The sequence below is a fragment of the Suricata suricatta genome, chromosome 10 (assembly GCF_006229205.1).
Source record: "Suricata suricatta isolate VVHF042 chromosome 10, meerkat_22Aug2017_6uvM2_HiC, whole genome shotgun sequence".
Taxonomy (NCBI): Eukaryota; Metazoa; Chordata; class Mammalia; order Carnivora; family Herpestidae; genus Suricata; species Suricata suricatta.
This window is the reverse complement of record NC_043709.1, coordinates 61,094,224-61,160,667: the sequence shown is the minus strand read 5'-3', so window position 1 is coordinate 61,160,667 and position 66,444 is coordinate 61,094,224. Positions and strand designations below refer to the sequence as shown.

At 48.5% G+C, this 66,444-nt stretch overlaps 3 protein-coding genes across 3 annotated transcripts; all 3 read right to left on the bottom strand.

Annotated features, from left to right (window-relative positions):
- Window positions 1-8,992: 8,992 nt before the first annotated feature.
- Window positions 8,993-15,997, bottom strand: KRT4 (keratin 4). Its single transcript, XM_029954086.1, has 9 exons — window positions 15,536-15,997; window positions 13,386-13,600; window positions 12,168-12,228; window positions 11,676-11,771; window positions 10,992-11,156; window positions 10,607-10,732; window positions 9,967-10,187; window positions 9,680-9,714; window positions 8,993-9,571 (listed from the first exon to the last, which is right to left on the bottom strand). Exons 1-9 carry the CDS (start codon window positions 15,995-15,997, stop codon window positions 9,384-9,386), a joined length of 1,569 nt encoding a protein of 522 aa, XP_029809946.1. The 3' UTR covers window positions 8,993-9,383.
- A 12,169-nt stretch (window positions 15,998-28,166) lies between these two features.
- On the bottom strand, window positions 28,167-39,468 carry KRT79 (keratin 79). Its single transcript, XM_029954134.1, has 9 exons — window positions 38,992-39,468; window positions 36,314-36,534; window positions 34,806-34,866; window positions 34,586-34,681; window positions 30,554-30,718; window positions 30,239-30,364; window positions 29,396-29,616; window positions 28,722-28,756; window positions 28,167-28,446 (listed from the first exon to the last, which is right to left on the bottom strand). Exons 1-9 carry the CDS (start codon window positions 39,466-39,468, stop codon window positions 28,241-28,243), a joined length of 1,608 nt encoding a protein of 535 aa, XP_029809994.1. The 3' UTR covers window positions 28,167-28,240.
- A 6,919-nt stretch (window positions 39,469-46,387) lies between these two features.
- On the bottom strand, window positions 46,388-54,127 carry KRT78 (keratin 78). The gene is made up of 9 exons (XM_029954120.1): window positions 53,762-54,127; window positions 53,129-53,343; window positions 52,030-52,090; window positions 51,478-51,573; window positions 50,607-50,771; window positions 50,126-50,251; window positions 47,213-47,433; window positions 46,917-46,951; window positions 46,388-46,835 (listed from the first exon to the last, which is right to left on the bottom strand). Exons 1-9 carry the CDS (start codon window positions 54,125-54,127, stop codon window positions 46,564-46,566), a joined length of 1,557 nt encoding a protein of 518 aa, XP_029809980.1. The 3' UTR covers window positions 46,388-46,563.
- Between the last annotated feature and the right edge of the window lie 12,317 nt (window positions 54,128-66,444).

The window sequence follows — 66,444 nt, the reverse complement described above, 5'->3', positions numbered from 1 at the left end:
TGAAAATAAATAAATGTTTTTTTTTTTAAATTTTTTTAGATAAATAAAAAGAATCAATCAACCACAGAAGCAACTTGAAGTTGACTGGGCATTTGAGGTCCTACAATCTGCCCCCTGCCCAGTACTGGGATTCCCTCACTAGCAGGTCTGAACTAGATCCCTGACCTTCCACAGCTATTGCCCAAGGCTTAATGACATGTGAAATTAGCCCACGGCCCAGAGCATGGCCACACACAGGCACTCTTCTCCATTTTGCTCCCTCAGAAGAACCAAACTTTAAAGAATGAACCAAACCCAGAGTTGGGCCAGCTCCACCCCATGACTAACTATGACCAAAGCTGTTTACATTCTCTGGGTTTCAGCATCATTAACCATTAAAGATGGCCAATCACCTCTGCCCCCTTTGGATCTCACAGGAACCAAGCTGGAGAAATGGAATCTGTCAAATATTTCAAAAAACATATCACAAAAAATTAGGCTATGTTTCCGTTTCTTAATATTAAAGAGTGTGCACTCTGAAGCCAAATAGACCCAGATGTTTACTGTTGGTTTTTTTTTTTAGAGAGGTATAACTGACATACAACATCATATTAGTTCAGATATACACGGGCCCATCTTTAAATCTCAGCTTTGTCACTGCACATCCAGTAGCAGGTTCTCTGTGCCTCAGTTTCCTTATCTACAAAATGAAGTTTTAATGATAATGATAAGGTCATTGTCATGCCTGGAAAATACTCAGCACACTATCTGAGTTCAAGCAGTGTTCACTATTATTGTTAACCATTTATGTTTTCAACCCACACAGAATTTCAGCTTTCATACTCCTCAAAGAACTGGCACAATAAAATGATGAGTCTATTTGCACTTACCCATGATGGTCCTACAGGGCACGTGAGCACAGCTTGGGGGTAGGTAGATAAAAATCCTATCAATTCCATGACTTGGGATGAGGGGAAGCAGGCTTCAGCTTCCAGCCTACCAAAGAGAAACCAGTGAACAAATATGAGTTTTTCTGAGTATTGACTCTCTCAGTTGCCATGTGATAGAGAGAATGGTTTCCAAAGAGCTCAGTCTAGACAAGCCAAACAAAGCAAGGCTGTAAAACTACATGCTATGCAATGGGTACTGTGAGGACATGGAGAGACAGAAAACATGAAATCACATGGGAAGGCATCCTGAAGAGACATGGGCCAGAACTTTCAAGGAAGGCAGGATTAGACAGAAAGAAAGGTATTTCAGCTCAAGAGGTCATGAGCCAAGGCTCAGTGTTGAAAACAAGCAGAGTTGGATTCAGAAAGTGGAGGCCGTGGTAGTCTTTTATCATTAGTGGCCACACAACATCTGTAAACACCTTTCCTATGTTTCAGTCATTTCCTACATTGTGATCCCAATCTTCCTATGATAAGATCCAGAAAACACATTCCCAGACTCCTCTGCAGCTAGAGGCCAGTTCTGTGGCCTAGAATCTTCCAATGAGGTAGACCCTTCTGAGACTCAGATTCTGATGTGGACAATGTAAGGAGACAGAACAATTGAGCTTCTTGGAGGGTGCAATGATGGAGAGATCTGGGCCTCCGTGGGCAGAGGTGGGATGCTGTCGTTTTGCCCCAAGCATCTTGGGTGCAGCAACAGTGGTCACATCATCATCAGAGCTGCCCCCAGGTGTGGCTGTGTATGGTTCAAAACTACCCATCTCCCAGACAGTAAATGAGCAACAATGTTTTAATATATTGTTTTCAATATACATAAGACAGAATGGATGTTCATATTTACAAGCATCAGCCTTGATCAATACTGTGATGAGATAGAACTGGCTAGATCAAAAAGGGATTGGAGGGTGGAATGGATGGGGAACCTGCCTTTTGTGCCAGACAGAATGAGGCTGCTGCATGGCTAGGTGCCAGCCCTGAAGTCTAGGGAATGGATCCTTGGGATTCTTAAACCCCCAGTGAATCAAGGTACCCAATTGCCCCCCACAGGAGGCAGCCATGACCAGAGCCCACTAATTCTGAGCTATACATGCCATTCCTCCAGAGAGAATTAGCTTGGAGAAGAATCTTTGAGAAGCAAAGCCACAGCCATCACTTTCATCACCTAGTCCTAGAGCTGGGACCTTCCCAGCCAGTGACAGAAGGAGTGAGAGGAAGGGTTTAATCTATTCCTATTTGGCAGCCAAGATTTCAGAGCAGACATGGCCCACAAGGGAACAGGAAGTAAACCAGGATTGGGAGTGCCTTAGTAGGGCTAGAAAATCAATTCTGATTGGAGAGTCATGAATGATACAGGTGACGGAAGGAGAGGAAGCAATCCCAAGTTGAAATTTATGATGGTCCAGCGCAGCCCTCAAGACTTGGGGACCCAATAAATATTTGGAGAAAACACTTGGTTTACACTCACCCTGAACACCTGGATTATTTGAAGCTTAACTAAATATCCTAAGTTCTTTCTCCCTAGATAAATGAGTGACTCACTGTGTTACAGTGTATAAAATCAGAGTCTCATAGGGTGCTGCACCCAGGAAGCTGGCCAGAGCACTCCTCTGCCTCCAGGTGGTCCCTCCACTTCTCCACAGTCTCTCTTGCTCTTCATGATCCCCATGAAAGGCTATTCATCAAATCCTGTGGGCTTCCCAGGCCAGCAAGCCACTACCCTGAGCTGAGGAAGTTCTTCTTGGCTCTAGCTTCTATGCCCTCAACTCCAGCTGGAGCCCACCTCTTCTTCACGGACTCAGAGAAGTTGGGGTCTCACCCACCTGACAACCATGCCATCATGGCACCCACCTCCTCTCCAGATCTGAAGGCCCCTTTTGACATGAAAAATTATATTGAGCTTCACATAGGTTAGACTCTATCCTTTCAGGGTCATTTGAAAACATCTATTTTTACTGTGAACTCAAGAATGCTTTTAAATAAAATTGCATGTTATACTCACATACATTTAAAAATGGTAATACATGTGTGTTAAAATGCTTGATTTATTCACTCTACAGACACACGTGCACATTCGGCTTCTCAGAACCCTTGCAGTAACCCAACAACCACCTGAGATCTTTCTGCCCCAGGTCTCAAAGTCCTGGCAACCAGCCTCTTCCACTGTCCCTGACACAGGGCTCACTGTCCCCTGCTGAATTTCCCCACAGGACCCCGCCTCTCTGCATGCAGTTACTGCCAGCCCTCCCTGCCTTTGTGTCCACCAGCATCTGGTCCCGGCAGGCCTTCAATGGATGTGACTTGAAGTGACACGACTTCAGTCTCATCTGACATTCCAGAGTAATGCACACAAACCTTCCTGGCTTCTACACAACAACTATTCCGATATAGAAAATGCTGTTGAACTTCCAGAAGCTGTTCCCCAGGTTTGATACACCCCAGTGGCTTCTCCCAGTCTTCTTTCTGTGCACGTGGTTTCTAGGACTCTTGATTCTGTTCATGAAACTCTTCAGATCATGGTGCCCAATGAAGATATGGTGTTCATGGGTGATGTAGTGTGTGGCAAAACCCCCAGGAGGATCCTCACTGTCTGTGATGTGGACGCTGTGCTTCTTTCACTGCAAGCTAAGGTTCTGTCCCGTTCTTTAACTGTTGGCTCACGTGGGTCCCACCTGAGGGTTAAGATAGGGGCTTTACCTGAGTAAATCAGGCAGTCCTGGGCTTGAATCTGGCTCTGCTTCTCACTTGTGTTCTTGGGCAAGTTATGAAGCCTCTCCAAGCCTCAGTTTCCTCCTCCATAAGATGAAAATAATAGCAGATTAATCTTCCACTACTGTCGTGAGCATTGGATTAAATAACGCATGATAGACTCTAAGGATGGTACCTAGACATACCGAGTGCTCAGGAAACAGTCACTATTATTTTCTATTGGTCACAGTGTGTCACTTCGGGATGTGCTTCTGTCCTAATGTGAGAATAGATAGGGCCCCTTCTGTTGCTGTTGAACAGTCACAGGCTAATTCAATGAATTAATTGCTCTAGTAATGACCCAAGCACTCTATTTTCTTCATCATATTCTTGGCTTGATATCCTTCTTCTTCCACAGATGCAAAACATCAGCTCTCATCAGCCTTCATGGGCTCTCTCTACTTATAAAATGAATACTTATTGAGAACTTATTATTTACCAAGCACCATTCTAGGCTCCAGGAAAGCAATAGTGGACAAAACAGATGAAGTCCCTACTCTTCAAGAGTCCACAATGCAGGTGGGAGGCAGACAATAAAGAAATAAATACATGTTTGTCAGGCAGTGAAAGGCATTGCCTAATAAATACAGCAAGAAAGATGGGTAGACATGACAAGGGGTGCTCTCTCATAGAGAATGGTCTAAGGGGACCTTAGCAGATAATCTGAACACAGTGAAGGAACAAGGCATGCAAACATGTGAGTAAAGGGTGTTCTGGGCAAAGAGAACAACAAGTGCAAAGGCCCTGAGGCAGGAGCATGAGGAGTGTTTGTGGAACTGCAAGGGGCCAGCAGAGCTGAAGCAGAATGAGTGAAGAGGTGAGAAGAGGAGTCACTGAATGGTTTCAGCAAAGGCGAGACGTGAGCTGACTTTCTTTTTTTTTAATGTTTATCTTTTAGAGAGAGAGAGAGACAGAGAGTGAGTGTGTGTGTGTGTGTGTGTGTGTGTGTGTGTGTGTGTGTGTATGAGTTGGGGAGGGGCAGAGAGAGAGGGAGACACAGAATCTGAAGCAGGCTCCAGGCTCTGAGCTGACAGCACAGAACCCAACATGGAGCTCCAACCTGCAAACCATGAGATTATGACCTGAGCCGAAGGCCAATGCTTAACCGACTAAGCCACCAAGGTGCCCTGACGTGAGCTGACTTGTAAAACGATGAGTTTGGCAGCTGTGTGGAGAGTAGGTTATGGGGTCAAGGCAGAATGTGTTCATACTCACTTCACCATCTTTACCTTCCAAGACAGAAACTTGACTCCTGATTTTAAACAACTCACTTCCACATCCTGCTGTGAGAATAAACTAAAGGAACAATGGTCCCAAAGCAGACTTACAGAGATAAATAGGACAATAAAACTGAGAGGGACTTAGCCTCAATAATCACCCTCAATAATCCCTTATTTAAGTAAGATTCTTCTGCGTGACAGGAGCTCTCCACCATGGTTGTGCTGAATCGTGTTTGCCTGGTACACTCCTCAAACTAGAGATTGTCAGTAGCAGAAATCCCATCTTGTCCTCCCTGGGAGATTCCAAAAACAACTTAGGGAGTTGTGAAATAAATTGCTTGAAATAAAAACTAAAAAGGGAGGAGGGGAAAAGGTCAAATGATCATTTAACCTGGGAAAGAGAAAGTTGACAGGAAATTTAAATGTATTTTTCCAGGCAATGATTTGAAAAGCAGGGCTCTCCTCTCTGTTGCAGCTTTGAGGGAATCCAGCTGGACACCAGGCAGAGGGTGTGATCATGATAGGAAAATAGGGGACCACAGGATACTATGTAAGTAGTCCAAGGAGCCAGTCCCCAGCATAAGAAAAGTATGCAGCGGATATCGAAGGAATGGATGTTACTAGGGGGAAGATGCTTCTCCCGGGAGATAAGGAGATAAGGGAGTGACAGCAAACCTCTTGGGCCCTGGAACATTAGCTCACAGTAAACAAGAATGGGAAAGGAGGCAGAGCAGGGCCAAGGTTTAGCATGACAGCTGCCTGAAAGGGAGAGAGGCATGCGTGTGACAGTTCCCAGATGTGAGTTCAAAGCACATCCTGGACCTAAAGGCCACACCTCCAAAGCAGGTGGCCCAGAGTTCCCTCTTCGTCCCTTCCAGGTTCTATATGTGCTTTTACCTAGACATTATTACCCTGATTGAAAACTCCTTGAAAGAAACTCTAATTCTTATTAGAACATTGCCTATTTTTAGTTCATTAAACCAGTATTTGTTAAACATCTACTATGTGACACGTATATACTGGCCTTGAAATATCAAAATGAATAAAGCACAGTCCCTGCCTTAGGGAATTCAACAACTAATAAATGTGTGGGTGGATGGGTGGATAGATGGATGGATGGGTGGATAGATGATAGATGTATGGATGGTGGTAGATGGACAGGTGAATGGCAAATGGCAATTCAAACTCTTTCTGCCAAAAACCTCTTCCTCATTCATCTAGCTTCTCCTTTGAATTTTTGAGGACTAAATCCTCAGCACTTCAAGTAAAAACCTGCAGATGCAGAATGCCATTGGCAGCAACAAGCCTGAGTCCCGGGGCTCCCACCAAAACCCTTCATGGCCACAGTCCTACATTCCCAGACTTCTCCCCGTGGGATAAAAAGATGACTGTTCAGTCTCTGCCTTCATCACAGCAAAAAGGTGGAGCAGGTGTTAAAATGGCTTCTTCCCTCAGCTTGCTCCTTCCCTTTGTCCTGGCCTGGCCCACTATTCCCTTGCCCCAAGGGGTAAGAAAAAGGACACAGCTCCCTTAGTTATTTCCCTAGATCGCTGTCTCATTAAACTTTAACCATCACTCAAGACATGGTACTGGACCTGCCTTATTCTGAGGTCCTCTGTTCCTAGAATCCAAAGCCTGGGTCCCGGTAGCAGGCAAAACCAAAATCCTGCAATGGGGCAACACTAAATAAACCCCTCTTCACTATATCCTTCAGTTATTCTAGCAACAAGGCAGGGAGACTTCAGAAGTGTTGCCAAGAATTTTCTGAAACTGGAAGAGCTGGGGGCACCTGGGTGGCTCAGTTGGTTAAGCAGCCCACTTTGGCTCAAGTCATGATCTCTCGGTTAGTGAGTTCGAGCCCAGCATCGGGCCCAGCATCGGGCTCTGGGCTGACAGCTCAGAGCCTGGAGCCTGCTTCGGATTCGGTGTCTCCCCCTCTCTCTACCCCTCCCCTGTCTCTCTGTCTCTCAAAAATAAATAAATGTTTTTTTTTTTTTAATGAAACTGAGAGGGCTAGACTCAGAGCAGAGGGTCTTGGTAAAGGGAAAGGGACCTATGCAAATGAGGTCATTTGCCTGTGAGCCTGGAGCCTGAGCCAAACCATGGGTGAGGTTGCGGCCAAGGCTGGAAGTCAAGAGCCTGAAGAGTGGGGGTCCAGGCAGATGAACCAAATAAAATGAGTTAAAGATCTGCCAATCCACATTTGGGCCATTACAATGTGAGAAATGGTTTTAGTACTCTCCATGTTAAAGCATTTTGGGGGTGGGGGCAGGGTGTGGAGAGTGCAGGGCCTTCCAAGGGGCAAGGAATGCAGTCTGTCTCCATAGCTCCCTTGATCACAAAGAGCTGGCCAGATCCAGTTCAAAGATCTAAGGGAAGAGTGATGTGTATCTTCTCAGGAGTGTACTTTCCTTCTCAAATAATAATCCCCTTTCAATAGCCAGCCAGCTATGGATCATGGCCAGGACCCCCTCCCCTGGACCATACTGGTAACAGAGACCAACAGGAATGCTTTTCCTCTTTTAGGTGAATTAGGAGTCTTCTTTACAGAAATGAAACACAAACATACTCACACAGACACTTGCCTACAGAAACACATTTATTCAAAGATACACAGGCACTTGACCTGAGCTTCCCGTGTAAACCATTATATCCAACAGAAGAGGCCCTGCAGGCCTAGCAGTGTCACTCAGGCTGGCTAGTCCCACACTTGACTTGCTCAGCAGGCATGAGAATTTCGTTAACCTGCCCCCAGCTCCTCAGGGTTGCCCATCACAACCCGCACCTCCCTAGCAGGTAAATTTGAGGAGTCCCTCCCTTACTGCTAACCTTTGACTCCTCCCAGCTCCAAAAACTTAGAAAAGAGTCAGTTCAGCACTTTCCCAGGGGAGGGGTGCAGTCATGGGAAGAAGTCAAACACTTCCTGGTCTGACACATGGGGGTGAGCCCTAAGACAATGAGGAGATTAGGGCGGAGCTGATGAAGGACCTGCCATCCATCCCCAGAAGCACAAGCCCCTGAGATTAACACTTTGTTGCTCTGCCTCTGCTCCCCTGAGCCCGGCTCCAGGTCTGTGTGAAGGCCACCTGGGCAGGTACAGGCCCTGGCCAAACTGTGTGCCCTTCTGTCCACACACACTAAGGGCCCCATGGGCACTGTGCTGGGGGAATTGAAGTCTGAATGAATTGCCTGGCGGGCCAGGGTGGGAAGCACCAACTTGGGGCCAAAGGAATGAGTGCATCCTGCATCTGCGGTCAGAGGGATTTCAATCAGACCACATGGGGAACTGTGCAGGAAAGTTATGCTCCTCCACATAGCTTGGAATTGGTCCAGTATAGAAACATGGTGTCCACAAAGGCTATACTCAGACCCCCACCTCAGACTGTCCTCACCTCATCTTCATTTCATCAATCACAACCTCTAGGGCTGACCCAACAGGCAGCCTCACCTTCTACTGCTCTGGTAGACCTGCATCTCCTCCCCCACACCCCTACTCTTGGGGACAGCAGTACAGACATAACCCCAGACCTAATCACCTGAGATGGGAAAGTGAACAGGGCATGAAAGCTCTGTGAGAATGACATGCTTCCATCCTTCCATCCCACAATCAGGATCTTGTTGATTCTTGGAAGAAGTTCCTGAAAGCCTTGCTGGTCCAATGGGATTGATTCCTATGCATGGAGTTGCCTGAAAGTAGGGAGGCCTTGCTACACACTGAGTATAAACTCTCCATAAGCTCCCTAACCTCTCGTTCCCTATTCATTGGAGACCCCTTGACTGCCTCTCCTGTCCTCCAGTCTCACTGCAGGCTCCACACTGAGATGGACCCACTCTGATTGTCTGCCATCTTTGTGTACTTGTTGGCTGTTGGGAGGCTGTGCCCCTGTTCTGAAACAGCCTTCAGACGCCACACACTGCTTGTCTCCCCCAGATTAGCTGATGACTTCAATCTGTGCAGATATACTCCTCAGGCCCCAGCCTCCTTCACTCCCACCTGAATCCTGGAGACTTCTCCCCAGGGAACAAGGACAATGGCTCAGAGTGAATGATAAAAGCGTTTTATTAGAGATTCACCCAAAGATGGATAGAGGGAAGGAGAAGAGGTGCATGGGACCCTGAGTGGTTCCTGTCCTGACCTTGCTGGCCAAGTTGCTGCCAAGTAACAGAGGAGTATGGTCCTGATGTAGAGAGATATCCGGGACCATGGGCTGGGAGGGGGCATACATGACCCTGATAATTCTGGAGATGAAGCTCCTGGATGTGTTCTCCTCTGCCCATGGGAAGTGAAGAATCAGCTGACACCCCTGTCATTCCAGGTGGATCACCAGATCCATATTGAGAGGAAGCTGCCAAACTCCAGGAGGGCAGAGGCCATGCTGAGGTGAAATGAGCCCCAGAGAGGGAGGGTAGAGGCGGGGTGAAGGAAGCACAGAGACACCAGGGCTGGGCCCAGCTGGGCTCAGGGGCTGCAGGGACCTTGTCTCCTCTATCGGTAGGATCTCTTGGTCACGGTGCTGGTAGAGATGATCTTGCTGCCAGAACTCCCACACACACCACCACCAAACCCAAAGCCACTTCCAGAGCCAGAGCCAAAGCCACTGCCCAGGCCAAACCCAGAGCAGCTTCCTAATCCTCCGGCAATGGTCCCAGCACTAGTGCCACCACCAACCACAGCTGCAGGAGAGAGACAAAGGATATGGTTATTCCAATGACACTGACGCTCAGGGGTCTCACCCAAATCAGGGTGAGCAAAATGCCATGGCAAGGGTGGAAGGTACTTACAGATGCTCATGGCACTCTGGCATTCTCCAGACATTCTGTGGGGGAGAGAAAAAACAGTGAGTCATAGCAGAGCCCAGAGCCACACTCAGTTCACTAAGCAGGTCTCAAGCACCAATCTCATCCTTATGCAGCCAAGTTAAAGGTCTGAATGTGAACCTGTTATCCACACTCCCCCAGTTCATAACGCACCCCTGCAGTGCTGAAGCAGGTGGCCCAGCAGAGGTGCAAACTCAAGACTTCAGGATCTCTCTCTCCTTCACTTTCCCACCCAGCCTTGCCCATCCCACCTGCACTCCTCGCCCTCCAGCAGCTTTCGGTAGGTGGCGATCTCCACGTCCAGGGCCAGCTTCACGCTCATGAGCTCCTGGTACTCCCGCAGCATCCGAGCCAGCTCTTCCTTGGCCTTCTGCAGGGCATCCTCCAGCTCTTTGCGCTTGCTGTAGGCATCTTTGAGGGCCAGCTCCCCACGCTGCTCTGCATCAGTCACGGATGCCTGCAGAGTCTGGCACTGCAGACAGTAGCATTGACCAGGCAATCATCAGTGCCCTGCTGTCAAGGCTTCTCCACCTGTTCCCTCTCCTGTGTCAGCTTCACTTGGGCTAATGTCAGGAGTCTGTCCTTCTCCCCACCTACACTACTCATACATTTCACTTACTCTAACCAGGCCCACCAATATCCCCACCAGACTGATTAGATGAAGATGAGCAAAAACTAATGAAGAAGAGCCAAGGAACTTTATTTACCAGGGTGTCATGTCAGGTTAAGTAAAGTATTGCTAAAAAGACCTGGGTATGGTTTATATAATGACTCACGAATCCCCTGCACACAACAAGCTCAGGGTATTCTGGCCTGATGCTGGATTTATTTGTCTACTATGGAGACACTGGCCCTGGCCCTGTATCATGGCTAGAAGGTGGTGACACTCACCTGCTTCTTGACATTCTCAATCTCAGCCCGCAGCCTCTGGATCATCCTGTTGAGTTCTGAGATCTCACTCTTGGTATTCTTCAGGCTGTCACCATGTTGGTCAGCTGAGATCTGGAGCTGCTGGACCTAATATCCAGGAAAACATAGGGAACAAAGAGTCAGGGTTGGTTGGATAGGGTCTATTCTCAAGTGAACTCAGCAAGAATAGGTGGCAGGGATAATACAAAATATCATGTAATCTCCAATTAGACCAGGATCAGTGATGTCCGGAATATGAGTTCATCTCTCACATCTCTTGGACTTGGGTGATGATCACCTGCTCGCAGACATCACAAGCAGAGCCCTAGGAGCCACTCCCATCCCCTGAGAGATCCCTGATACCCACCTTGGTCTGGTACAGGGCCTCAGCCTCAGCCTTGCTCTTCTGGGCGATCTCTTCATACTGGGCACGGACCTCAGCGATGATGCTGTCCAGGTCCAGGTTCCGGTTGTTGTCCATGGACAGGACCACGGACGTGTCTGAGACATGCGTCTGCATCTGGGACAGCTCCTGCAGGGAAAACATCTCATGTCAGGTCCCCCAGAGATTCTTCCCTAATCTCTGAATCAGAAATCCACTGTGGTGATGGAAATGGCCATGCCACGGGGGCAGATGGAAGCAGAGTTGACATCCCAATGTGCAGGGAGGAAGAAGGGTGATAAATTTCTATGTAGAAATCAAGTGACTGGTGACATTTCAAGACCAAAAAAAAGTAATGCTTCTAGTCTTCACTGCTCTCTAGGAATTGTAAGCAACTGATCAATAAATGGATTCATTTCACCAGGGAAATGCTAGAAAGCAAGAAATTCTATCCCATGCAATCTTTAGATCTAATTACTCCTCCTAAGACCACATCTGGTTTCAGAAAGCTCTGGGTTGAGTCTCTCACTTCAATTCCTGCTACCCATGACTTTGCTGAGAGCTCCCTCAGCAAGTAAAGGAGCTGGAGCCCTTTCAAAGAACTGTGAATGCAACAGCCTCACAGATGAGGGATTTCCTTCTTTGAATGAACAGGGATGGAGTCCTCACCGCAGCAAAGAGGACCCTCAAGAAGTTGATCTCATCATTCAGAGCATCCACCTTGGCCTCCAAATCCACCTTGGTCATGTAGGCAGCATCCACGTCCTGCAGAGGAGGGGGGGTGGGGGAGGGGATAAGAGACAAAGGTACAGAAATCACAAGAGGGGCAAGGGAATGTCAAGTGTGCACACAAAGGTGTTCTCAGCAGCATGTAAGGAAGGCCTCTCAGCACAGGCAAGGTGTCAAAGGACTATTCATTTGACATACTCTGCCCCTAAATCAGCCTGAAATGGAAGCTACTTATCCAAATGGCTTTTATCCTCAACTTCAGTTCCTTAGAGTCTGGTTCAGTTACCCACTCCTTTGACCACATAGATCTGGATAGTACCAAGTGGGGTAAAGATGAGGCCAAGATGAACCAAAACCATGATTCCAGCCAAAGACCACCCCCGAGGGAAGGGATACCCTCACAGCCTCTCCCTCCCCTTCTTCATCTCTTACCTTCTTGAGGACCACAAAGTCATTCTCAGCAGCTGTGCGCTTATTGATCTCATCTTCATACCTTAGGGGAGGGATGGGAAGGAAAAGACAAAAACCACACAGTGAGCTAGTGTTTCCCCGATCTCTGCTGCTGGGTTTCAAATATCTAACTATTTAGAAATATCCAAGTAACTGACTACATTTTGCTGTTTTCATGTGAATGTTCATTCAACTTACTTTTTTTAATTTTTTAATGTTTATTTATATTTGAAAAGAGACAGAGACAGAGAATGAGTGGCAGAGGGGCAAAGAGAGAGGGAGACACAGAATCCAAAGCAGTTCCAGGGTCTGAGCTGTCAGCACAGAGTTCAACATGGGGCTTGAACCCACGAACCGTGAGATCATGACCTGAGCCAAAGTTGGATGCTTAATTGTCTGAGCCACGCAGGTGCCCCTCAACTTACATTTATTAATTACCATGTATGAGAGACCAGTCTAGACCTGAGTTATTCAGAGAAGTGAAAATCAAACTTCATAAAGATTGTTTTCAGGAGATAGGGTGTGGAGACGAGGACCAGACATGGTCTGGTTGGTTTTATCTCCATAGAAGGACTGTCCATTCTCAGGAATGCTGCAATGTTCCAGCTCTCTTTGTTTGGTGTGGAAGCGAACTGAGAGAATGGATCAGTATTTTCTCAGCTCCACCCCACAGTGAGTATAATAAGAGGTACTATGTATTAAATGTTCATGTTATGTCCATTGTTATGCTACCTGCTTCTTGATCTCATTTAATTGCATTTAATTCTCAAAAGCTAAGGATATTTAGCCCCATTTTAAAGATGAAGAAAAACAAGGGTCAAAGAGGTTAAGCAAGTTACCCAAGATCACACAGCTAGTAAGTGGAGGAATCAGTATTCAGACGAGGTCTGTCTGTGATTACAATCTGTATTCTTCTGACCTTGCCATAGTACTGTTCATCTGTGCAGTTTCTGATCTTGTCTGTATGCGGCAAGCCCAACTCACTGAATGCATTACTTATTTTCCATTTGGGGCAACTGGGCCTCACACCATTTTTTTAATGGGACCATGTAGATGCAGGGGAACAAATTAGAAAACCTTCCGACCCTTTTGATATCTCTTCAGAGCCTGAGATTCTAAATGACTGGACAGGAGCCCAGGGATTCTGGGTTGTGGCTGGGCAGATATTGGCAGGCAACATCCTCTGTGCTCCACACATACTTGGTCTTGTAGTCCTCCACGCTGTCCTGTGTGGACTTCAGTTCAGACTGCAGGCGTCCTTTGTCATTGACCAAGGTATCCAGCTGCTTCCTCAGGGCACTGATGTAGGCCTCGAAGAGGGGCTCAAGGTTTTTGCTGGATGTGGTGGTCGTCTGCTGCTGGAGGAGTCTCCACTTGGTCTCCAGAACCTTATTCTGTTGCTCTAAGAACCGCACCTGTGTTAAAAAGGCACCAGCCAGCCAATGAGGGCCTGAAGCTTTGGCAGGAGGATTGGTCAAGGCCATCCAGGTGACCCAAGAGCCACACAAGTAGGTCATTTGTGTCACAATTCCAGGCACCATCCACGAGGGTCAACATGGTGGCCCTGTTCCATGCAGCGATGGAGTACATGTATTGTGGAAAACAGAGTGCAGTCAGAGCAACCAGGCCTGACTGAGCAGCAAGTACCACTTCCTGAGCACAGGGATCCAGAGGTCACCCTGAGCCGACTTGCTGAGAAGAACATTGAACATTGCAATAAAAAATAACAAACCTAGGAGATAAAACCACATTCTGGAGATTCTTGCTATCAAAGCGATCCTGACCCAAGGCAAAAGAATGATAAATTCGCTGAAGATTTTTTTGAATAAATGGACCTGATGTGTCTCTTTAAAACTGTGCACAATTGAGTATAAATAGTTAACATCAAAGCCCTTGACACATTCTGAGTCTCAGCCAGACTCACTCTTCAAGGGGACTTCCCTGAACTTTCCCTCTCTCTACCAAAAGATCTAACCAGAGAAATCAAGGTAGCAGTTTAGCACAATATTCCTACTTTATATGCTTCAGAGCCGAAAGAAAAGCAGGTAAGGGTGACTGATCACAGTTTGAACCCAAAAGGGGAGATGAGGGGAGATGAAACAAGGAAGCACCAAACCCTGGGTCTTGCTTTATATCTGTGTGTCCTGGAGTCACCACAAAGTGACTTTTTGGCTTATTCAGCTAGCAAGAAGAGCAAATACTTCCACTCAGCCTACTCCAAGATTGTTCATTCTTTTTATTTTTTTTTCTTTTTGCAGACACAACATCCTTTTATTCTTAAGTACTTCAGAATATACTTTCTAAAATTGAGGAATTCTATATAATCACAATAAAATTGTCAAAATAAGAAACTTAACATTGATATTGTACTATTATCCAGTATAAAGACTTCATTGATATTTTGCCAATTGTACCAATAATATTCTTTACAATGAAAGAAAATATAAGAGAATGGGTTAAATTACACCGTCATATCTCTCTTGTCTTCTTTATTCTGAAGCCTATAGTCTTCAAATAGGTCAAGCTCAAGATTGTTCATTCTTGCCCTGTGCATCTAAGAGGACTAAGATTTTGATGCACAGAGAATCAGGGTACCTTTGGCTAAAGTAACTACCCTCATCCACTCAGTCATTAATCTTCAAAAGACTCAGCAATCTAGGATGATCCACTCGATATCATCTATGATACTTGGCTCTAATTAAGCTTAAAGGACTTGAAACTCTAGGTCCTGCATAGGAAAGGAAGTTAGATTACAAAAAGAAAAGGAGAAACCCAACCCCTCTTCTCTCAAACAGACCCAGAAATGAGCAAGTCTGCCCAGAGTCAGGAAGATGAAGGAGATGATCTTCTGAGGTCCTATTGAGACCTACAGTTTGCCAGTGGCACCGGTCTGCTTTTCATTTGGGGAACCAGCCTGGTTTTCTTCTGCTCCAACAGCAAAAGTGCCAACAGTTAAATTCTTAGACTACCTATAATTAATTTTAGTTAATTATTAGATTATTAGCCATGTGACTTCCAAAACCAAATCTGAGAAAAAAGCAGGGAAACAATGCACCCAGGAAAACCATATAGCAGGGATGCCAGGACTCAGAAAAGCTGAACAACTTGCCCCATGTCACACAGCACGTCTAGGAAGACTCCAAACATTACATTGCTCTGAGTAGCCTGTATTCCTGCAGCCCATGGACAAAAGAGAAAGACTTGGAGAAATGAGTCCCCTTTAATGGAATGGAAAACAGAGTGCCAGAGAAGTTCAGTGATTCCCAATGCCATGATAGGCTCAGGTCTGAGAGCCCAGGACATACGACCCCTGGTTTCTATCACCTTGTCCGGCCAAAGAGGTAGCTCACCTTGTCAATGAAGGAGGCGAACTTGTTGTTGAGGGTCTTGATCTGCTCCCGCTCCATAGTCCGAACCTTCTGGATCTCGGGGTCAATCTCCACATGGAGTGGAGTCAGCAGACTCTGGTTGATGGTGACCTCCTGAATCCCCCCAGCAGGGCAGACGGGGAAGGAAGAACCACCCCATCCACCGACGGAACCCCCAAATCCAGCACCAAACCTACCAGCACCAAAACCTCCAGCAGCCCCAAATCCAGGGCCTTGCCGGCACCCGGCCATGCTGATGGCGATGCTCTTTCTCCCCCCAAGGCTGTGAAGGCTCCTGCTGCCGAAGCCCCCAGAAGAGCAGCGGCCCGCACCCCCAGACATGGAGACTGAGCTGAATGCAGGCCTCTTGCCCCCACCAACGACAGCTGAGGCACAGCTAAAGCCCTGGGACCCGCCTCGGACACACTGCTGTCTGGAGATCATGGCTGCAGAGAGGAGACCGAGCTTGGCGTTCTCAGAGAAACTCGAGGGGCCAGGCCTGTGAATGCTGCAGCCCCAGCTTGGGTCTCTTATATGTGCTGAAGCAGCAGGGCTTGGTTGCAGGGGCATAAAGGGAAAAATCCGAAACATCTCTGGGCTTGGCCTTTGGCACAGAGCCATCCTTCCCTTACCTGCTGACTATGTCACTAAACACACCTACAGATGTCATTCGGAGGACACAGGTTACGGGATCCCAACACGCTCCCCTCCGGGAGAACCTGAACTGGTGCCCCAGGGCCTCCTGAATCACAGGCCTCTACCTGGGCCCAGCTCTCTGGGCACCCCCCCCCAACTACCCTTCCATCTCAATAGCCTCCCGGCTCCATGGCCCATTGCCCATTCTCTTATCCACAGATTTTGGAAACCGAGGGCCTGGGTTCAATTGCAGGTCCCGCCCTCTCCTGCTCTGCAAACCTGGAGCAAGTCACTGTCCAGGGCTCAGATGCTTCACCCAGAAGTTGGAAATAATACAAATATTTACCTTCAGCTGTTCTCAAGATGCAGCGAGATTATAATTGTAAGCTGTCAGAAGCTGCACCCATGTTTATCCTTATCTTTATTATTCCTCTTTATGCACTTGGGGCCCACGTACAAAAGGAGAAATCCGTATTCCAGTCATATAGCCTCCCAAACCTAGATCAAGATTCACTTCAACTTGACATAGTTGTTGAGAACCCACTACGTGCCAGGTGGGGAGCTGGGGGGTGAGGAGACGGAACTCTGTCTCAGGGCCTCAAGACTCACGTTCCTTCTCTGGCCTGTTTGGGTCTGTGTTTGTGGGATTCTAGATCAGCGTTCTCCAGCCTGGGTCCCATCTCTACAGCAAGTGCCCCGCTGCTCCGTTGGCTGCCCAGTCATTTGTTCTGCTCCACCAAGGCTTGTTCTGTTTTACCATAATGGCCCCCACATCGAGGGCAAGAGTTTCTGACTCTTTTGGTGCTGAGGACCCCTTTGGCAGAATAGTGAAACCTGTGAGCTCCTTCTCAAAGCATTGTTTTTAAATGCAAAATCCTAGGGGCATCCGACTTCGGCTCAGGTCATGATCTCATGGTTTCTGAGTTCAAGCTCCATGTCAAGCTCTGTGCTGATAGCTCAGAGCCAGGAGCCTGCTTCGAAATCTGTGTCTCCCTCTCTCTCTGCCCCTCACTCACCCACACTCTGTCTCTCTCTCTCTCTTTCTCTCTCTCAAAAATAAATAAATATATGAATAAATATGCAAAACCCTAGTTTTTAAGCCCTAACTTAAACTCTTCCCCACTGAGTCACATGAATCTGTGTTCAAATCTCACCTGTTGCCACTAACTAACTGAATACATTCAACCCATCTTCTCATCTATAAACTAGACACCTGCCTCTTATGTGCCTACAGTGCCTGGCATATAGTAGGTCAGTGGACATTCATTCCTATCCTGCCCAGACCTCACCATTGCCACTTAGGATGAGAAATTAGACAAATCTACGGTCCTCCTCCTCTCAGCTGATGAGACTGCTGTCGCAAATCTGAGGAACAGCAGTGATCAGGGGCTCGATTCCCATAGGCTCGAGCTGACCCTGACCAACTGAAAGCTGGTCACAGCAGAAATGAACAGCTCCCTCCCTGCAGAGAGAAAGGGCAGGGTCCACGCAATGCAAAGAGGGGGGCCAGTGGATCTAGTTCTCAGAGACAGGGTTGCACAGAAGGATGGACTGATGGGGAGCTCTCTCCTCTCCCCATGTCCACCGTCATCCCCTCTCTACCTCAGATCTGTACCCCACCTTCAGTGCCACCTACCTCAGCCTCTGCTGAGCTCCACCTGCCAGGGTTCGGGTGGAGGGTGAGTGGAGAGGCTGTGGCCGTGAAGACAGGAGACCCCCAGGCTCCATCGAAGGTCCACAGAAGAAAGCCCAGTAGGTAGTCCGTCCTCCTGGAGTAAGTGAGCACCCTAGAGCCAGGACCATAAGGGATGCTGCTGACACTTCACTACCTCCTTCAATGAGTATTTACTGAATGCCAGCTTCATGCCCTCCCTGTGCTGAGTGCTTGGTATACATGGCACCACTGTATCTTCCTAAAAGGTCTCTGTGGGGTCACACAGTAGCACATGCTGGAGCCAGGACTGGAACCCACATCAGTCTGGTTCCAAAGGCTCTGCACCCCCGGCCTCTCACTGTGTCACCCTGCCTGTTATAAAGTCGCTTGTCTAATTTCTACAGCAGCCATTCTAGAACTGGGCAACCTGAACAAACTTGATTGAACTGACTATCTAGGTTGTGGGGGCTCTGAGGGCACTGGTGTCCCGGGGTCTACTGCCCTCTGCCCTGACCATAGGTAAGGGCACAGCTGGGTAGGAAGACGGAGCTACTCCAGGTGTCTGGGCAGTGATAGGAGCAGAGGAGATCTGGCACCATCCCCTTTGCAGAGCTGACGTCTGATTCTCCGCTGTCCTGCCCCAAGAAGGGACAGGAAAGCTACCAGGATGGCAGCCTGAGTGAGGGCCCAGAGCTCAGACCCTGGCTACCTCATCTGGGTCTCCACACCTCCCACTCACGACTCCATCCTCCTGCCCCTGGAGGGTTGACAAGAACTTTCCTGGCTAGGAGAAGTGTTTATATCTGCAGAGGTGGAGCCTCAAGGTGGCTCCTGACACATCCATTGTGCCTTGTAGTGTGTGACTATGACATCCCCATGGTAGGAGAAAATGATGTGGTGTGTTGTACCTAGAGTTGTGCCCACTCATATCCAGAACCTAAAACAGAAAGCAAGTGGTGGTGAAAGGGATTTGGGGCGGGATCGTCTGTAACATTCAATCTTATTTTGTGCCTGTGGGTGCTTCTCAATTGGGGTACTTCTCATGAAGCTAACGCTAAAGCACACACCACCCTGAGACAAAAAAATAAGACAAGGGAAAGGCCGTAGTGCTTTTCAGGTAGAAGGGAGTGTCATTTAGAGCTGCCGTTATGTGATGGACACTGGGTGCTTTTCTTATAGCAGTTCCATCCCTTACAACAACCCTGCAAAAGAGGTGTTGCTATGCTCAGTTTAGGGCTGCAGGCACTGAAGCTCAGAGAGGTTATGCAACTTGCCTGAGCTCACTCGGCTAGGAAGTGATGACAGTGGGAAACCAATCCTATCTTTCTAACTGCAAAGCCTGTGACCTTAACCTCTATACCGCAAGGCTTTTACATCAGTGACTCTGTCCCACACAATACCTGCAGGGAAAAAAAAAAAACCATACAGCATCTTCTACAGAACCATTGCTTCTGATCAAACAGGGCAGCAACAGGGTCCTTTTCGAGCTCTGTAGAGCCGTCTCTACTCCTTCTGTCCTTGCTTTTGTCATGTGATTGGTTGTTCTGTTTACTTGACCTCGTCCTTGCAAGTATCCAATTAGGTAGGATATTGTCCCAAGGGGTCAGTTCTGTGCCATTCAATTTACCAAATCCAAATTAACATAATTACATTTGGGCTATTCTTGAAAATGCTGCTATAAACATGAGGGTGCATGTGCCCCTTCAAATCCATAGTTTTGTATCCTTCGGGTAAATACCTAGTAATGCAGTTGCTGGGTCATAGGGTAGTTCTATTTTAACTTTTTGAGAAATCTCCATACTGTTTTCCAGAGCAGCTGCACCAGTTTGCATTCCCCCCAATGGTGTAAGGAGTGCCCCATTCTCCTCATCCTCACCAACATCTGCTGTTTCCTGTGTTGTTAATTTCAGCCATTCTAAAGGATTATATATATATATATATATATATATATATATGTATATGTATATAATATATAATGGAGTATTACTCAGCAATAAAAAAACATGATATCTTGCCATGTGCAACAATGTGGATGGAACTAGAGTGTATTATGCTAACAAAATAAGTCAGTCAAAGACAAATATCATACAATTTCATTCATGTGGAATTTAAGAAAAAAAACAGAAGAACATAGAGAAAAGAAATAAAAGAGACGGAGGCAAGCCATAAAAGACTCTTATATACAGAGAATAAACTGAAAGTTGATGGGGATGAGTGAGATGGGGGATGGGCATTAAGGAGGGCACTTGTGATGAGTACTGGGTGTTACATGTAAGTGATGAATCACTAAATTCTATTCTTGAAACCAATATTATCCTATATGTTAACTACCTAGAATTCAAATAAAAACCTGAAACATTAAAAAAAAATAAGGTATGCACCTACAAATAATTTTTAATTTGGGGGGCATCCGGGTGGCTCAGTTGATTAAGCATCCGACTTCAGCTCAGATCATGATCTCACAGTTTGTGGGTTCAAGCCCCACATTGGGCTCCATGCTGACAGCTCAGAGCCTGAAGAGTGAAGGACACAAATCATAATAGACTATTCAATACTGAAAACCAACCGTGGACTGAAGGGGGAGGGGGAGGGAGGAAGTGGGGGGCACTTGTGGGGAGAAGCACTGGGTGTTATATGGAAACCAACTTGACAATAAACTATTAAAAAAAATAAAAAATCAATCAATAGGTTGGATGCCTTAAGCTTCTACAATGTTATATATCAGTTACACATCAGTTAAATAAAAGAATTTTTATATTACAAAAAAAGACAATAAACTATTATTTAAAAAAACAAAGAAAACAATAAATAAATAATAAACTTTTAAAAATGTTTAAAGAGTACACTTACAAAGAGGATGAGCCGCTGACGGGTGTGGAGCAGGGGCAGGAGGGTGTGTTTGCTGAGGGCTTTCTGAGTGACAGAGGCAAGCACTCGCATTCAGCCTGGGATTACAGAAATCCCGAGGTCTTTCACGGGGCCCCAAAACTGGCTGGCTCTGTGAGAAAGTCCCCCCGCCCTCCCTGGCCGATCTGTGCCTTTGCCCCTGCAGTCACTGTCACTGGGCCTCGGCCGCACACTGGGTCTGAGTCACTCTTTGGGCAGCCAGAGCCAACTTGGGGATCAGAGACCTTGTGAGAAGTGAGCAGTCAGCATTTCAGGAAGGGGCCAGGAAGAACAGTGAGAGGTGAGGACTCCGAGAATGGGGGAGGGAGGTTTTGTGCACAGGGTGCTCCCTTTCTCACTCTGGGCATGTGCAAGCAGGGATGACCTGACACATATGGATGGCAAACCCACCTTGTCATCAAAGACTTGCAAAGCTCTGTTTGTAAAACAGACAAAAGAAGACATACTCCAACTGATACGATGAGAAGGAAGGTGCGGGCTTCCCACCTGCTGGCCTTCACCCACCCTCACTCCCACCCCAACCACCCCGGGGGTCCTTAGACCCCAGGAACTCTGTGTGGGACCCCCTGTGTCCTGGTCATTTCCAGCCTTCAACAAGTATTTCTAAGTAACACGCTGGTGTTAGTGGACCTTCCCGACCAGTGATGGAATCTTTACGTTCGACTGCATGATAACCCAAATATCTTAATGGAGTTTTTAAGCCATATATATAATTTCAGTAAAATTGTTTCCTTGTTTTATTCTACCATTCGCAAGTCCTCCCAGCTCTCAACCCCAGTTTTCTTACATATAAAATGAAAAGTTTGAACTGGATCACATCCAAAGTCCCTTTTCCAGCTTCAGAATACTGTCCTTCTCCATTGTTTTTTGGGTTTTGTTTTTGGGGGTTTTTTTTCTGAAAAAGCAGTATAACCCAGCTGTTAAGAACTTGGGGTCTGGAATCAGATTATTCAGGTTCCATGCCCAGCTCTGCTACTGACCGTCTGTGTGACATTAGACAAGGTACTTAGCCATTCTCAGCCTCAGTTTCCTCATATGCAAGATCAGGATGATAATGGTACTTCTATCAGAGGCTGTCGGAAAGAGTGAATCAGCTAGAGGGTTGACAGCAGTGCCAGCCCACAGTAAGCACTCAGTGAACATTAGCTATTATTCCTAGAAGGTGCTGGACATCAGGGGTGGTCTACACTCGAGCCCCTGAGAAGAGAAACATCAATCTGAAAGTGTGACTGTCTCCCAACCTGGAGACCACCCAGTTTGGTAAGGTGGAACTGGTTTTGCTAAGCGCTAAGTCTTTGTGTTCCTAAGCTGTGGTTTAGGGTTTGGCTCAAAATCCCTCTGATGGCCTTCCTGTAACCCTAGAGGAAGCTTTCAAGGGCATGTCTGGGCTCTTCCAAGGAGGACTGGGTGACCAGGCTCAGCATGCAGGGGACATCAAACAAGAGGGGTTCCTATGAATCATCAGGAGTTCTAAGGTTGCCCAGGAAGGGGTGGGTGCAATGATAGCCTCAACCCAGACACACTGATTTGGTAGCAGGGTTTTGGGGTATGGAGATCATAGACCAGTTGGATATAGATTGAGGAGTGAGGTCCAGCCTCAGACTAGGGAGCTGTGGAGACCAAGAGGGAAAGGGGTGACTCTGAGAGCCATGATAGAGGAAGGGCCAATAAGATTTGATGAGAAAAGGAAGCAGGGGTGAGACAGAGATAGCTTCATGGGAAAAGGACATAGGACTTAAAATCAGCAGCCCTAGACGATGCTAACCAGCTATGCGGCTGCTGGTGGAAGAGTTAGCTTCTGTGAGCCTTAACTGCCTTCCCTGAATACTGGGGCTGCTTGAAAGTCATAGGCAAAGTAGTATATTTGTGAACCACAGGGTCCAATTAAAATGTGGATTTTTTCCAGTTTTATTAAGATGTAACTGACATGCAACACTGTAATTTAAGATGTATGGCATAATGACTTGACACATGTATATATTCCAAAATGATTGTCAAAATAAGATTCATTAACATCTATCACCTCACATAGTTACAAAACTTTTTTTCCTTCTGATGAGAACTTTTAGGATTTACTCTCTTAGCAACTTTCCGGTATACCATAGAGCATTAACTATAATCATTACATTGTGCATCACATACTCAGAATATATTTATCTTATAACTGAAAGTTTGCACCTTATGACCACCTTCATCCAATTCCTCCTCCCCACAACCTTCACTTCTGGCAACCACACATCTGATCTCTTTAGGAGGTTTTTTTTTTTTAGATTCCACAAGTAAGCTAGTATACGGTACTTGTTTTACTCTGACTTACTTCACTTAGCTTAATGCCCTCAAGGTCCATCCAGGTCATCTCAAATGTCAATTTTATGGCCAAATAGTATTCTGTTGTATTATATACCACATGTTCTTTATCCACTCACCCAATGATAGACAGTTAGGTTGTTCCCATGTCTTGGCCATTATAAATAATGCTACAGGACACCTAAGTGGCTCAGTCAGTTGAGCATCCAACTCTTGATTTCGGCTCAGGCCATGATCTTGTGGTTTGTGAGTTTGAGCCCCACATCTGGCTCTGCACTGATAGCACAGAGCATGCTTGGGATTCTTTGTTTCCCTCTCTTTCTGCCCTTCCCCTGCTTGCTCGCTCTCCCTCTCTCTCTCTCAAAAATAAATATTTACTTTAAAAAAATAATACTGCAATGAACATGGAGTGCAGAGATCTCTTCAACATAGTGATTTTGTTTCCTTCAAATATATTCCCACAAGTGGAATTACTAGATCATATGGATAGTCCTATTTTTTATTTTTTGAGGTCACTACACACTGTTTTCCACTAATTTTCACTAATTTACATTCTCATCAACAGTGCACAAGGGTTCCCTTATTCTCCACATCCTCGCCCACATTTTTATCTCTTGCCTTTTTGATCGAGGTCACTCAAACAGTGGGGAGGTGATATCTCATTGTTGTTTTGATTTGCATTTCCCTGATGATAAGTGACATTGAACACCTTTTTATGAATCTGTTGACTATTTTAATTTCTTCTTTGAAAAAATGTCTATTCAGGTCCTCTGGCAATTTTTTAATTAGATTATTTGGATTTTTTGGCTTTTGAGTTGTAGATGTTACTTATATAACTTGGATATTAACCCCTTATCAGATATATGATTTGCAAATATTTTTTCCCAACCTATGGGTGGCCTTTTCATTTTGTTGATTGTTCCTTTTGCTGCAAGGAAGCCTTTTAGCTTGATAGAGTCCCACTTGCTTATTTTTTATTTTGTTGTTATTGCTTTAGGTGTCAAACCCACAAAACATCATTGCCGAGACCCTGCCAAGAGGCTTTTTCCCCTGTTTTTTCTTCTAGGAATTCTGTGGCTTCAGGTCTTACATTTAAGTCTTTAATCCATTAAAGAATTAATTGTTGTAGGTGATATGAGATAGTTTTATTCTTTACATGAATACCCAGTGCCTCCACCACTATTCATTAAAGATAATGTCTTTTCCTCATTGAGTATTCTTGACTCCTTTGTCAGTGTTAGTTGACCATACACACATGAATGAGTTTATTTCTGGGCTCTTGTTTCTGTTCTGTTGGTCTCTGTGTCTGTTTTTATGCTGGTACCATACTGTTTTAATTACTATCACTTCATAGTATAGTTGGAAATCAGGAAGTGTGATGCCTCCAGCTTTGGTCCTCTTTCTCAGGATTGCTTTGACTATTTGGACTTCTTTGTAGTTCTATAGAAATTTTATGACTGTTTTTTCTACTTTTAAAAAAAATACTACTGGAATCTTATTAGAGATTGCATTGAATCTATAGATGGCTTTGGGTAGTATGGACATTTTAACAATATTAAATTCTTCCAATCCATGAACACAGATAACTTTCCATGTATTTATGTTTTCTCTGATTTCTTTCATCAATGTCTTACAACTTCCAGTGTACAGATCTTTCACTGCCTTGGTTACATTTATTCCTGAGTATTTTATTGGTTTTGATGCTATTGTAAGTGGGATCATTTTCATAATTTCTCTTTCAGATAATTCATTGTTAGTGTACAGAAACACTACTGCCTTTATATGTTGATTTTGTATCCCACAACTTTACAGAATCCATTGATTAGATCTAATGGTTATTGAATGAAGTCTTTAAGATCTTCTATATATAAAATCATGTCATCTGCAAAGAGACACAATTTTACTTCTTCTTTTTACAATTCTGATGGCTTTTATTTTTTTTTTCTTGACTCATTTCTCAGGCAAGGACTTCTAGTACCTTGTTGAATAAGAACGATAAGAGTAGGCACCCTTGTGTTGATCCTGATCTTAGAAGAAAAGCTTTTAATTTTTTGCCATTGAGTATGATGCTAGCTGTGGGCTTGTTATATGTGGCCCTTTTTTTTGACAGTTTTTATCACGAATCGGTGTTGAGTTTTTTCAAAAGCTTTTCCCGCATTCATTGAGATGATCATATGATTTTTATCTTTCATCACATATTTTTTTTAAGATTTATTTATTTTTGAGAAAGGAAGAGAGACGGAGGGTGAGCAGGGGAAGAGCAGAGAGAGACAGAGACAGAATGTGAAGCAGGATCCAGGCTCTGAGCTGTCAGCACAGAGCACAATGTGGGGCTCAAACTCATGAGCTGTGAGATCATGACCTGAGCTAAAGTCAGTTGCTTAACTGACTGAGTTACCCGGGGGAGGGAGGGTTATCTTTCATTATAGTAATGTGATGTATCACATTTATTGATTTGTGTATTTTGAACCAACCTTGTATGCCAGAGATAAATCCCACTTGATCACAGTGTATGGTCCTTTTTTTAAGTTTACTTATTTATTTTGAGAGAGATGGAGAGAGAGAGAGTGAGAAAGAGAGAGAGAGAGAGCGAGTGCACACAAGCAGGGAAGGGACAGAGAAAGAGAAAATCCCAAGCAGGCTCCTCACTGTCAGTGCACAACCCAACACAGGGTTTGATCTTCTGAACCATGAGATCATGACCTAAGCCAAAATCAAGAATCAGACACAAGCAACTGAGCCACCTAGGCACTCCAGTAGTGTATAGTCCTTTTAATGTGCTGCTGATTTCAGTTTGCTAGTATTTTCTTGAGAATTTTTGCATCTATGTTTATCAGGAATATTGGCCTGTAGTTTTATTTTCTTGTAGTCCCCTTGTCTAGCTTTGGTATCAGGGTAGCCTGGCCTGATTGGTTGAATAGTTTGGGAGGATTTCCCTCCTCTTCTATTTTTTGTAGGAATCTGAGAAGGATTGGCATTCATTCTTGTTTAAATGTTTGGTGAAATTCACCAGTGAAGCCATCTGGTCCTGAACTTGTCTTTGTTAGTAGATTTTTGAATACTGATTCAATGCCTTTACTTAGTAATTGGTCTGTTCACATTTTGTTTTACTTTCTGATTTGGTCCTTCTGATTATGGTTGTGTGTTTCTAGGAATTCAGCCACTTCTAGGATGTCCAGTTTATTCTCATGTGGATGTTGTGAGGAGTCTCTCATGATCCTTTGCATTTCCCTGGTGTCAGTTATTGTATCTCCTTTTTCACTTACAATGTTTTAATTTGGGTCCACTATCTCTTTTCCTTGGTAAATCCAGTGAAGAGCTTGTCAATTTTGTTTGAAGGGTCAAAGAAACAACTTTTTGTCTAGTTAATCTTTTCTATTGTTTTTCTGTTCTTTATTTCATTTATTTATGCTCTAATCTTTATAGGTCTCTTCCTTCTGCTGAATTTGGGCTTAGTTTGTTCTTCTTTTTCTAGTTACTTAAGGTGTAAAGTTAGGTGGTTTAGTTTAGGTCCTTCTATTTTCTTTTTTTTAATGTTTATTTCATTTTTGAGGGAGAGAGACAGCATGAGTGGGGGGAGGGGCAGAGAGAGAGAGATGGAGACACAGAATCCAAAGCAAGCTTCAGGCTCTGAGCTGTCAGCAGAGAGCCTGACATGGGGCTCAAACTCATGAACAGTGGGATCATGACCTGAGCCAAAGTCAGACGCTTAACCCCACTGAACCACCCAGGTGCCCCTTTATTTCCTTGATGTATGTGTTTATAGCTATAACATTTACTCTGAGAACTACTTCTGCAGCATCCCATAAGTTTTAGTATGTTATTTTTCCATTTTAATTTGTCTCAAGATACTTTTTTATTTTCCTTTGAATTTCTTTTATGGCCCATTAGTTGTTGAGGAAAGTACTGTTGAATTTCCATGAATTTGTGAATTTCTCAGTTTTCCTCCTATTATTGACTTCTAGTTTCATACTATTGTGGCCTGAGAAGATACTTGGTATGATTTCAACTTTCCTGAATTCGCTAAGACTTGTGGCCTGACATATGATCTATTCTAGAAAATGTTCTGTGTGTGTCTGAGAAAAATGTGTATTCTGCTGTTGTTGGGAAAATGTAGATTTTTATTAATGACCAGATATGAGGGCTGAGAGAGAAGTCACTTCACTCCATGATGATGAGTTAGGTGGGAAGCCAGGAGCCAGAGGGAAGGCAAGTGAAGGGAACTGGTTCCTGTTAAGACCCTCATTAGCCAGGTGATTTACACATGTTCTCATCACACTTTATTTTTACAAAGGAGGAAACTGGGGCTCAGAGAGGTTAAGCAACTTGCCCAAGGTCACCCAGTAAATGGCAGAACTGAGATTTAAACCCAAGTCTGCCCAGTTCTAATGCCCAAGGTCTCTACACTGAACAACACTGCTGTTGCCCCACAGAGTTAACAGAGGCCCAATAGCATCAGGGGATGGGCTGGTAGTAGGCAGGTGCTCCAGGGCTGGGTTCTGCCTTGAACAACTTGTATATTCCCTCAAGTCTCCCCCTGTGAATTCCACAAGGGAGGGAGTAAGAGCCAAGGCCTACAGTGGTGATGCTATCAGTTGATGTACTTTCAGCATGGTGATTAGCATGGGGCGCAGTGAGCATATGGTTGACAATTTCAGTTCCCCGGGGACAGGAGAGACTGGAGCCACAGACAGCTAGCTGCAGTTACCATTTATTGAGATACATCACAGGCACAGACAGGAGTGGGGGGTAAATTTGGGAAGGGGTTTGGGTTGGTGGAAACCTGGGGTGGTTGAAAGGCCTTTGGGGACCATTCCCAACTTCCCTCCTTCCTCTCTCAGCCTGTCTTGAGTGCAGAGCAGATGCGCAGAGGAACTGAGGGAAATCCAGCCTCCTCGTGGTTGTCAAAAGGTCACTCCCAAGTCACTCAAATACATCACTCGAGGTGGTGGCCTTAACCTCCCCTCCCATCACATTGCAGAAGCAAGGAAAAAACTTGGGTAGATTTGACCCTTCCCAAAATGTAGATCACATGCAAAGAGTCTGGCATGCAAGTAACACTAGACCTGTGGTCCGGGAGCTGTTCCTGCTCCTATGGAGGTGGGTAGGGAGGGCAGCAGAGGTGGGGCAAGGAATAGAGCAAGTAGAAAACTGCAGGGGCCCCGGCTTGCAAGACTGGGAGGCTAGTACCTCCGGCTGGACGTCTTGACCGTGGTGGTCTTCCGCAGGATGGAGGTGGCCCCAGAGACGGGGCCTCCCTTGACGGTACCGTAGCCCACACTGGTGCTGACCCCGCCCTTGCCAGCAGCCCCATTGCCGCCCAGGGATATGCCACCCCCAAAGCCGGCTGCACCGCCTCCGCACACAGTGGTGGAGTTGCCAGTCACCGCTGCAAGACAAAGGGCCTGGGTAAGGTAGGGCAGCCATGCTAGAGGAGGCCCGGGGACTTGAGAAACCAGTGAGGGATGGCAACAAAAGCAGCCAGTGAAGCCATGGGAAACTGATGGAGATGGTGGAGCAGGAAACTCATTCTCTGGGAACCCCCACACTTGTCTCCAAGGGCTCAGGTGGAGGGAACACGGGCTTCTGGCCAAGGATAGATTGAATGGACTGAGCAGAGGACCGAGCTGGCCCTGGGGCAGGGCAAGGCAGCAAAATACTCACAAATGCTGACTGCACTGGGGCACTCTCCAGACATCCTGCAGAAACAGAAAGACCAGGAGAAGGGTCAGGGGTCCTAGGAGCCCAAGTGAAAACCCTCTCTCTCCCTGACTCCTCTTCCCACTCTCCGCCTTCACAATGAATCAACTCAGCTGGTCATGGCTCAAGCCAGGGCCCACAAGACAAGACCAGGAGACATGAGGAATGCACCTCAGCCCTTCCAGCCAGTGCTGCAGAGAAAGCAGAGCCATGGCAAGCCAAGTGGCCCCGTCCTCCGCTGTCCTCCCTTCCCTCTGCATGGACACCATGGACAACAAGCAGAGCCCATGCTGAAAGATACCCAGTCTCTGGCTGAGCACACTTTCTTTACATCTGGTGCCTTCCCAAGGACAGAGATGGGTAATTTTTTTTCAGAACTTCAAAGGCGCTAGAATCTGGTGTTGGAAGGAGAAGCCTCACTCCTACAGGGCTGACAACCAGCCTAAGTATTACTGAGAGTTGTGCCAATCGAAGAAATGCACAGCAGAGGCAGTCAACACAAGTGGAGAGTCTCTTGCGGGTGATCAGTTAGGAGCCCAGCCTCCTGGTTCCTCCCTTCCCTCCCCATCCCCAGCACAGAGCCTAACACGCCCACACCGGCTCAGCCACAGGACAGGGCTCCAAAGAGGGGCCCCCACCTGCTCTCCTCGCTCTCCAGCAGCTTGCGGTAGGTGGCGATCTCCACATCCAGGGCCAGCTTGACGTTCATAAGGGCCTGGTAGTCACGCAGCAGCCGGGCCAGGTCCTCCTTGGCCTGGTGCAGGGCCGTGTCCAGGTCCCCAAGCTTCTTCTGAGCATCCTTCAGCGCCAGATCCCCACGCTGTTCCGCTTCTGCGATGGCAGTCTGCAGTTGCTGGCACTGCCCAGGGGATGAGAGGTGTCGGGAACACCCGCCAGGGTCATCACATCTCTCTGCCCTCAAACCAGATATCACCATTCCCCACCCCACCCCCAACTCCCTGGGATTGAAGGAAAGCAGAAGTATTCATCTGAGAGAAGAGATACTATTCCACAAGCAGAGTCTTGTAGCACCACTGGAAAAGTCCTTACTGAGGTCTAACCTTACCCCTCCTGCTGCAACTCTGCCCAATGGCTCAAAAGAGATAAAATAAATAATGTAACATCATCATTAACCAAATGCTTCACTCTGATATGGGGGGAAAGCCCATGCTTTTTTAGCCACACTCTAAATGGTATCAGCCCTATGACCTGAACGCTTCAACCCTCAGCCTCCTGCTCTGACCTCCCAGAGACAGGATCAATCTCCTAGGAGGACGTCGCACCTGCTCTGCCACTCATATGCTGTGTGACCTTCTCCAGGCCTCAGTTTCCTGTCCTGTAAAAGGAGCGTGTCGATCCAGCATTCGGGTGTGTCCAATCCATCAGGAAAAGAGCAGCTCTCACCCCTCAGCGTGACAGGGAGAAGGTCCCCACCTCCGCCAACCCAGGCCTGACCCCCAAGCTCCCAGCCAAAGGCCCACCTGCTTCTTAACTGCATCCACCTCACCCTGCAGCCTCTGGACCGTGCGGGTGAGCTCAGCAATCTCATTCTTAGTGTCCCGCAGGTTGTCTCCATGCTTCCCAGCTGTCACCTGCAGCTCTTCATACTAGAGACCAAAAAAGTGGCATTTGTGAGTTGTCAGTCCCAGGTTGTCCTGGGCGACTATGGGCCCCAGACCCACCCTCACAGCTAGAGGCCCTGAGTAGGCTGGGTGCGGCTGGCCCCGGGTCTCTCATGATGGGGGCAGTTCTGTGTCCAGTCCCAGCCCATACACCTGACCGGCCATTCTCCTCACCTTGGTCTGATACCAAGCCTCAGCTTCAGCCCTGCTCCTCTGGGCAATCAGCTCATACTGGGCCTTGACCTCAGCAATGATGCTGTCCAGGTCAAGTCTGCGATTGTTGTCCATGGACAGGATCACGTTGGTGTCAGACACATGGGTCTGCACTTGGCTCAGCTCCTGCAGAAAAAGAGAGAGCTGTTAGCAGCACCGTTGCTCTAGGGCCCCAGGAGACAGCCAAGGGGTGAAGGACAGGGTCCCCAGGTGGCCTTAGGAGGCCCATGCTCTGCCCAGGCTCCAGCCTCAAAGGAAAAGCCTCATTCGCTCCAGCTGTGAAATGGGGCTCCCATTGTTATAAACACCATTTTTTTTTTGTGGATTCACAAGTTCTCAAGAGATTAAAGAAGGGGAAAGAATGTTTACTTACTGCACTAAAATCCAGTGCCAGGCATTCAGCCAGCACATCCACCAATCCCTTTCATCCTCAGAAGGCCCTGGGAAGCAGGCAAGGCCATGACTGGTACACAGGGCACTTTTGTCCAATTGAGAAAAGTCTCCCCTCTGGGCAGATGCAGGCGGTGGGCTCAGGGAGCTGACCATGGGCCTGATTTGAACCCCACTCTCCACTCAGCCAGTTAACGCCCTGCACTATCCTTCATGGTGGTCCTGACACAGGTTGATGAGGAGAGGGGTTTGGAGAAGAGAAGTAACACATCCAAGGTCATCCAGTCCGGTCCTGGGGCCCAAACTGGAACCAGTCAATTGAGCAACAAATCCCAAGTAGTTTCCTCTAGAATATACTGACATTTATAGACCATGCTGGTATTCTTGGACCTTCCCTGGGTTTCTAGGACCATCAACTTTGACATATAAACAGACATTTAAAGATGTGACAAACAACAGCTTCATTTCTGTGTTCTGGCTTTGAGTTCAGCTCTATCACTACATCATGTGTGTTGGCTCCCAACTGAGCTCTGCCTCCATCTCTCCAACGATCCTTCCTGCCCTGGGCTAACAACAGAGTGCCCAACCCCAGTTACAATCAAATATCTCATCCAGAGGCACCAGAGTGGCTTAGTCAGTTGAGCATCTGACTCTTAATTTTAGCTCAGGTCATAACCCCAGGGTCATGAGATCGAGCCCCACATCAGGCTCTGCATTGAGTGTGGAGCCTGCCTGAGATCCACTCTCTCTCTCTCTCTCTCTCTCTCTCTCTCTCTCTCTCTCTCTCTCTCTCAAACTAAAAAAAAAAAAAAAAAGGTGGGATGAATGAAGAGGAAGTGGCTAACATCCATACTACTCCCCAAGTAGCTCTATGCTGCCCCCATGGCCACTGTGCAGACTGGGCCTTGGTTGGCAGGCCCTTCCTGTTCCTCCTTTGGAATTCCTGCCTTTTCTTCAAAACTCCTCTCAAATCCCATCTCCTCTGAAGCTCCCCCAGCTCTCCCAGGAAGGGTCAGGCATGGCCTGCTCCTGCTTGTCCCTGTCCCAGCACGACCTTCCCACATGGTAACTGGAGCTGCAGGACCCCCAAAGCAGGGACTTTATCCTTCTGGTGCCATGGGGAAGCTACTCAGTAATATGTGTTAAATGAATAAAAAACAGCAAAGGAAACACTAGGCATGCCAGACATGTGCCTTAGACAGTAGGAAAGCCATTTATTGCCCATTCAGGGAAGAGGGAGTGGGCATTGTTGACCTGGCTTAAAAGAGAAAAGAACATAAGACAGGAGAATGAGGAATCCCCAAACAACGAATGACCATCAGTGTTCCAGCAAGGAAAAAAGTGGGGAGACACCTAAGAAATCATCCTGATGGCACAGAACCTACCCCAACCAGTTCCATTCTGACAGGGCAGAGGGAGATATTGGAAGGAGAAAACCACAGCCTTGGAAGAGCCAGGGGAAATGCTGAGGTCAGTAGACAAGGACTATAGGTAAGCTCTAGGTGAGAACAGAGAGGCAGCATTGGGCTAACCCAAAAAAGAGCCCCTAAAAACCAACAACTCAACTGCCACATCATTTGCCTCTTTCCCATCAAGGAGAACAATCATCAAACTAGAAAGAGCAGCATGCTGGAGAAGAAGTGGAAAACCAAGACAGACACAGAGACTATGAGAGGTCTTGGCCTTGTTGGGGATCTCAGGGATCCAGGCCAAAGGAGTGTATCCTAGGACGCCATGGGATTGCTGGGGGGATGAACACTCCCAGAGATCCATGAGAAATATGGAGAGTGGGGAAAGAGTCAGAACTCCAGACACAGCATATGTCCTCATTTCCAAGGGGATATTTAGACTTTTTCAAATTAAACTTGATATCAACTTCCTATGAACCTCTAGAATTACAAAGTTTAAGTAAGAGGCAAGAAGCCAGCAAGACTTGCCTAAGGAAAAAGAAAGACTAAGAAAAGGCCAAGCCAAATGGATTTTACTTTTTCCTGTGGTTGTCTTATTAAAATGCTAAGGGATCGTCATAGATATTGCTTGACCAAGCCTTCCATGACTTCTTGAACACAAGAAAGAAAGATGTGGGCCAGATGATGATGTGGTCAACTAGATTTTAAAGTAGCTGAGCCACTTAAACCATAAATTATTGATTAGCAGAGTGAGTTCAGCCTGGGAAAAAGGCACCACTAAAGACCTAGGTCTTGCACTAGGACTCTGTTCTTGGCCCCATCTGCTTTAATGTGCTTACTAGTCATTTACACTGAAATGTTATCACCCCACTAAACTGAAAGTTGACCAGGTCCACAGAGAGCACAAAGCTGAGGCATCATCAATATATCCAATTATCCTGTTGGGTATCTCCAACATATGGATGGGGGAAATCAAGTTTCAAAGTGCCCAATAGTGTCTCATTGCCTAGACAGTGGGGTGAAAGCACAATGACATTCCAAAGGAGAAATGGGACTCATTAACGCTCACATTTTGGTTACAAAAATTTAACTGCCAACTTCCTGTATTTGTAAGTTGGAAGCAAACAGACACATGCCTCATTTGAAAGCATTCATGTGAAAAACTCTAGGGGTTTCCTAAGGATCAAATATTGTGAAATGGTTTCTAAAAATGACACATAAACTAGTGCGACATTAGGCTGTGTGAATGCAAGTCTGTAACCGCCCTTCCTACCTCTCTGTTTTCCAAAGTCTGGGCTCAGAACCTTATTTCCTCAGCTTCCTCATATGCCACAGATGTCAGTCACCTAAGTGTCCTGACCTCTGAAGTGCTGCGTATGAAAGACACATGCCACACGGCCGCGTGCAGCCTGGAGCGCAGAATCTGAGCCAATCAAGAGCAGAAGTCATGGGAAGAAGATTGAGGTCAGCTTTTTAATTTGGTCAACAATGAAAATGCCTGCCCTAAAAAGTGGTGAGTCCCCTGCCACTAAAAGCATTCAAGTCAAGGCTACATGATTCCTATCAGCGATGTTAGAGAAAGGGCTCCAGAACAGAGGGGAAGGGAGGTCATGAGGCCCCTACCGAGTCTGAGTCTAGGATACTAGAATCAATTTGGGTTAACTTCAGTCTTCTCACTGTGGTCTTCAAAGCTCCCTTGTTTCCTGGGGCGCCTCCTGGATTCTGCAATCTACCCACTACCCATACCTCAACTCTTACACCAACCTGGAATCTCAGTCCCCTCTCTGCCCATTTCTGCTCCTTCAACCCTTGCTCCATTACAAACTGGCCTAGAAGGGAGACAGTCTAACACAAGAGCATGAGTCAGACTTTAAAACAAGAGTCAGGCTTTAATTCCAGCACTGCCTCTAAAGAGCTATGTAACCATGGGCAGGCTACTCTGAGCCTCAGTATCCCTGACTACAAAATGGAAACAATCACTTTCTATATTATAGATTTGTTAAGAGGATCATGTAAGCTTGCCCCAGTATCATACCCATCCTTAGCACCTAATACATGGAAGCCTGTATTAATTAAAAGCCCGGGTTCTATCTTCTCTCAACTAAATTGCAACGGTGAATTCAGATCACACCTCCACAGGGGATCCCCAATGCTATATGTAAATTCAATTGTCCCTGGCCATTGGCCATCTCACCAGTTCATAGAGGTGGTTCAGGAAGTCAAGCTCCTCAGACAAGCCGCCTACTTTGCCCTGCAGATCCATTCGGTTCATGTACGCGGCATCCACATCCTGGGGGCAAGAGAGACAACAGGGCAGATGCCTCAGCCCCCAGGACTCTGGCCTCCCTCTGAGTCAGCCCAGTGCCCTGGCAAGCCCAAGAACCACCTCCCCCACTCCCTGCCACCTTGCTCACCTTCTTGAGCACCACAAACTCGTTCTCCGCTGCAGTGCGCTTGTTGATTTCATCCTCATACCTGTTACACAGAAAGACCAGGCCAGGCTCAGCCTAGTTCTGCCCTTTGGGACATTTAACCCACTCGGCTTTAAGCCCCGTTGGGTCCCATGTTATCTAAGCACACCTTTGAGAAGCAGTTCTGCAGTACAGCCCACCAGGGAAGAAACTCAGGGTACAGTAAATATTCCTGTGCCCCCCTCCTTTGAGGAAATGGACATAGGATTTGTGCAATAATATGGTGATCTCTTTGGAACAGAGTCCTTAGGAGGCTTTCATAAGAGCAGGCAAAGATGTGCCCACAGGTGGCTTATCTTTGCGTTTACTCTCAACAGGCAGGATATCATTTAAAACAACTAACTTCTCTCCAACTGCTTTTGCTGAGACTTTCAGGGTTAGAAATTGCCAGTATCAAGTTATTGGAAGAGTTATGAAAGATTAGATCCTAAAATTATAAATATGCATATCAACTAATCATAATATATAAACTAGATTTGTACCTCATTTCAAACAAACTATATTTTTAAAACTTAGGATACGTATGGGACAATTGGAAGTTCATAATGAACGGATAGTTAATGATATTGAGGAATTACTCTTTTAAAAGTTTTAGGTGTGGGGGGCACCTGGGTGGCTCAGTCAGTTGAACATCTGACTTCAGCTTAGATCATGATCTCACGGTTCATGAGTTTGAGCCTCCCATCAGGCTCTGTGCTGACAGCTCAGAAACTGGGGCATGCTTTCAATTTTGTGTCTCCTTCTCTCCCCCTCCCTCAATCACGATCTGTCTCTCTCTCTCAAAAATAAATACTTATTTTTAAAATTTTAGGGTTGCCTGGATACCTTAGTCAATTAAGCCTCTGACATCAGCGCAGGTCATGATCTTATGGTTCATGCATTCGAGCCCCACATCAGACTCTGCTGACAGCTCAGAGCATGGAGCCTGCTTTGAATTCTGTGTCTCCCTCTCTCTGCCCCTCCCCTGCCTGCCCTGTCTCTTTCTCTCTAAAAATAAAATAAACATTAAAATTCTTTTTAATTTTAAAGTTTTAGGTGTGGTTATGGCATTGTGTTTATGTTTTAAGTCAAGTTATACAAATAGACTATATGAATATAGCCAGTAAATATTTGTGAAGAGCTAGGATTTGCTTGAAGACAATAAGATAGGGGGGAAATGAAGTAGATGTAGAGATGAAACAAAATGGGCTATGAGTTAATTAAAGGTGAGTAGTAAGAACATAGAGGTTCATTGCACTATTCTCCCTACCTTAAAGTTTTTGAAATGAGAAACAATACACAAGTGTGACAATTCTCCAGGACACAATGTGTCCAAAGCCTGGACACCCACCGGAAGTAGCACTGTCTGGACACTGCCCCAGTGGGTCCCAGGAGCCTGGGAACAGGGTGATTTCCCACGCTGCCCCCTCCCCACCTGCACACGGCCCCAGCCTGTCCAGTCCTTCTCTCACTTGTTCTTGTAGTCCTCGAGGAGATCCTGCACATTTCTCAGCTCTGAGTCCAGCCTCCCCCGATCGCTCTGGAGGCTGTCCAGGTTCCTCCGCAGGTTGCCCAAGTAGGTCTCAAAGAGGGGCTCCAGGTTGTTCCTGGTGACACCTGTGTTCTGGCCCTGCTCCTGCAGCAGGGCCCACTTGGTCTCCAGCACCTTATTCTGCTGCTCCAGGAACCGCACCTGCGCCAAAGCAAGAAAGGTGGTGGGCTGGTGCCATTCCCCTGACCCCAGGAGAGATCCAGCACTGGGCCCGTCATCACCCCCATCCCCGACAAGGACATCACAGGACCAGGGCACAGCCCACACATTGCTGAGGGGAGGAGTTCCTGAGGGAGCACTCTTTGCTGGCAAAGACAGTCCAATCCAATGACAAGACTCTAAAGACTTAATGAGCCATAAAAGCCCCAGCTCAGTCATTTAGTGGTTAGTGACAGTCAAGTCACTTCTCTCTGTGTCTCCCTTTCCTACTTATCCTGAGTACACTGGACTGAATCAGTGTTTGAGAACTCTCATTCCGCATCAAAATCAACTGTTAAAAATGCAGATGATGGGGCGCCTGAGTGGCTCAGTCAGTTACGTGTCCGACTTCAGCTCAGGTCATGTTCTCGTGGTCCTTGGGTTCGAGCTCCGTGTCTCAGGCTCTGTGCTGACAGCAGATTCTTTATCTCCCTCTCTCTGCCCCTCCCCCACTTGCACTCTGTCTCTTTCTCTCTCAAAAATAAATAAACATTAGAAAGAAATTTTAATGCAGATGTATATATAGTGTATGTGAATGTATGTATACATATATACAAACATGTACATATGGGCATGTGTACACACTCACATATACACAGAGAGAGAGAGAAAGGAAATGTGACAAAAATATAAACAGTGGTGAATCCAAAGCAAAATAAGCCAGTCAGAGAAAGACAAAGACCATATTATTTCACTCATGTGTGGAATTTAAGAAACAAAACAAATGAGCAAAGAAAAAGAGAAAGAGAGAGACAAACCAAGGAACAGACTCTTAACTCGAGAGAACAAGCCAAGGATCACCACAGGGGAGGTGAGTGAAATAGGGGATGGGGATTGAGGAGGGACTTGTCATGAGCACAGGGTGATGTATAGAATTGTTGAATCACTATCCTGTTCACCTAAGCTAATAATAATACTGTAGGTTAACTTATTGGAATTAAAATTCAATTAAATTTGAAAAACAGGTGCATCGGGGTGAAATATATATATAGAAATATGTTGTACTGTGCTTGCAACTTTTCTGTAAATTCGACCTTTTTAAAAAAATTTTAACTATAGATGCCCAGCCCTATCTCTAAAGACTTAGAAGGGAGCTCAGGGAGTGAGCTCAACAGGCCCCCAGGGGGCTTCTCTACCCAGCTGGAGACACCGAGCAGGGACCGCACAGACCCTCGGCTCCTAGGCTATGATGCTGAGAGCCTGGGAGAGATCTCTGCTTGTCTGACCTCTGGGACAGTCCCACAGGAGGACCAAGAGTCACTAGGGGAGAAGGTGAGGAGGTGGGCGGAATAGCTTGCTTCACCTTCCATTATCTGGTTTCTCCAGGTCCCACCTCCACAGCACCCCAGGCCCTGTCACATGGCCTGGGAACTACGCAGCAGGTGCACCTGCCATGAGCAGTGACAGGGCCTCTTAATGCCAAGAACCGTGGGGCTCATGAACCTGCCTTCAAGCACCTATGTGGTCCTGGGCAAATCTCTGGACCTGTCTAGACTTCTTTTTTCTCTTCTTTAAAATGGACACTATGTCACCTATTCTGATTCTTCATGGGACCTTGTAGGTTTCATGTCAGAGAGAGGACATGAATGTTTGAGTCCCACACATCACTGACCCAAGGTATGGTCATCCACTAAGATTTTCTCCACCATAGCCCCCCTACCTGGGGGTTTGGGGTAATGGTAGATGATGCAGCGAAGTGGATCTGGAAATATCAGGGCAGTACAAGAACCATCCAGTCGGCCTGGAGGACGGGGAAAGAGTCAGGATGCTCCCAGTCTGGGACAGACCAAACTCTATACCCCTAGCTCTGGTGACCGCCCTCTTCACTGTCCATTCCCAGTAGAGCTTCTTGGCCAGAACAGCAAGGAGAAATAAAAGAGAAAGATGACTTCCAGGACAACCCCCTCAATCGTGCCTGATCACGTCTTTGCCCTTAGGTCTCCTACAACACTGAGAGAACAGGGAACAGACAGGGGCTCCTTGGATAACATGTTTGACCTTTGAGCCAGTTTCCTCAGCTGTGAAATGACAAGAGGTGATAAAGACCACCCTGTTAAGAGGAGCAATGAGAACAGTTTACCCCTTAACTGTGTGATAGGCAGCTATGTGACCATGTTAATGATGACCAGAGGAAAGCTTGCACCACAGTCAAGGTGGGCTCAGCCACAGACCTCCTGAGCAGAACTGAGATTCACCTGAGCAATGACAGCAAGACCCAGCAGAGTGTGGCCAGCCATCCACATCTGGGCACCCAAGCTCAGGTGGGAGAGCTCTAAAAGTCACTCCATCAACCCCACCACACTCCACGTGGGCTACATCAGCCTCTGCCCAGCCCATCCTCTCTTAGGGGCTCTGCTCTTACTCCAAGGCCCCTCCCGGGCCCCTTCCACCCAGGCTCACCTTGTCGATGAAGGAGGCAAACTTGTTGTTGAGGGTCTTGATCTGCTCCCGCTCCTGGGTACGCACCCGCTGGATCTCCGGGTCTATCTCCACGTTAAGAGGGGTCAACAGGCTCTGGTTGACAGTGACCTCCTGGATACCTCCCGGAGGGCAGACAGGCCCGAAGGTCTGTCTGCCGGCGCCCAGGCCCCCATAGGCTCCACTGCCAAAGCCGAAGCTTCCCAGGGCCCGCCCTGAGGAGGCCCCTCCAGCCACACTGACCGAGATGCTCTTGCTGCCTCCCAAGTTATAGAGGCTTCGGCTGCCAAAGCCACACTTGCTGGGGCCACAGCGGGCTCCCCCAGCACTACCACTGCTCCGGGACACCATCACCGAGCTGAAGCTGGTGTGGGCCGGAGAGCCACCTCCTCCACCTGCAGAGTTAGAGCTAAAGCCTCCTTTAGTGGAGTAGGTCTGCCGAGACACAGAGGACCTCATGGCTGTCAGAGGGTCTGGAGAACAGGCTGATAGAGCTGGGAGGGAGCGCAGTGAGCTGCTGTGACACTGAAGGGCTTTTTATCTTTTCCCGGTTGGGCTGGCTCTTGGGCTCCACAGACACTCCTGCCCCATTGCCCCAGGAAGAGAGGGAGGGGCCCCTTGGGCCAGGGGAGTCCCCTCTCCCCCAGCGAGAGGGAGGGGCTGCCCAGTTATCACCTGTGCTCCAGAGCTGGGGCTGAGCCGAGACTGTGTGGGACAGGATGCCACCTTTTCCCCCCTGGGGCTCTCCTGACTTGGAACAGGATGATACAGGCTCCCATGGCCACCCCCACCACCCAGTGGCTGGCTTGGTCTCCTCCTACCCAGCCCTGATGGCCGCCATCAATGGGGCTCTGTTCTGTGGGATTGGGCCCAGGCCCCTGTTGTAAGCCAAGGCCCCAGGGCCTGTGGCTGTACAGATGGTAAGGTAAGGAACATTGGGCAATGGGCTGTGGAGAGGGTGCCCAGGCCTGCTCCAGTCCCACCCTCCCAACCCACGGCCTCACTGCCTCCTGGCAGGTCCAGGGTGGGGGGCACAGGTGACAGAGCGGGGGCAGGAACAGTCTGTTCTTCAGTCATACATGAGCAAGCAGATGGTCTGCTGGGTGGAGCCCCTGTGCTGAGCAAAGTGGACACAAGGACAGAAAGAGAGTCCCTATCCAGCCAGGGGGTCTGGGCACTTGAGAAGCAGGTGGAAAGGCCTGGGTTCCCCAGGCAGTAACCCAAGACCAGGGAGATGAGTTGGGCAAAGCACATTCTTCTGGGGACTGAAGACAGATTGAGGGCTTTGGCTATCACCTAAGACCCCCAGCCCTCTGCCCCTCAGCCGAGCACCCCCAGAAGGGCCCAGCCACTTTGGAGGGGGCTGGAAGTGGGTAGACACCTCCCTTTCTGATTGGACATTAGTACAGACCTAAGAAGTATGTGTTCAACAAAGGCCCCAAGAGGCCCATGGAGCTCCCCAACATTCCCACCTTCCCCACCCCCAAGGGGCCCAATGCTTCATTCCAAAGAGCCAGAGTCTCTTCAGTCACTTCACACAGTCCCCTCTCTGCTCCCCCCTCGGGCTCCTGGGACCAGACACAGCCCCAAAGGAAGACTTGGAGATAGATGTCAGACATTAGGACTGAGACAGTGTTGAGGAGGTGACTTCGGAGATATCCCTTGAGCTTTCGGCTAGAAAACTGGAAAATGTTCCCAGAGAAGTGAGAGAGACTCTCCTGAGGGAAGAAGCGGACACAGTGTTTGTTGTGCCCCTCCCACAGTGGCCAGGGCTAGAGCTGGGGCTGTGGTCACTTGTGTCCCCAGGATCCCAAAGGAAGGGACATGGCCCACTGACAGCTCAAGGAAGTCAGGCGGAGAGCGAGCCCACTCCAGACCCAGAGGAGGCTGTGGGACTCTTTCCCAGGGCCACTGTGAGAGGCTGCAAGTGGCTCCCAGCTGCTCCAGAGGTCAAACCTAACCACCCCGAGGGATGAGGTGAGGGGCACTCACAGAACTAGACCTTTAATGCCCAAAAGAGGTTCTCCTTCCCTGCTGGGAGCTGATATACAAGGCTCTGGGGCCAAGCCAGGCTGGGACGGAATCCCCACTAAGCTGTGTGTCCTTGGGCTGCTCTCAACCTCTCTGGGCCTCCTTGCCTCTGCCTCTAAGCAGGGCCCACAGGGGAAATCCTTTCAAAAAGCCTTAACCTGCCATTCCAGAACTGAGCCATCACTTCCCACTGACCTCTGCCTTCAGTCCCCGGGGCTGTGATCACTTTCTCAGCCTCCGCTATCTCTCACTGCAGAGGCGTGGGAGGGGCAGCCGACTGGGAGTGGGGCTTCTGGGGAAAGGAGTGATGTCAGCCGTCTGAGTCAGGGCAGCCCGGGAGGTGGGAGTAGCTGTCGGCTACAAACAAACATTCCACCCCTCCCCAGGAATGACAGCCTTGTGTGTTGACCTGGCACACTGCACCAGGCTTTGAGCTGAAAGCTGGTGACAGACAGCAGCACAAGCCACCCAGCACTTGTTCTCTGAGTTACTGCTTGGAGACAGGCTCCCTCCTAAGCAGCTGGGGACTCGCAGGTCCCAGCCCAGACAGAGTGTGAGAGCCACCGTGCCTCTTGCTCAGGCCCTGGCTGTCCTCTCTGCTGTCATGCAGAGCACCCAAACTTAGACCTTCTTTCTGCTTAGGAGGAACTGCTTCCTCCCCTCTGCTGCCGCTCCAACCAAGGGCTTCTGTGTCTGCAGATTGTCACCTCCCATGACAGGACACAAGAACAGAAGGGATGGCAGACTGCCGCAGGAGGGACAAGGCAAGACAGCTGATGGGGTCAGCTGAGCACCCAACACAGGCCAGGCTGGAGACTGAGCAATAGGAAAGATACAGGATGAGGGGCACCTGGGTGGTTGAGTCCCTTAAGTCCCTGACTTTTGATTTTGGCTCAGGTCATGACCTCATGGTTCTTGGGGTCAGGCTCCGGGCTGACAATGGGGAACCTGCTTCAGATTCTCTCTCTCCTTCTCTGTCAGCCCCTCCTTCACTCACATACTCTTTTTCTCTCTCTTTCTCAAAATAAATATTTTTTTTTATTTTTTATGTTTATTTATTTTTGAGAGAGAGAAACAGAGCATGAGTGGGGGAGGGGCAGAGAGAGGGAGACATAGAATCTGAAGCAGGCTCCAGGCTCTGGACTGTCAGCACAGGGCCCATTGCAAGGCTTAAACCCACAGACCTTGAGATCATGACCTGAAACGAAGGCGGATGCTTAACTGACTGAGCCACCCAGGTGCCCCTCAAAAGAAATAAATAAACTTCAAAAAGAATACAAAAGGAAAGGTGTGGGGTGAAGAAAACAGTTGCTGCCCTTGGGATAGGGCTTTCTAAATTAACAGTGGTGATGAGGGGAGGGCCAGCAAGATGGCGGAGAAGTAGGGAACACTGATATCTCTGTAAGCCTGCAAACATCAAACTGAGAGGATTTAAAAGCCACAACTATCTAATCTCCAGGAGCAGTGGTGTGCGCACTGACCCCTTATTGGTATCAGCCCCACAGATGACTGTGAGTGAGCTGGGGACCGGAGACTGAGGGAAGGGACACCAGCTCAAGGTGGAGCTGGGAAAGAGAGTGCCCAGAGACTTAGTCCGGGCCACAGAGAGCACGGGTCTCTTTTTTCTTTTTTTCTTTCAATTTTTTCTATCCTAATTATTCTTAATTTTTAAGCTTCCATAATTTTATCCCTTGTTTTCTCTTTTCTATTTCCATATTTCATCCTTCTCTCCCTATTCCTCCTGGAGTTTGGGAAAGACCAACATTTAACAGTGCTGTGATTAGATCATCTCTTACCATCCAGATATTTTTTCCTTGTCTCATTCTTATCTTTATCCTCTGCAGGTTTTAGGCTCTCAGACTGTCCTTTATCTCTGACTGTCTCTGTGCCCCCGGGGTTTTTTTTCTTCCTTCTTTCTCCTTTCCTGTCCTCCCTTTTCTTTCCTGCTCCCCTTTTTTCCTTTCCCATTTGGTTTGCTTGTTTACCGGATCTGTCAGTGTGTTTGCGTGCTTGTGTTCCCTGTGTGTGTGTGTCTGTTTTCCTTTTCAGGGCTACCTCAAAAAACAGGCCTAAGCACACATAGTGGAAAGTCTCAAATATCACTGAGTAAGGAAATATATTAACTACAAGCACAACAAGAGAAACTGAGAGACACCATTAAAAGAACATCTCCTGAAACGACAGGCCCTGGACGGTCAAAGAGCCTCCTTTAACAGAGCCATACTAACAGGTTCACAGTGCAGAAAGAGCTTTTAAAACTGATAAGAAACAGAGAGCTAGCCAAAATGACGAAACAAAAGAACTCTCCGCTAAAGAAATTCCAGGAAGAAATCACAGCGACAGAACTGCTCAAAATAGACACAAGCTACATAATTGAACAAGAATTTAGAACGATTATCATAAAATTAATCCCTGGGCTTGAACAGTGGTGATGATTATAATCAGCATTTACTGAGCACTTACTACACAGCACTTTCAGTGCAATAACACCTCATGTCCAAGCTGGGTAATCTCGGTCCACCTCCTTCCTGCCTCAAATCAGTCACCTACCTCCTAGACCCCTGTAGATTGCTTTGCTCTCTGGCTTCCAGGTGGGTTGGCCAAGGCAGAGGGGATGGGGGGGTGGAGGGACACCAGCAGAAGATCTGGGAGGGAGGAAGGGAGGACAGGTACTTCTCCCCATCTTCTTCCATAATTACAGCTTCTTCCAAGGGATTCCCCCCAAGAGACCCTTCTCCTCTCTCATCTGTCACTTCTCCTCTTGTCTTTCAGCTCTACACAGGGCAGCCTCCTCATCCTGGTCCCCCCAGTACTGTCTTCGTTTCGCACCGAAAGTCCCACATCTTGGAAAACTGCTCAGCCCTGGACAAGCCACTAGCCCCTCTAGCTCTGGGGGTGCCCGCAGCTTTCCGCTGCTCCCAGTCTCTGGCTCCTCCATTATTTCTTTTTTTTTTTTAATCTTAAATGTTTATTTATTTTGAGAGAGAGAGAGCAAACAGGGTAAGGGCAGAGAAAGGGAGACAGAGGATCCGAAGCAGGCTCTGTGATAAGAGCAGAGAGCCTAATGTGGGGCTCAAACTCATGAACCAAGAAATCATAACCAGAGCCGAAGTCAGATGCTTAACTGACTAAGCCACCCATCATTTCTGTGTGTCCTTAGCCATGCCCACACCTCCATAGCTACTTCTTTCATTAAAGTCCATTGAATTTGACCTTTTGGGTGAATTTCATTTCCTGCTGGAACCCCAAATGTCATGATCCTCACCCAGCCCTGTGAGGTAAGCTACGATTAATCTCTTTTCACAGATGACATGGCTTGGTCAAAGTCACACAACTGGTAAGTGGCAGAGCTGGGATGTAAGCCCAGGAATCTTGGCTTATGAGCCACGTGTTTTCCAACCCATGTCTCCCTTAAAGAAGGCTGAAAAACCTCCTTCTCAGATACTTTTGATGGGGAGGTCGATAGGTTCATAAAAAGGGCTGACTTCCCCTTAAAGCCAGCGGGGGTGGGGGTGGCGTGGGGTGGACTGTCCTGACTTCCTGTGGCCAAGACTATGGGGTTTGGCATTAGCCACATGGGGAGGGAGAAGACAGAAGGAGCAGTGCAGGAGCCAATGCTTTACTGGGGTAGGATCTGGGGTGGAGAAGGTGACCCTCCCCATGCTCTTAGCACTTGGCCTTGATGCCCACACTCCTGGCTTCCTGCGGAGCTTTCTACAGAAGAGGGAAGAAGAGGTTTCCAGACTCATGTTCAGACAGGCCCAGTGGTGGGGTGAGAGTCAAGAGGTAAGGGGATGGCCTGAGTTTCAGTCCCAAGTGTCCATCAGAGCCACCCCCTGCACAAGCCAAGCAGCTGATCCCCATCCTGGGTTCAGCAGAAGAACTTGCCCATGGGTCCCAGCCCAGGGAAAGCCGGCTCCCAGACAAGAACCAGACAGAGACAGAGCCAAGGATAGCAACAGGTACAGCCAGGCTGTGCCAGGGACAGAAAGGGTCTGGCACATTCAAACTTGGGGGATTAGGGAGGTTTCCAGAAGGAGAAAAATCCGGTGCAGACATGGGAAGAAGACGGAGTAGGGTTGAGGGGCTGTCTTCAGTCAGGGGTATAGCCAATTGTCCAGGGAACAAGCTAGAAGAAATACTGAAACACCAGCAAAGATGGAGGGGAGGGAGGAAGCCATCCCAGGGAGCAGAGCGGAGGACTTGAAGGAGCCCCTTGATGAGCTGATTGCGATGAGGGGTGAGATGCCCATTGGATATTCCCAAACAGTAATAGATATTCCACAAATTGCCTTCTAAGGGGAGCAGGCTGAGCAGTTTTGCTTCTGTTCTGCTGGGTGAGGTGCTAGCCTGGGGGCAGAGCTGAATTGCCAGGAGTGGTGGAGAGACTGCACATTGCCACAGGGAACCTTCATCTCTGCCCTCAGCCTCCCCTCTAAATGCCCTTGGAATATGTATTTAAAGCCAGTGCTTCACATCACAGCTGAATTATTAATCTGCTGGGGGCACTCCTGTCCAGGAGAAGGGCCAGGTTAAAGCTCAGAGATGAGATGGGACTGAGACAACCAGACTCAGCTTGCTACCTCAGATGGAGCTGGAGCTGAGGCAACCCTGAGAGGAAGCTGGACAAAGGGACAAGATACAAAGGAACTTCACCGGAAACCCCCAACTCCCAACAAAAGCTGTCTGAATTAGGTGCCGGATGCTTGCCTCTGGCCCTGCTAACCAAGGCCTTCAGAAGAAAGATCCAGTTCTCATGGGTGGGAGGTGTTGTGCTGGAGAACCCAGAAACTGAACCCAGGGACACCTGGCTGCCTCAATCTGTGGAGCATATGATTCTTGATCTTGGGATCATGAGTTTGAGCCCCACATTAGGCATAGAGCTTACTTAGAGAGAGATAGAGACAGAGACAGACTAAACCCAGTAGGAGGGCAAGATGGGGTTGATAGTGTCTTAAGTATGGTTTGCATTCAATAGAATTTGTGAGAGGGAAAGAGTGGGGGAGGGGAGAGAGAGAAAGGAAGACTCCCTCAGGGAGAAGTGGGTGCTACTTCATGTCACAAAAGAGCTAGAGAAATGGTCCAGAGACAGCTGAAGAGGACTAGGGAGTTGGACTGTGGTTCCAGCCTGCAGGCTCTGGTCAGAGGTCCTCAGGCCTCTCCTCCTCCTACAAGGGACAATATTTGGCTGGCCAAGCCCACCCACCAGGGGTTTCCCAGCTCTGCCTGAGGGCTGCAGGGAGGAGAGGATGAGGCTGGCTGGCTGGAGGACAGGGTGCAGTGGATGTGGTCTGGGGTGGACAACAGGCATAGGAGACACAAATCAGTAAGCAGCACAAGGCCAGACTGAGTAAGAACTTGGAACAGCAGGCAAGGATGCCTTTATTGACCGGTGCAGAGTCCCCTGTGGGTTGGCTCAGGCTGTGGGCAATGGACACAGAGCTGGCCGTGCAGGGCGGTAGAGGTGCAAATAGGGCTGAGAGGGCTTGGGAAAGCCTGGGGAGCAAGTGGCTGCCAGTTCACTCAGTACGTGACGGACGTCTTCAGACTTGACTCTATCGTCTTCTTCAGGATGGTGTGACAGCCGGAGCTGGAGCCAGAGCTGGAGCCGGAGCCAGACACAGAGCAGGAGCCCAAATCAGGGCCCTGCCCAGAGCCCAGGATGACACTGGAGCCTCCGGTCACGATGCTGGAGCAGCTGGACCCAAAGCTGCCTGTCCCGCCTCCAAGTCCGCAGGTGACCCCCAGGCCACCACCAGCTCCTCCAGACACGACAGCACTGCCTCCCCTCACAGCTGCCAAGAAATATGCCAGGGTCACAGCAGAGCCCTCAGCTCCCCATGGGGACCCCTCTCCTCAAGCCCCCTGATACTCACAGATAGTGACCTGGCTAGTGCATTCCCCAGACATCCTGGTGGAGAAAGGACAAGAGGAGGAAATGCTAAGAAAGGCTGCAAAGTATGCATTCCCATGTGCATTTTAGCTTCTTGGAGGAGCTCGCCCAATCTCTCAGGAGATTTTAACCAACAGTCCGGATTTTAAATCCTCACTCCCCAATGGAATGGGTTGCCCTCAGGAGCTACAAGTGCCAGGAAATCTCAGAATCCCCCTCAGCATGCAGAGCACCACAGTGGCTGTCCGCCCCCCTCTCCCACCTCAGTTGAGTTCCCACCTGCACTCCTCGCCCTCCAGCAGCCTGCAGTAGGTGGCAATCTCCACGTCCAGGGCCAGCTTCATGCTCATCAGCTCCTGGTACTCACGCAGCAGTCGGGCCAGGTCCTGCTTGGCTGTTCTCAGAGCACCCTCCAGCTCGTCCAGCTTGGCCCTGGCATCCTTCAGAGCCAGGTCCCCACGCTGCTCAGCATCAGCAATGGTGGCCTGCAGGTCAGCATTCTGGGGTGGGTGTAGAAATGAGGGAGAAAGTGGCTGCACGCCCAGTACTGCCTCCCAAGACACCTACTGTGAATGGAGCCTAAAGCCCAGGGTAGACCACAATCTCATGAGCTCAAACTATCCATGGCCACCCCCATGCTGCTATCCTTCTAAGGGAAAGCATTGCCTCTTCTGCTTCCTTAACTCCCAGAGTGGGTTGAATAGAGTCCCCAAAACATCATGTCCATCTAGAACTTCAGACTGTGATCTTATTTGGAAAGAGGGTCTTTGCAAAGGTAATGCATTAAGCATCTCAAGATGAGCCCTGAATCCAATGAGTAGTGTCCCTAGAAAAAATAAGAGAACACAGAGACAAACACAGAGAGATGACACCACGTGACAATGAAAGAGACTGCAGTGATACAGCCACAAGACAAGGAATGCCCAGGATTCCCAGGGCCACCAGAGGCTAGGAGAAGGAGAGGAAGGATTCCCCTGCTCAGCTCCTTCAGAGGGAGTGCACCTGCTAGCATCTGATGTCATGCCTCTAGCCTCCAGAACTGAGAGAAAACATGACCTGGTGTTTTCAAGCCTCCAAGTTTGTGGAACTTTGTTACGGTCGCCACAGGAAACTCATCTTCCTCCTGTCTCACCTCCTCCAGTGATCTTTCCCTATTTCTTCCCACCCCTGACACTTAGCACCTTACTTGAGGCACTTTATCTCTACCCAGGCACTTAATGCTCTTCCAGTCCTGTATAGAGCATCATCTACAAGTCTCATCTTGAAGGTGGCCACCATCCTTGATTGTTTTAGAACAGCCCCATTTCAAATACTTTGTCCTGTTATCAAAGTACAGTAAAACCTTGGTATGGGAGCGTAATTCATTCCAGAGCCATGCTTGTAATCCAAAGTACTTGTATTTCAAAGCAAATTTCTAAAACCATTGGCTCAGTTGTGATCATGTGATGTTTAGTGTCACATACTACTCATATTGCAAGACATCACTCAATTATTAAGTTAAAATTTATTAGAAAGTTTTGCTTATCTTATGGAACACTCACAGAACAAGTTATTTACAAGCCAAAGTTTTGCTGTATATCAAACCACTCGCCTCGGTTTTGGGTTTGAGAAATACACTTTCTGTGCTTACCTCTCTGATCTGAGAGGAAACTCCCAGAAGGAGAACATCTTCCCTACCTAATCTGCCATCCAGTGGATTTACCCTCCTGTTTGGGTCAGGAGAGAAGGGATTCCCTAAAGGCTCTCATTATTTCATTTCATTGTAGTGTCATTCTATTCTATTCTATTCTATTCTATTCTATTCTATTCTATCCTATCCTATCCTATTCACAAGCACCTTGTTGTTGGGAAACATCACCTCTATCCTACAGATGAATAAATTGAGGTTCAGAAAGGCAGTGAGTGGCAGAGCTGGGACCCTAACCCGAACAGCTGATGTCTAGTCCTAGACCATGGGGCTTTCCCCCAGGTCTGGCACAGGAAGTCCAGTCCACCATGTGTGTGCATGAAAATGAGGAGTAAGGGGGCGGGGACTATATTCCCAAGAGGGATTCTCAAGGACAGGCACCTTGCTGTGTGGCAGATGTGGGGACGAAGCAGCACTCCTAAATGTTGGCTGCTGGACTGAGACTCCGCACCCTCACAATCACCCGGGTGAATGAACTGAGCCTAGAAAGTAGGTTCCTGGACTCCACCCTTAGATACTATTCCCTTAGTCTGACAGAGGCCCAAGGATCTGCATTTTAACAGACATTCCCAAGGAATTGCCAAGCAAGGAATTCAAATCTATGGGCAAAACACTGTGGAAGCAAATTGAATAATAAGACCTGGTCACCTTCATCTCAGGTCCCAAATCACATTCTAAAGGAGAGTAGATGAGAAGGGGTGGAGACTGTGTCTAGGCTTTGAATGGCCTGAGCTCCAAGGGCTTTCCCAGGGGACCCCCTCTTGGGAATGGACAAGCCACACGCACCCTGGTTCTCAACCTGAAGTGCTTGAGGAGACCACCGGATCTGCCGACTCATCTCTCAACGCTCTGCTGATTCTTAGGGTTTGGGGAAAGAGGGTGCAAAGATACTTGAGAGCTGAAGAATCTGTAATCCTTCACATCTAAAAGTGAGGTCTCTGGGACTAGCAGGAAACCATGTCCCTGTCCTTGCCGCCCTTTCCCTCTCCTTCTCCCTCTCCCTACTCCATCCCACGCCATGCACCTACAGAATCACCTCCAACCCACACAAAGCATCTAAAGCATCTGTGCCCCCACACACACACACACCCATTCCACTGCCCATCTCGCCTGCTCCCTGAGCTCCTGGATCTCATGCTCCTCAACATACGACCCAGAGAATCAACACCTGGCCTTAGAGTCTCCACTGGGCTTGAGGAGTTAGAGTCAAAAGAAAAGACTGGAAAACAGATAGACTAACACTCTCCCCAAGGAGCTAAAAGCAAGATGTACACCTGGCCATGAAAGGCAGCATGAGCAGCGCCCCCTGGAGTTGTTCAATGTAAAACCCAAAAAGGCTTGAATTCGAAGGGAGGTCATATTCATCTAAAATGGGGCTTGAGGCCCTCTCTACCCAAATCATCAAAGCTTTAGCCAGCTTTGTATCAAACCTGGATACAAACCTAGCCGTGACCTTGGCACTAAGAGCGTCCAGGGAGGGCCTGGGGAGCTCTGGGAGCACTTACCTGCTTCCTGAGGTTCTCAATCTGACTCTGCAGCCTCTGACTCGCCTGCTGCAGCTGAGAGATCTGGGCTTTGGTTACCTTCATGCTATCCCCGTGAAGCCGGGCGGACTCCTGAAGCTCCTGGTACTGAGGGAGATAGAGGTGATGCCATTAGTTGAAAGGACCTTCACCTTTGACCCCAAGACCATGAGAAACATCATGTCCTCAGTTCTTTGCCTCTTTACATCCTTACTTGGAATGCAGGGTAAATGCTGAAGCCGTGACACGGTGGGATGAGACTGCGACACTCCAGGCTGGTGTCTCCCAGTTTCCCTACACTGTCCCCCTCCTGGATAGGGGAAGTGGGCATGCCCACCCAGCCCTGGAACCCCAGGGAGGTTATCAGAACTGCCCCAAGGAGACCGAGGGGGACAACCACCCTGGGGCATGGGCATGGAGACACGGCCCTTGCCAGCCCGATGCTGCCCCCTGGCCCTGGCACCTTGGTCTGGTACAGCATCTCAGCCTCAGCCTTGCTGTTCCGGGTGATCTCCTCATAGCACCCTCGGACCTCAGCAATGATGTCACTGAGGTCCAAGCAGCGGTTGTTGTCCATGGACAGCACCACGGACGTGTCACTGGCCTGGGTCTGAAGCTGGCTCAGCTCCTGCGGGGAAGACTGACTCAGTGTCCACCTTCTCCTGCTCCCTTTCCCCCTTGAAGCCCCAGGACAAGATGCCTGAGTTCTGCCCATTCTCTGTCAAGGGGCAGCCCTCGTTCCCCTGGGTGGTATTAAGCACGCCCTGCTCTCCGCTGTCTCCTCACCTGAAAACAAGGGCTGTAGGAGGTGATATCTAAAAGGACTCTAGCAATTTCCCAGTTTCACCTGCCTGGCTAACTTCCCCACCAGCCTTCTAATCTTTGCTCAAACTTTGTCTCCTAAATGAGGCCACTCTGACCACCCTATCTGAAATTGCCACCTGCCTTACTCCCACCCACACACACACACACATTCCTAAGCCCCCTTTCCCTGCTCTTTTTTTTCCTGTTTAGTATAGCACTGATCACCTTCTAACATACTCTACAATTTACTTCTTTCATAGGTCTATGGTTTATGGTATGTCTCCCAACAGAAAGCAGGCATTGTGATTTGTGTCTGGTTATTCATGAGTATATCTCCAGTAGCTAGCAATCCACACTGTACATTCTCAGTATTTGTTTGTAAATGACTGAATGTGTGGATCCAAGTCACCCTAACCAACCTTCGCCTCCTGGCCATTCCCACTGTAGCCACGGAGCCTGCCTGCCTCGTCCCTCCCCTCACTCCCACCTGCCCTCAGCGGACCACCACCCTGCACTTGGTAGATCCTCACTTCTTCATACAGATGCCTCAAGAAGCAGAAATACTCTTGCAGAGACTCCAGCTTGCCTTCTAGTTCCATCTTGCTCAGGAAAACCCCATCCACATCCTGGGAACATGAAGACAGAAACCATGTTCTCCCACTTCCTGTTCGTGGGGCCCACTCTGGCTCAGGAGTTCTGGTCATGCATTGTCCAATATTCATCTACAACAGTCCCCGGAGACCCACTCCTTCCTCCTCCAGCCCCACCCAGCCCTGCTCTCCCTTTTGCCTGACACTGACCCATGCTGCCTTCAGGAAGCCTCCCTGATTACTCTCAACCAGTTCGGCGTCTTCCCCTCCCTCCCCACCCTCTCTCACAGTGACACCCAGAGCTCATCATGCAGTCCTTCCATCAGATCTTGTCCTGGGGTCCCTGTGTCTACATAGATGTCCCATTTCCCTACAGTCTCCATGAGATCATGTGCTGCATTAGGATCCCCACCCCCTGCCTTCCCAGCTCCAGAACTGGGCTTTGTAAATGGTGAGTGCTCACGATTCAGGGGAAACAACCAACACCCTCACCTTTTTTAGGACCACAAAGTCATTCTCAAGTGTGGCGTGCCTGTGGGCCTCCTGCTCATACCTGTCAAATACATACAGAATGACGCTTCCTGAAGTGGTAAGATCAGAGCCCATGCCCCTCCTCCAAGCACGACATACCAGAAAGGCCCCTCTTGCCATTAGATGTTTCCACGAAACCAGCCCACTCCCCTATCTTCCCTATCAGGAGGTCATTGTCACACCCTAGCTATGACCCTCTCTCCACTCTTTCAGCCCATGTCTGCTTGACCACATGAGGCCATTTTCCTTCACATCTATAAGGCACATTCCAACAGATCTCCTCACTACTCACAATCATCATGTGAAGCAGGCATTTTGGATTTTGTCAGAGAGATCACAGGACTTTGCCCAAGTCACAGATAATTAGGTGGCCCCAGCAGACCTAAGACCAGATCGCCTGGCCCCTATCCTGAGCTCTTTCTGGGACCCACTCGGCCTCACATGCCAACCTCCCAATGGCTCTGGAAGATGAGAAGAGCAGGTGATACATTCCCAATTTACAGATGGGGAACCGAGGCCAGCAAAGGTAAAGGGCCACATAGATACCCCTTGCTCACAGTCGCCAAACCCAAGCCTCCTGTTAGTCCAGGGCTCTCTCCACACTACCAGGTGACCTAGGTGGGGAGCCCAGAAACACAGCCCAGCTGTGAATCATGCCACAAGCCTGGGGATGGTCCCACTAAATGGATTCCCTTCCACCACCAAGACCAGAGAACGTCTGAGTCATTTTAGCCCACAGCTTGCTCAACAGGAATTTATTGAGGAAAAAAACCCACTGAGGCATTGTTTAAATAAGCCCCTCCCAGCCGTGACCGGAAACACGACCCTTGTAGCTAGGTCTATTGGAACCAAGGCTCTCCAGACCTGAGCATCAAAGACTGGGGGGCCTCCTTACCTGCAACAGTCGGGCACCCTGAGAACCAGAGGGATTGGGGTGCAGAGGGGAAGCCACTAATGCATCTCTGGGAGTTCAGCATGTGGGAGATCCTCCAACCAACAGCCCCCATCCAAACCCTCCCAGACCCTACCCGGGCCCCTGTGGCACTGGGGCTTGCCTTACTTGGCTTTATACTCCTCTTCCTGCTCCTGGCAAGACTTCAGCTCAGCGTCCAGGGCCCCCCGTTCTTTCTGGAGCTGCTCCAGCAGCTTCCTGAGCCAGGCCACGTAGGTCTTGAAGCAAGATTCCAGGCTCTGGGGACTGTCACTCACCCCCTGCTGCTGCAGCAAGTGCCACTTCGTCTCCAGAACCATGTTCTGCTGCTCCAGGAACCGCACCTGAAGCACAAGCAGAGGGTCCCTGAGGCTCCAGTGGGACTCCCTGGCCACAATCTCTGGAAAGTCAAGCCCCAAGAACCCCCCACTTAGTCCACATTTCCACCTCCCAAATCCAGCCTAGGTAGGGGCAGCCTCATGCCCTCACATGACACTCTGAGCTCACCAAAATGATCGGAATGGCTAACAGAGGAAGGGGCTTCCCACTGCTGAACAACGGTTCTCTGTCCCTGTGCCCCAACCCTAGAACAGCAAGGCCTCGGCATAATCAGGACCACAGTTAGATCACTGGAAGGCCTTTCTTGCTGCAGAAGTGATTAGAAAAGTGATAGCCAAGGAGACCTCCCCATTCCCAAATCCACTGAGGACAGTTCCTCCAAGGGAGGCACCAAGAGAGGGGATTATCGGAATTGACCCTCACCTTGTCAATGAAGGAAGCAAACTGGTTGTTGAGGGTCCTGATCTCTTGGGTCTCCTGGGTCCACACCGCCTGGAACTGGGGGTCAATCTCAATCTTCAACGGGGTCAACAGACTTTGGTCGATGGTCACTTTCCGGATGCCCTCCGGAGGGCACGAGGAAAGGCCAGGCCCATAGCGGCCCTCCCCAAGCCGCACCCCTAGCCTTCCCCCTGATACCCAGGCCCTCCCACGAGAGTCCCCCCTGCAGCCCCCAAAGGAACTGAAGCTCCTGCTACTGAAGCTGTCCCTGCTGCGGCCGCCCGAGCGAGCAGAGCAGGCTGAGTGAGCACTGAAGCCCCTCTGGGCCTGGCAGGAGGGGAGAGACATGGTAGAGACAGAAGGCCACACAGCTGCAGACGGACAGTAAAAAACCAAGGTGTGTGAGTTCCTGCCCTGAGGTCCCAGCACGAGACTTTTATCCCCTCCCATGCCTGGGCTGGGCCTTGGGGAGCAAGATGCTCTTGGCCTGACTGTATCTGTCACTGGCTCCAGCTGACCTATTCTGACACGCCTGGAGAACAGGGGCCCAACACGTGTGGAGCCTAAGCGACAAGGAGGCCCAGATCCTGCCCTCGGAGCTCCCAAGCTGGCAGGAGAGCTGGGCCCGTCCCAAAGACAAGGAAGCAGCAAGGGACCTGGGCTGTGGGTGGGAGCAATGGCCCTAAGCAGTCACTGCAGGTCATTCAAAGAAGGCTTCCCAGAGAAGGAGATGAGGGGGATGGGAAGGAGAGAAGGGGTTCACATGGAGCTTCTGTGTGCCCTGGAGATGCTGGACAGAGGAGAGTGAAGCTTCTCAAGGGAGAATCTACCTACAATAACTGGAGAAGGAAGACGCTCAGTGGCACTAAGAGAAACTATGAGGTTAATAGATGTGTTATCATCATTGTTGCCTAAATGACACTCCAGGATTTGGAAATGAATCCAAAAAACAGGGTGTCCAAGTCCCTCCTCTTGCTCAACCCAGCAATCATCCATGAGACGCCACCCCTCTCCAACCAGGCATCTCCATCCAGGATCTGGGCAAGTGGCTCATTTCCAAGCCCAGCCTGTGTCCCCACTCCTTCCACAGGCATGCAGCCCAGGCCCATCCACTTGGGTCACACACTGCGTGTATCACGTTACAGATCAGGGGCACCTGGGCCTTGAAGTAAAATACATATTTAGAAAACTACTCCCTTGGGGTACCAAGGACAGACACAGGAGTCTAGGGCTCTCCCCAGGATAGATTCTGTGTCTGCCCTCTGGTATTCTGTGAGCCTCCCACCAGGATCAGGACGCCTGGTAGGGGGCCTCCAGCCGCCACCACTGAAACTCCTTCAACACTTGCAAGCAGCATTGGACAGCTTGGATTTTTAGAAATTTCTGAAATTTCTTTTTTACATAGTGGTTGGAGGGATATTTCTCCCCCTCCCAACCTGTTCCTAGAGCCTGGTGGCCCCGATACTAGGATACTGTGCCTTTGCTAATGCAACTCAAGGCAAGAATAATCAGGGACTCAGCATAATGAACACTCAAGAGGCATGCTATGAGGAAGTCAGTCCTAGCAACATGAACCATCCCGTGGCTGCACCAGCCTCAGGCCAGACGACAGTGAGCAAGTCTCCTCTTCCTCCAAAGGATTAGAAGCCCCTTCCTCCTTCTCGCCTTCTCTGGCACACCCCTGAATGAAGCTGAACCACAGATGACCTCAAGGGGAAGAAGAGGTTGGGCCTTCGGAGGGGAGAACAAAGGAGATCAAAGCACTAAGGGGCCAGGTGAGGAAGAGAAGAGAGAAATGATCCAAGCAGGAGATTCAAGTGTCCCATGGAGGCAGCGTGGAGCAATCCCTGGGTCTAGAAAGAGCATCTGGGAAATGGGTTGAATCCCACTGAAGACCCACCTCCAAACCCTACCCACTAGGGACCATCTTGCAGCAACAAGGAAAGCCCAATGCCTTCCTTCCAGGTTCCATGAATGTGTTTGAGAAACATCTCTGTGGACTGGACTCTGCCATCCCTCCTCCTGGTAGTAAGGGTGGAGGACAGAGATCACAGGTGGGATGGCACCAAACCTACCTCCCTGGACTTCCTCATATTTGTAATGTTAAAGAATATCAAAGCCAGAGTGAACTTCAGATCATCTGTCCAATGCCCCCATTTTACACTGAAAGACTCTGAGGCCCCATAGGGTGTAGGGCGGGGTGCAGAGACTGTGTACTGTACTTGGGTAACCTAAGAGATTGCACCAGATGACCTCTAAGCCTGCTTTGGCCCATTACTCTGTGATCTGATGACTTGCTCAAGGCCACCCACACAGTTGGTCAGGCTAGATCCAGGACCACCACTCAGCTCAGACCACTGCCCCACGGAGCAGCCCCCTAAACCCTTGGTAGTATCCTGTCCACCATTCTATCCAGCACAAGGTCTGGCATATGCTAGGCACCAATAAGTATTTGTTTTAAGACATAAATCCTTATCCATGACAGTCACACCCATGGACTTTCTTGAATTGCCCTGGTTCTCAGATGCTGCTGTCACAGGTTTTCTTCCATTTAAAAAAATAATTATAGGGGCACCTGGGTGGCTCAGTCGGTTAAGCACCCAACTTCGGCTCAGGTCATGACCTCACGGTCTGTGAGTTCGAGCCCCCATTGGGCTCTGTGCTGATAGCTTAGAGCCTGGAGCCTGCTTTGGATTCTATATCTTCCTCTCTCTCTCTCTCTGCCTCTCCCCCATCCTCGCTCTCTCTCTCTCTCGCTTGCTTTCTCTCTCTTTCTCTCTCTATCTCTTTCAAAATTAAATAAGCATTTAAAACATTTTTAAATAAAAATAATAAATCAAAAATACATACATACATACATACATAATCATTTGGCAATGGAGAGAATGCTGACGCACTTTGGGGATTTGACTGTTAGGCCGTCACAGGCTGAGCGATGTGTTCCTGTACACAAAGGCGCACAGTGGGATCTCAATTCATGCAGCAGCCCAAGTACAAACAGCTCAAATCACGGACTTCACCTTAAACCCAGCAGTGTGAAGGCTCTTATGGTTCACGGCTATCCCCTATCTCCCCTGCATCTCCCCTGCTCCTGGGGCTAGCCCTCCTCGGCCACACCTCCTGCTCTGCAGCCCCTGACCACCTGGGCCCACCTTCAGGAAAGCACCAGGCTGGCACCAGCCCCCTGGCGGCCCCTTCTCTCCCTGCCTGACCCTAAGCTCACCCCTGACCACAGCTATAATGCCCCACCCTCTTTTGCTCAAGCCTGTCCTGCCTTTGCGGTCAATTTCTTGACCCAAATGCCATTTACTCACACTGATTCAATCTTTTATCAACAAAATGTGACGGAGCACGCACTGTGTGCAGGAGCCTGTTCTCAGAGTTAAGAATTTAGCAAAGGGCAAAGCCCAGCCCCCACACCAAGAAAGCTGGAATCTCCTGGAGAAACAGTGAACAGGAAATTAGACAAGTATTTCATTGCAAGTACAATAAGGAAAGAAAAGTATAGGTATGAGACAGGCCTAACTAGGCTGATCCCCTGATTTATTCTTGAGCATGCCAGGAATGCTCCTGCCTCAGAGCCTTTGCACTTCCTGTTCCCTCTTCCTGGAATGCTCCTCCCCAGATACCCATGCCTAGAAGTCACCTTCTCTGCTACCTTAAACCAAAATTGCAACCCTGGGTCCATCCTTCCTCTGAAATGTTTTTATCCCTTTCCCTGCTTGCTCGCTTTCCACTCAGCATTTGGCACTTCCTAACATACCATGTACTTTACTTACTCATTTTGCTCACCAGCCTCCCCACAGCAGACTGTGAGCCCTGTGAGGGCACATTTTTGGCCCTTTGTTCGCTTATGTATCTTCTACACTTAGAATGGAACCCGGCAGGGGCACCTGGGTGGCTCGGTCAGCTAAGCGTCTGACTCTTGATTTCAGCTCAGGTCATGATCTTGTGGTTTGAGTTCAAGACCCACCTCAGGCTCTGTGCTGACAGCCTGCTTGGGATTCTTCCTCTACCTTTCTCTCTGCCCCTCCCCTACTTGTTCCCTGTCTCTCTCCCAAACTAAATAAAAATGAACTTAAAAAAAAAAAAAAAAGAATGGTGCCCAGCATACAGGAAGTGCTTAATAAATATCTTATGAATGAATGAATCCCCATTCAGTTTCATTTCATTGATTTCCTTCCATCTTTCAACATCTGGACTTCTTTGTGACTCTTAATTCTATTCTCTGAAGCATTCGTAAATCCCCATTCAACCACTGAAGGTTGGGGGCATGCATGCATGCATTTGAGAAACATGGTCAGCGTGTGTGTGTGTGTGTGTGTGTGTGTGTGTGTGTGTGTGTGTGTTGAACTCCTACTGTGGCTGAGCACTGAGCAACATAATACAGGAGATCAAATATGGATAAGGCCCTACCCCCTCCTGAAGGAATATATAGTCCCACCGAAGACACACATATGAATACAGAATGGGGGGTGGTCTGAGAAGGACCACCCATGTTGAAGTTTGCGTGTTGGAGTAATAGTGGGGAATTCCTTTTCTGGAAGAACTTGACCCAGTGTCATGGTCTTGAAGGAAAGCAAGGGCAGAGTCCGGTAGCATGCCACTGGATGCCCTCCTTTTACAGTTCTACCTCCTCCCAGGGTCTGTCCTTTGGGCCTTATGCCCAGCTATTTGGGAATCTACCCAGTTGTACTTTTCTCCAGACCTCATTTTTTTTAATCCAGCATCCGATTTTTGTAATCGAAGTAGAACTGACACACAGCATCAGTTTCAGGTGTACAACACGGTAATCCCACAAGTCTACACATTGGCTGTACTCACCACAAGCGTAGATTATCTGTCACCATATAACACTATCACAATAACATAGATTCCATTCCCTGAGCTGTGCCTTTCTTTCCTATGACATTCATTCCATAACTGGAAGCCTGTATCTGCCCATCCCCAAATTCATTTTATCCTGACCCCATTTTCCTGTGTCTCTGCAAGAACATCCGAAAATGTACCAGATGTCTCATTGGGGCACCTACTTGGTTTAGTGTGTTAAGTGTCTGACTCTTGATCTCAGCTCAGGTCTTGATCTCAGGATCATGAGGTCAAGCCCTATGTTAGGCCCACTTCAAAAAAAAAGGCTCATTGAATCCCAGATAGGCTCCGTCTGACCTAAAAAACTGTCAAGGTGAATGGATAAAGAAGATGTGGTATCTATATACAATGGAGTACTACATGGCAATGAGAAAGAATGAAATATGGCCACTTGTAGCAAAATGGATAAACCTAGAGGGAGTCATGCTAAGCGAAATAAGTCAGGCAGAGAAGGACAGATACCATATGTTTGCACTCAGAGGTCTAACAGGAGAAACCTAACAGAGGTCCATAGGGAGGGGAAGGGGGAAAGAGAGTTGGGGAGAGAGAGGGACACGAATCATGAGCGACTATTGAATACTGAAAACGAACTGAGGACTGAAGTGGGAGGTGGAGAGGGGGAGGGGGTCATGGTCATGGAGGGGGGCACTTGTGGGGAGAAGCACTGGGTGTTATATGGAAACCAATTTGACAATAAACTATTATAAAAAATAAATAAATAAATAGAAATAATTTTTTAAAACTATCGAGGTAACATTGTCAGTGAACTATTTAATCCAACAATAAAACAATAAATGGGGCCTGCATGCCAAGCCCCGTTCTAAGAATTTGACATATATTAAGCATTTAATCCTAACAACTCTATGAGGTAGGTACTCTTATTATGATCACTTTACAGAAAGGGGAACTGAGGCAGCAAGAGAACAATTTGCTCAAGGTCATGCAGCTAGTCTGCCCCAGAGCCAGAACTTGAACAGAGGTAGTTGGGCTCTCGAGTCCCCACGCTTCTCGATCATGCTATGCTCCTCTCAGAGACCCAGAAATATCTGTGTTGAAGGACATCTTAACCAGCTGAAGCCCAGAGAGGTAGAACGACTTGCCCAAGGTCACACAGTAGATCCAAAAGCAAAGGTCATTCCTCCACATGCGTCCATGATCAGCCTTAATTAAGCACTATCAGGTGCTAGATACTATGAAACAAAGAATACTAGAAATCTCTGACTTAGAAGAATTTGCAGTTTGGTAGGGAATCTAGGTGAAAACCAGTAAGTGAAATAGAAATGATGGAGAGGCCACTGTACTATGTACAGAGTACTGGGTGGGGAGGTGGTGGCTGGGGATTTTCTAGAAGCAGCAGCAAGTGTTCGTGTTCTCAGCATGTTCAGGAAGAAGACAATCATGCCCTGGGGTCAAGGTGAGGCTATGCTGCCCACACTTGCTCTGATTTTCCTGACTTTCACAGGACAGTGAAGGGGTTGGTTACTGTCCTGCTGTTTGAGGGGAACCAGACAGAAAAGTGTCCCTCACTTATCTTCAGCCAGCCTCCCCGCCTCCCAACACACACACACACACACACACACAGAGCCCATGACTTCCCTCTTGTTGGGCACAGAATGTTCCCTCAGTTTGGCCTTCACAGCTGAGAAATACATGCCGAGTTCTAACCCAGAACATCGAGAACATCAGTCATTCACACATGTGACCCTCACCACCACGTACTTAATAGTTTTCTTTTTTTTTAAGTTTATTTATTTGTTTGGAGAGAGAGACCACGTCAATGGGGAGGAGAAGAGAGAGAGGAGAGAGAGAATCCCAAGCAGGCTCCACACTGTCAGCACAGAGTCTTACGTGGGGATTGATCTAACCAACAGTGAGATCATGACCTGAGCCGAAATCAGGAATTAGATGCTTAACCGACTGAGCCACTTAGGCACCCCGATAGTTTTCTTTAAATCAAATCTAAAGCAAGTCACTTTTTCCCTTATACTGACCCTAACCAGTAATGTCCTTGAAATCATGGCTTTGGTGTGCTAGTTCGAACTTTTCTAATTCATATTCAAATAAAACATAGCTATTAAAGTGTCACACGTTCATCTATGTGCCAATGGGCTGCACAGGAAACACAGGTCAGCCAGCCCTGTCTCCTGCATCAGAGCTGGGCGCCTGGGTGGCTCAATCAGTTAAGTGTCTGGCTGGCGATTTCAGCTCAGGTCATGATCTCACAGGTTCCTGGGGTAGAACCCAGCATCAGGCTCTGTGCTGATGGTGAAGAGCCTGCTTGGGATTCTCTCTCTCCCCCTCTCTCCCTACCCCTCCCCAACTCACACACATGCTCACTCTCACTCTCTCTCTCACAATTAATGAACAAAAACATTTTTTTAAAAAGCTGAAAGGTTCAAAGCTGCCCCAAAGCCAGGGAGGACAAGGAGGGGTCACTTTGCAGAGGTGGCTTGTTGCTGTAATTACACCTCTTGTGGCCTGTGGGGCAGGAAAAAAGAGGGAGGAGATTAAAGAGGCAGCCCCTTGCTCCTCCCCAGGCCAAGCAAAACACACTCCCGCCATCTCTGCCCGCTGGGCTGGGACAGGTAACCCATGCCCTCCTCACAGTACTGGCAATGGAGCAAGGTGGCACCCTTCCAGAGAATGGACTTTTTTTTTTTTAATTTATTTTTGAGAGAGAGAGAGAGACAGAGTGTGAGTGGGGGAGTGGCAGAGAGAGATGGAGACAAAGAATCTGAAGTGTGCATTTCCCTACTCAACAGAGACCCAGAAGCCAGGTGCTAGGGAGAGAGCCCAGGGAGAGGACTCGCCATGTTCGGGGCTGAACAATGGGCTCTGCAGATGAACAGAACACAGCTCCCTTCAGTGGTGTTTGCTGTTGCTGGGGTGTAAATACTCCCAGCACAGCTGATTTCAAGCTAGCTCCAGCACACCACTAGCCGGGGGTGAAAGAGACTCTCCCAGACAGCGGGAGCCAAGAACACACATTGGGGAACAAACCAGTGGTGCTTGGAAGAGGGAACTTGGGCTGGGCTGGACTGAGGGAAGAGGGGAGTGTTCAAACCAGAAAACCTGAGAGTCCAGACTTGCTCATCCAGGGCTCAGCACGCAGCCGCCGCCACTCTGACCCAATCAGGTTCAGCCAGTTGAGTGCCCTGTTGCTATCAAGTGCCCCTGATGTGGCAAATATTTATGAGACATGTTGCTAAGGACAGCCTCCTAACACCCCACAGGGTGAAAGGCCCATGGAGCAATTTCTAGGGGAAAGTTCCCAGGATTCCTACAGCGCTGGGCAAGTAAGGTAAGGCCTCACAGGAAGTCGTGGAAGGGGGGAGAGGGGGAGGGGAATGACGCAGAAGAGCTCCCTGCCCCTCATCTCCCTCACCAGCATCCCTCCCCTGGCCGTCTGAAGAGCTGTGCCGGGAGCACAAAGGCATAGGGGTGAATCTTCTGCCCCCCATCGGCAAGGAACTTCAGTCTAAGAGAACAGTAGTTTCAAAACTGCAAGTCACAACCGAGCAATATGTTGTGAAATCCATTGAATGGGTCTCAACCAGCATATCAGCTGGTATCACAGACAGTGAGGCTACTTTCGCACCATGAAATTTTGTTCTGTGTGTCAGTATGAGTGTATACAGAACTGTGATCCAAAATGACTTCTTCCAGGGGTGTCTAGGTGGCTCAAGCAGTTAAGCATCCAACTCTTGATTTCAGCTCAGGTCATGATCTCACGGGTTGTGAATTCCAGCCCCATGTTCAGTTCTGAGCTATCAGCACAGAGTCTGCTTGGGATTCTCTCTCTGTTCCTCTCCTGCTTGTGCTCTCTCTGTCTGTCTGTCTCTCTCTCTCTCTCAAAATAAATAAATAAACATAAAATAAAAGTCTACAATAACACACAACCAGAGAGTGACCCAACAACAAAAATACCCCACATAACACCTGCCAGTTATAAAATGTCAGAGCAGAGAGACCTAAGAGGTCATCTCGTTCAACACCCTTGTTTTACAGCACAAGAAACTGAGGCCAAGGGAAGGAAAGCAACCAACCCAGGGCACCCAGCAAGGATAGGACTAGAACCCACTAAGCCAGGACTCATTTCATCCCCTATTATAGAAAGCCTAGGTTAGAGACCCACGGAGGAGACCCCCAACCCCCCAGTCATCCACCCACTCCCACCACTCCAGCAAGCTCATAAAGGCTCTCCTCCACCCATCACATTTCCCAGCCACTTCCCAGCACCAAGCACTGTGCTAAGTGTTTCAGATGCAATGAATAATCCCATCCAGCTAAGAATGGGGGGGCACCTGCTGCCCTCCAGGAAAGGATCCTGGTTCTGTGACCCCCTCCTGCCCTGCCCAGACACTTGTTGCCTCAGGAAGTTCTTAGGTATAACCTCACTCCTTCCTGCTGCAACATTAAGCCCAGTTCCTGTTGACCTTCAGAGGCACCTGCTCGCGCCATGGCCTGGCAGGTGAGGAGGGCACCACTCCTGGCTCTCAAGTCAGCCCATCCGTTATTCCAAAGGTGGCATATGAGCCCAAGGAGCTGTGCCAGCGGAAGCTTGTGGGCAGGGAGCGGGCAGAGAGAGCAGAAGACCAGCAGGAAGGTTTGGGTTGGGGAAGTGGAGGGGGAAGGAACCGCAGCTCCCACCTACTGCCCGGCTTCTTAAAGTCCAGGCTGAGGATTTAAAGACATTGAGGAAGAAGATTCTAGGGCTTGTGGCACTTCTTTTTCTTTATACAAATAATCCAAGTTCATCGCTGAAAATATTAAAACAACAGATAATAAAATAAAATTAGGAAAAATAAAAGTCTTCCAAAAACTACAACCTAGAAGGAGTCACGGTCAACATTTTGATACATAAACTTCCCGACTTTTCCACATGTAAATATCTTTCATTATTCCTTCAACCCATGTTTACTGGACACTTTTTCTGTGCCAGGTATTGTTCTAGTACTATCCAGGGATAAAGTAGCCAATGAAACAGATAAAACTCCATGCCCTTATGGAGTCTGTGTTTTATAATTTATATATAACTATATATGTATATATGTATGCATGTGTGTATATTCATATTTCTAGCATAGTGCTGTATGCTGCTCTGGTGAAAGCACCACTTATTCGTATAAATATGTATTTCCCAGAAGTGGGATCAGATTACACATATGGATTTGTGACCACCCTGTGATTAGAATATTGTAAATGGTTTAATATTTCTTTGCAGGGATTCTCAGGGCTTTCCACCAGGTCCACTGTGTGATTTCTTTCCCAGAGGACACATGAACCTCTGGGAGCCCTGTCTGAACGCATGTACACACATACATGAACATGCATGCATACATGTCTCCCGTGGGGGCCAGCCAGCAAGTCACTGGATGGGGCAGCCTAATAAAGTCCCGGTCCTCGACATCTTTCCAGGATTTCCCAGGGCACAGACCCATTCCTGCTATTCCCTTCCAGGCAGGAACCGGAGCAGGAGCCTGGCTTCCCCTGCTCTTGACTCCCCCTGCAGGCATCCAGGGCTCTCGCAACTAGAACAGGGTCTGGGAACCAGGCAGAAGCCCGCCCTTCAGCAATTTGTAAAACGGGGGAGTGGGGACTGATCGGGACCTCCCTGAAGTACCTTCCCTGCAAGGTACATTTCCTTGGTGCCTGGTGGGGTTGTAAGGCAAGAGCCCCCCAAACAGGCCCCCAAATAGGTACGTAAACCATCAGTGATTCCCAGGTGTTTTTCTGGACATTGTGAAGTCCCAGCTGGCCCTGAGGAAATCCACACAGTACACAGACTCCCCGGAAGCTAGCTCCTGGGGTCCTGGGGGTGCCTTGGGCAGAGCACAAGAGTGACCTGAGGATTGGGAAGAGAGGACCTAGAGGCCGGTGGTTAAGAGCATGAGTCAGACTGCCTGAGTTTAGGCTCTATCTCCACTACTGACTAGCTCTGTGGCCTCAGGCAAGTGACCTAACCTCTCTGTGCTTCCATATTCACAACTATTACAAGGGAATAATAATTCCTATTTCATAGGGTTGCTGTGTATGTCAAACAAGATGATACACGTAGTGCCCAGAACAGCACTTAGCACGGGGTGGTGTCTAGCAACTATTAACTTTGATTATTATTATCGTCTCAGCCCCCACTCGCCAGCCAGGCCCTGGCCTACTAAACGCTGCCTTTCCCGGGATTCCTGCTCTCACTGTTATCTGAGGACAACACGGTGCAAAAGAGAGAGAGAGTAGGACAACACGGTGCAAAAGAGAGACAGAGTAGGGACACGTGTGCAGGGACATGTGGGGAGTGTATTGTGGGGAGCTTTGAACTGCAAGTGCAACAATGAGTGTGAATGTGCAGAGACCAGATGACCACGCAGGACTACATATATGTGTGCACAAGTCAAAGTGGAGGGACTCTGGAAGCAGAGTTCACAAGTGAACGTGTAAACTAGTTGCGCTGTATAAGGGTGGGAGCGTGCACGCGCAGCTCTGTGAACATTTTGGAAGATTCTTGTGCTCATCAGTGTGTAAGGGAGTGGAGAGACAAGGTGCAAATGTGTACCAGGTTGTATATTGTGAACGTGTAAGGGTATGTGTGTAGGAAGGCTGTATGTGAATATCCATGATCCCCAACCCCACCCCAAGCACACATCTCTTGGGGAGGAGGCTGCCAGAGACACAAATTCCCCGTGCTGAGGGGACAGTGCCCCTGACCTGATAAGGAAACAGCCTTCATGTTTTTCTCTCTTCAAAGCTTTCTTATTTCCTAGAGAAAAGCTGCTAGCTCAACAGAGCCCAGCCTTAAACCCGCCCCACAGATCGAAACTCAGGAAGGAAACCAGCGCCAGTAATCCCCACCCTGCACCCCCACCCCTGCCCGGGAATGCTCCAGGCAGCGGCGCAGGAGACCCACACCTCGCCCCCCACCTCCCATTGGCTGCTCTGCTGGGCCCACACCCTCTCCCTGCGAATCAGACCGCAGCCCCTCCGAGGGCGCCTGGGGCAGCTCCCAGCCATTGATAGAAAACTTAAGCCCCTCCCAGCCCAGGGGAGGGGCAGGAGACGGAGGGGGCGGGGGAGCGAAGCTGAGGGGGAGGATAGCTGGAACTCCCTGCCAGAGGGGAGCTAGGGGCTGGGGTAGGGGGAACAACTTCAGAGATCACAACCAACCCCCTCCCAGGAGGCAGGCACCCCGCGCGACCCTGCATCTCCCAAGGAGGTAAAACCACAATACAGGACTGGGTGGGGAGGACATGGAAGAAAGAAGGGTCACTTAGATGCAGGGACCAGACTTCAAGAGGGGTCCTTCGTTTGGTTTAGGGGTTCCAGAGAAGACCTGTCTTCCAGGAAGTTGTCTCAATTCTTACTGGTGTCATATGCATTAACAGTAATCATCACTTAAAACACAACTACTAATGCGAAGTGCATATAGTACCTCTCATTAACTCCATTTTATAAATGGGGAAACTGAAGCTTGGTCAGGTTAAATAACTTGTCCCAGATCACACAATCAGAGGTGACAGTCCAGATTTGAACCCCGCACTGTCTGTAAAGTCTGGACCCTTTCTTAGGTCTATGCCTGCAACTTCCTATCTGTTTTCAGCCAGATTGGGCACCTCTGCTCTTCCTCGTCCACCAGGGGGATGGGGAAATCCAAAGAAAGACAGAAGCATGCTCAGACTAGACAGAACAACTAGAGAGAATGGAGGGTAGAGGATGGAAGCGTGGAGAGAGCTCTGGAAGCAAGGGGGAAAGGCTGTCCAGTGGAGGAAAGTAGGGATGAGAAGGACCCTGGACTCTGTGACACC

Bases quoted from the DNA above. Each gene is read 5' to 3' on its own strand.
- KRT79 (XM_029954134.1), bottom strand. From the start codon at position 39,468: ATGAGGTCCTCTGTGTCTCGGCAGACCTACTCCACTAAAGGAGGCTTT. The intron at 34,682-34,805 runs GTGAGCAAGGTG...TCTTGCCCCCAG, and splicing joins AGTTTGTGGTGCTCAAGAAG to GATGTGGATGCCGCGTACAT. The intron at 30,365-30,553 runs GTGAGGAGAATG...TTTGGTCTCTAG, and splicing joins AGGCTTGGTATCAGACCAAG to TATGAAGAGCTGCAGGTGAC.
- KRT78 (XM_029954120.1), bottom strand. From the start codon at position 54,127: ATGTCTCTCCCCTCCTGCCAGGCCCAGAGGGGCTTCAGTGCTCACTCA. The intron at 53,344-53,761 runs GTGAGGGTCAAT...CTTGTGCTTCAG, and splicing joins TTGCTTCCTTCATTGACAAG to GTGCGGTTCCTGGAGCAGCA. The intron at 46,836-46,916 runs GTGAGTATCAGG...ATTTCTTGGCAG, and splicing joins CACTAGCCAGGTCACTATCT to CTGTGAGGGGAGGCAGTGCT.
- KRT4 (XM_029954086.1), bottom strand. From the start codon at position 15,997: ATGATCTCCAGACAGCAGTGTGTCCGAGGCGGGTCCCAGGGCTTTAGC. The intron at 13,601-15,535 runs GTGAGCTACCTC...TTTTTAACACAG, and splicing joins TCGCCTCCTTCATTGACAAG to GTGCGGTTCTTAGAGCAACA. The intron at 12,229-13,385 runs GTATGTGTGGAG...CCCTCCCCTAAG, and splicing joins GTGGAGGACTACAAGACCAA to GTATGAAGATGAGATCAATA.